Consider the following 72,089-nt stretch of genomic DNA (forward strand, 5'->3'; position numbering starts at 1 on the left):
TTCTTTTTTGAATACTCTTTAAACCCGATCATGGCGGCCACATTACGATGAGGGCGGAAAGCGAAAACGCCCACTTAGCGTGCCTGGGGTGCACAATTAAGAGTGCCAGATTGTCTAAATTGTACTGGAATTGCCACCTACAGCGTGTCTCGTGCTTATGGCAAGTAAAACACCAAAATTGAATATGTCTTATTAATGGCAATAGTTTCACCACCTGGTAATGCGGACCATGCTGCTTTGCAACCCAACTGATTACTCAATAATTCTATGCATATTTTATATTTGGCGCCTCCCCTAGCCAATAATTTGATAGTTGTGCGAAAGGTTGCTTTCGTTGGCGACAAAGTGGTAGCGGGTCAACACGTCATATTTTGGATGTGAAGTTCAGAAGGTCGTCACACTTTCTAAGTGTCTTTGAGAGGTGCGCCCATACCTGCATATGTGCATATTCTAAGAAGAAAGTTCTTGTTAACATTCCTTAAAGGAACACCGTTTACACAGTAAAAGCAGAGTGCAAAGAAGCAAGAGGAGCTCGAACTGAATAAATATGCATACAAGCGACTGGAAACACTGTTGTTTCGATCGCAGCTTGAGGTGATTCAATTCTATCAACGTACATTCTCTGCCAAGAGTATATAGCCGAAGTGATGATGTGTTACCTCGAGGAATGTAGAGCACTTCCCAGCATATTAAAACCACTTGGATTAGCGTGGATACTATAGAACATCTGCTGAATGAATCTGAGAAAGCTGTTCTATTGTGCCGGCTTAAGACGCTTGCGAATAGTATTAAGGTTCTTCATGCACTGTTTATGGTAGTTCTGATTCGTGAATCGAATTCTGTACACATAAATTTCTCACTTACAAACGTAACTGTCGAGGAAAAAAGATGTGAGCTGAATGATACAATATGACTGCAGTATAATATACTTTTTCCCATTCTAGGGCCAAATATTTATGAAGATGTCGCGCACTGGGGAAAGGAATTGTTATGCGAAGCATATTGCAGATATGGCTATACATCATTGTATAGGGTTCCGCAAAGCGTCAGCAGGTGGACGAGTATGTTCGTGCAAGGCAACCAGTTATGCGTCTGACGCGAGCGTGTGACAACATCAAGGTGACGACGACGGTGCGACGACCCTCTTGCAGCTTTGGGTGGCGTCAGAGCAAGGAATCCACCAAGCCCATAGAGTGTTACGTCAGGTTGTAAGAAATGAAGGAAAAGGGCTTAGGTACACGGCTCCTGTACGGAAGCCCACTTCATGCAAGAGCAAGTTACACGCCCAAGTTCACATCAGTACCATCTGTGTCCTGCTTGAAAAGAATCCGCTTTTAATACCGTCGTCTTCCCAGGTGAGTCGACAAGGGAATTTGAATACTGTCCAGCAGCGAAGCACACTCCTCGACTATCTTGCGATACCACACCCATGCTTCATACAACCCGCAGTAACTCAGCTTCCGAAGAGACTGGTATATTCTCCAATTTCGTTTAAGATATAAACATCATGATTAAAATACTTCTTTTTAGCAAAATGTGAAATGTGGCTTATAACGTTTTTGAACGCTTGTATATACTTGCACTAAAAGCTTCGCTCTGAAATTAATAAAATGGCGAAAACCTGATGCGTTGAGGCTAGTAGAGGCTGCTTGTACACAAATGACTGCAAAGGCAAGGGCTCTCGGTTTTATATGTGCGAGATGGCACCGAGCGCGTGCGTAGATGTCGGGCCGATCAACACCTGTTCTATTTATCCATTCGCTCATGGTCTGAATAGGCAGGGATTCTACTAGTAACCCCGTCAGTAATACTTTCTCAGTGGCGGCAATGAACTACGAGCCCAAGTATATGGAATGACAGTTTTTCTCGTGGTGTTCGGATAATGCGATGCAATCAGAGTTGGCTTTAGCGACGTCAGATTGATGTTGTTTTAGGTGTTTTCGAATTTTTGATGGTCTACAATGCATGATGCATCCCATTCTTTGCATAGGACTTTGTACACGACACCAGGATCGTTTGGCCTTTCGCGGCGTTCCTTCAAGTGCATCAGCTGAGCACGTAGCTTATCGGAAGGGACAAGGGCCAGTGAAGCGTCGTAGTGCTTAAACACTGCCCAAAGCTTCGCTCACGCTGCTTACATACGAGATGGCAGCAAGCTTGCTTTTATTTGGCACCACTTGATGGATGGGTACTTAGAACACTGCACGGACAGGTTCTTCAGGCTCGGAGACTGCCCGAGCCCAAATGTACCATCCGCAAGCCCACTTGCGCTCGCTCAGTGATTTTAAACCTGGTCCGTGCTCGGCCCGGCCTGAAACGGCGCGGCCTGGTCCTGTTTCACCCATTACCCCTTGAGCCTATACGAAGCTAGGTCGAGTTCTCGGTTATTATGAGAATACTGTCATGTGATCAACGGGCGCCGGGTGATCTTCAAGCTTCATCAAAGCAGCTTTTTGCCCTGCGTCCCCTCTTGCTGGTTGCTGTAGCTAGGTGAGAAATGAACATTGCATTTTATTTCATTGCTAGCTGAACACGCACAAATTATTATTCGTATATTTAGTATGAAAACACATATGCAATGCACAGTTACTCAAATTGAGAGGGGTCGGGCTGGCAGCAGCCACCGGGAGTGGCACTGTGCCTACCTACATTCAGGGAGAAAGACATAGAAAAGTACAATTGTGTATCACCATGCTGCTGCTCTGAAGTGTGATATGAATGGACCTACCAGATTTGCTAAATAGTTGCGCCGCAATATACTACAGCGAGCATAAAGATTAACACACCGGTACACAGCGGCAGTCATTGCATCTCTCTTTCCAATCTAATATTATCATTGCGATGTACGACGATAGAACCCATCAATAAATTTGGCGCTGAGTAAATTTAATTACGCTGGTATATTGGCTTTCACGAATACCAAAACCAACAGCACCTAGAAGCTTTTCTTATTAAACTAAAGCTGGTGATCCACAAGCCTAACGCTCCCCTGTAGTCTTAAATTCATGCGGAACAAGCCATTTTTAATGCTTAACTTGATTTCATAATAAAGGTGTCAAATTGTCAGTTGACAATTCAGGCATCCATAAATACGTAGTGGGGCCAGGAATTTGGACAGGAAAAATGGTCACAGCTATTAACGTGGAAATGCTATTTTGTGCTTTAGGTCTGACGTATTGTCGAATTAATCAAACTTCGGTAGGCAGGTTGAGTTGGGGGGTCTACGGTAGAATCACTAATGAGTGCCTAAATTTTTTGAAATCAGAGTAGTGCAGAACAAAATTAGTTTTGAAGACTCAGAAGCATGAATGAATATAAATGGCCAGCTAAATAGCCCGAATATTGTACCTAAATAAGTGTGGAGAGCGAATGAAGAAATAGGTATAAAAGGTAGGCAGACCAGTACAGGGTAATTGAAAGTGTAAATATACAACCAGGAGTCGCCAAAAATAAAGTGAGAAGGAGAGAGACAGTAAATTCGAAAAAAGGGATGAGAACAAAAAGGACTACGGAGATTTAAAAGTATACTGATAAAGTAACCCCAAAAGAAAATCTGTGCAGCAACATCAAAGGCAGTGATTTACGATTTGATGCCTGGGCTGGTTACATAAGGAGAAAAAGATACTAGATCAAATATTTGCACGCGGTTGAAGCATGTATTTGCTGCAGCGAAAACACGAAAGCGACTAAGCACATCCTAATGGAATGCGATGGTATTCACCCAGCGAGACTCACAGGTAACGCCCATCTTCCCGACATACTAGGATTCAATATGCATGAAAGCATTAACCAGTGAACAGTCGAGATGAACAAAAGTCGTTTAGAATGTTATTGGAGGAAAGACGGGAAGAGATACAGAGGACCGAATCTATCCCGGCCGAACGTAACCGCACAGAAAACCCAGACGCAGCGCAATATGCCTGCCATCTTTGAGCGCATAGCGGTTTTAGTGGCTCCAGTAATTTGCTCTTCGCATCTCACGATGTCAGCACAAGACAGCTTCCTAAATTAGCTTTGTGCAGCGTGCCTGCCGCCTATGTTCCGCATGCATTACTCCCAACTGCTCGTGTTGAAGATTGCCACAACGCGGCGCTACCTGTCCATAGGCGCAGCAGACGGCGCCAATTATGAAGTTCCCCTTGACAACTTGCCTGTTGGCAAGTTAGTTGTGGGATATCACCATGAATATAACGTAGTCTTCTCACGAAAATGTCTTGAGGGACATCGATACCAAAATTTAAGGCCCTACTTTGTTTTTCCAACGAAAAAGCTTTTTTGGTTACACTCGAGAGCGCACATATTAATATTAAATTTTTAATGCATTTTATTTGGGACGACACTGATATTTAGCACTTATTACAAGTGATAGTTCCCGCATAATACTTGTGTAGCTGCTATCTCACACAGTCACCAAAGCTTCTCTTGCCCAGCATAGAAGAAATATCTGCTTTGTATGCATCCGCGTTTTTCATTGCGGGTGAACTGCGTAAATAGAGATCACATGCTAGAACACATTTTTATGGCAGCGTAGGCGTATTATATCACCTTGTCAACCTAGTTGAGCAAGATGGGTGAATATTAGCACTCTGAATCATATCGAAAAGGAGCCGAATAGAGAACCCAAAGCGGCTTAAGTAAACGACGCTGTCTTGCCGCAACCAAGGAATAAAAATAACGGGAACCACGCTTGCACAGAAGACAAATTGACTTAGATGCATTTGTAGGACACTTTCATCGACACGCTTAATGTCTTTAATACCACATGCTCTTCCTTTGCAAATATAAATCTTGACTAATTGACTAAGGCGATTAAGCAAGGGGACAAAGAGAGCGAGAACAGGAGACAGAGGTAGAGAACCTGTATAAAACAAATGGTGCGTTTTACGAGCGGTCGTCAATGGTACAAAACGGGCCACCGGTTGCTCAGAAATCCAAATATACAAGCTAAAAATTTCGAAGCAGCACAAAAATAATGAAAACCTGGTAATTCTAACAATAATAATAGTTTGATAAAGCATTTGGCTCCCAGTGTGTGATGATAATGCTCATCATAAATGGCACATACCCACAAATGGGGTTACGCCAAAAATAGCTATTCTGAGCGCTCGCACGCATGCTAGTCTAGTTATTGCACCATCTCCTTTCTTGTATTTCTTTTACTTTACGTGTATTGTATTCAAATAAGAATTTCCCTTAGCTACCTACTGCCACCCGATTCTTGGCCTATCCCCCTTAGTGGGTGCGAGTCCTGACAGAGGTTCATCATGATCATCATCAATCTGCTGACGAGAACAAACGTTAGACTACTATTCAAAAGTTGTGGTATCTCACTTCTATTTTCTGTTATTCCCTTGTTGTCCTCGCAAGCAGATGTAGAGAGTTAGTCCCTTACAAGCAACATATATAGTATTTGTCATTAATGAAATAAGAATGAGAACAAACCATACGTCAAAGCATACCAGGGATAGGCAAGCGAGACTGAGTTTGAAGCAAAGGTAAAATGTGGACGCCAAGGAGGATACGAATGTTTGGTGTTTCCTATTGCGCGTGAACTCCGTAAATAGAGACCAGATGACAGAAAACATTTTTATAGAGACATAGGCCCGTTATCTCACCTACAACGTCCGCCAAAGGCGTCTACTGCGGCGTCCGCGATTCGCGTGGCGAACACCGTAGTAGACGCCACCGTTGTGTCCACTCTGTACGGTGCGGCGGGCGAGGAGGACATCGAGGCACCCTAGTAGCCGCCGGAGAAGAACGCCCCTCCTTCCTGGCCTCACCCCTCTGCCTCGCGCGACACAGGAGAGGGCACGAATCCGGGTCGCGTTCCTTGCTCGCGCACGCGAGGTTGAACCGCGTTCGCCAGCTCACCCTCACTCGCTTTCACTCATACGGAGCCTCACGGCGACGGCAGAAATCCGCCCGGAGAGTCCATATAATTGCTATCGCGATAAAAGCGAAATGAACACAGTTCATGCAGCCATCGGCGCGCGTTAAACGTTATCGGAGCGGAGCGTAAGCGACGCTCTTCTAAAACATTCTAATATGGCATTTTTTCAGAATTAACATTCTGGACTAAACCGTACGTCACCGCTGTTCGGCGGCTTGCATTCGTAACTGCGCATGCGTGCATTGGAAAATGGCAGTAATGACGAAGTTTCCCTAAAGAAACGCAGCTTGAGTATAAAAAAAAAACATGCATAGAATCGACTGGAGCCACTATTTTGTCTATTTCACAAGGAGGCGCTTCAATTAAGAAAACGTGTACCTTACGCCAGCTGTTACCTGGAACCTCGAGCGCTGCCGTGGACTTACCAGCACATAAAAAAACAACACTTGGAATGGCGCGCATGCGATGGAAGATGTGCTGGAGCAGTCGGAAGAAGCTTTTGTCTTGAATTTTGTCTTGAAGAAGTTATTGAATTTTTTTGTGCCTGGTGGCCCTTTATTTTGCTTATTGTTCCCTTCCTTGAAATTTTGCATCTTTTTGTTCTCGTAATACGCACAGATTTTGACAATTTTGACAATCACTGGTAATACCTCCCAATTCTAGGCTTATTACTTATAGGAGATAAGGGACGCTATCTTATACGCGTTCGAAAATCAAACGTTTGGTTTCGTATCACAGTGAACGCTTCTCCTAGGCCACGCCGATATCGCGGCATAGGCCATCTAGGCCAGTCGCGTGAGGCGAAACCGTACGTCGACTTTTCTAACGCGTACAAGATAGCGGTTCCATAGGATTTTTGGCTGCAATCACCATGATCATTATAACGAATTATCAGGTGCGGCAGTTATCCTCGTGGGTAAAGTGCCATATGTTGAAGGCGAAAACAACAATATCTTGCGGACTATCCTCGTCAGTGGGTACGAGCCTTCGTGGGTACAGATGTTCATCATCATCATCATCATCTCGCGGCCAGCGCGCAAGCGCCTCGACTCCGGCGGGTGGGCCGGTAAGTGGAATGCTACTTATTTCAGATCATCTTCTTTTCATGCAGCAGCGACATTTATGCCTTCTGTCGTGGTCAACACGGTGAAGCATAGAAACAGCAAAGAGTCACATATGGCTGCGGTAAAGAAGAATGCTTACGTAGGTCCTATTGTAGTCTGGCGCATCGATTGCCCTTGAAAGAGCACAAAATGACTCTGAAGGGAAGCATTAACTGCGTTTAATGTCACATATTGCTGCCAAGTACCACTGAAGCGCCAGTTTTACGGAGATGAACGCATTTTTAAGGAATACCACAAAAAAGCTGAACATAATTGACGCCAGGATTGTGAAAGCACTGAACAAGGTCCGAACATAGTCCAGCATTTAATTGTAAGTGCTAAATGTAGTAGGGCGGGACGGAAACGCGGCTGGCGGAAGGTCTAGCCCGGCAGGCCTAAAGGCCGTAGGCACCAATCGCCGAAGAAACGAACGGCTTCCAGTGAGGACCAACAGAGAGCAGCCGGTTTGAACTGAACCGACTTCAGTTATGATCGCGTTACAATTATAGCGGTGTGTTACGGTACGAAATCAGGAAAAGCGTTGAGGAATGCGTGGAGGGGCTGTTGAGCAACAACGACAGGTTCTCAAGAGTCTGTTCCCTAACGCCGTGAAATATAAGAATCTGGGTATACACAAATTGTGGCCCCACGAACCTTACGATCAATGATGATGTTAATGCGATTGGCATTGGGCTGCGATATGCGAGGCCATGGTCCCTAGATCTCGTTCAAGGTGAGCGGTTTTCTATCTAACTGGTTGAGAGCTATACAGAGATCTTGGCATTGAAAAAATGTAGTGACATACAGTATCGTCACTGCTAAAATGCGTCATATCTGAGGCGTGTACTCGAATCGGCTACTCACTCATGCATCCCTCTGGACACGCTGCGCTCTTTAGCGATGCTACCGTGAAGTACGCGCGTGGCGCGTGTACGAATATATATAAAGTGAAAATTGTCTGAATATCTAAAACACGGCTTCGATTCCAACCCGCACGCCAAAAAATATATAAATAAAAAATGAATAAAATATGCAGATCGCACGGTGGGAATTGATGTAAGCGAAGCTTTCTGTGCTGTTTGCATTGATTGACGATAATTAGCGGTGCTGTTGACTGCGAATGTTTAATGTCTTCAATAATTTGTCCATCCCAAGAGTGGTGAGCTGATGTTAAACGTTACTTTGCGTGCACCACTGCTGCTTGTCTGCGTAGTACACAAAATACAAAGGAAGATGTTGAAGCGTTGTTGTGCGCCATATTTCATAACCTCTGAAAGGGTTGAGCATAGTGTTTGACTCACATGGCACCGCGAATCGTAGCAGAAGCATTCAACTTGAATTGGATTATGGGGCAGTACGCGCCAAAACCACAATAGCATTATGAGGCAGGCCGTATTGGCGCACTCCTGATTAGTTTTGGCACCGTGGTGTTCGTTAACGTGTCTCTATATCAAAGTGCGCGAGCGTTTTCTGTTTCGCCCCCGTCGAAATGTGGCTGCGACGGTCGGGATCAAACCCGCTATCTCGACCAATGCCATAGACGCAAAGCTATCGCGGCGGCCACAGAAGTGTTGATTTGATGTGCGACCGCTTCCGTTGTGTCGCCTGGACCCTGCTGTGCGCTTTAATTATTGCGGCTCTGCTACTGCACGCCTTGCGCAAGTTGTCTGCTAGACATATTTGCGTGGTTTTACTTTGCAGAAATAACAGAAACACACCATGCCATACATGTATGGAAACTACAAGCAAAGCTTGGCAAGGCTGTTATTCACTCGTGTCGCGACTGCATTGGTTGTACCCATTCTCTGCCTTCTCTTCCCCACTCCTCTCTTCCACTCTAACTAGCTTCCCTCTGGACTTGCACGTTTGTAGAAAGGTAAGGGCTTGCGGGGGGTCACGGATAATTACAGCTGTCAAGAAGCTGATGGGGCGACGACCCGAGAGCTCCGGAACACATTTTCGCATTTGACTCCGTGTGGTCCAAACTAGTTCCCCGCGTCTCTTTTCTTCTCTGCCACGCTCCTTCCATGCATATACATGCTCTGAAACCAATGACCCCCCCAACTCGCCCCGGCCTCGACGTAGTTTGCCGGATAGCAGCAGCAGCAGCAGCAGTGGGAAAGTCGAAGGAAAATGCACAGAAAGCTTCGCTTTAAAAAATGTCAAGGGGTTTTAATCCGTAAGCAATCTTTGACGAGTACCGCAACCTCGTCAAAGGAAAAGTGTAACCCCTTGTATCTGCCCGAAAATGTGTGATTTGCAAAGACATTTAATCGTTGTTATATTGTAAAGTAGTGTAAAGTAGTGTAAAATGTAAAGTAGTGTAAAGCTCTATAAGCAACAAGGAACAACTAAAACCAAAAACATATAATAAAAGAATGCGCATAGAGACATATAGGGCTCCTTAGAAAGCGAATTGGGAAGCTTATAATAGGAGTGGGCCAAAGGAAATTTGGAAGTGGTGTAGCTTGTGTTTGCGGGTAGACTAACTTGAACTTTGGGGGAGGGCCAACTTAAAATTAGGGGTGGGACACCTTGAAATTTGCAGGCGGGCTAATTTAATATGTGATGTCGGCTAATTGAAATTTGTGGGCGCGCCAACATAAATTAGGGGTTGGGCCAACTTAATTTTTGATGTGGACCATACTTTATTTCCGGTGGGCAAACTTAAAAATTTGTATATGGGCCAGCTTAAATTTAGGGATGGGCCAAGCTCAAATATTGGGGTGGGCCAACTTAACTTTATGGTGGGCCAACTTAAATGTGGCCGTGGGTCAACTTGAAATCTGGGGTAGGGTTAACATCAATTCGGGGGTTTCCAAACTTAATTCTTTGGATTTGGATAACTTGAAATCTGGGAGTGGGCGAACTTGAGATTAAGGGGCGGGCCACTTGAAATTTGGAGGCGCCCGAACGGAAATTTCGAGGTATGCTTACGCATGCTTAGACAACTCCAGTAAAGTCTCTAATGAGTTTTTTTTTTTATGTCATTGAGAAGTGGCATACACCTAGTGGCACACAGCCAGTCACCCAAGTTACCCAGAGAGAGGGCCCTATACTGCAAACCTATTCCAATATGGTTTTATTCCAATATGCTGACGTCAAATTTGCGTAACCGCCGACCCAAGCATCGAGCGGTGACCCGCAGGGTTGTCTGAATAGGCCTATCAAACGCTCTCCTCGTTTATAGGAAGTCGCTTCTGTTTCCTTTAAAAACGGATAACATTGCCTACAGTGAGCGGCGTGTCTTATCTAATTTGCTAAAAAGAGGCTAGGAGCACGCTTAAGTGGACAGGAATTCAATGTGGCCGAGCCAGTACACTGGAAATCAATAACCAGATGAAGAGGATGGTGCCGGCGTCTGCGATTGCTCCACTTTCCCTGACTTGGCTTGAAGTGGCTGGTCGAAAATCGCGGCGGCACGTAACAGGAGGTTAATAATGGCACTCATACCGATCCTCAGCAAAAAAGAAGTGGCACAGCGAGGTTGTAAATGTACCGAAAGTGTTTGAAAACGTTACACGGCCACGTTAAAATGTTTATTGTACGCAAATAAGCCCATGCTCTCCGGCAGGTGCGAGTAACCAGTGCCTGAGCGATCGGCGGCAGCCATCTTTTATTACTTTTGGAAAGGGGCAGCCTAGGGCTATTCAAAAAATAAGTCGGTTTTGTTCGGCATATTAATACTACTTTAACGCGTACGCGTAACTTTGACGTGGTTAGATTTCGCGATCTTGTGACGTCGCGTGACAGGCAGGTGAAGAGGGTGCAGCCCGAACACTTTTGACCAATAGCCAAGGCTTAATGGCTAAAAGGCATCGAACCAGAAATAACTGCTTTTTTTGTTCGGTCCAAAGATGTATAATCAGTGCGTACACGTCACATCAGATAGGGAGCTACCATGGGTTTTGTGACGTCGCGTGACGGACAGGCGAAGTGGGGTTGGTTCAAAAACGTTTTTGACCGATTGCGGAGGGCTGATTGCAGAATTGGAATGGAAAAGTGTGGAATAGCTTTACGTTATAGCGCCCAGTTTCATTGAAGAGAGGCACATACTATGTGACCCAAGTCGGCGTAAAATGTGTTGTTCAAAATGCGGCATATGCCAAGTCACTAATAGCCAGTTTCCCAAGTTGGCGTCAAACAGGTTCACTGCAGAGCATCAGATACCTAGTGTTGCACGCACGGTGACACAAGTTGATCCGCCAGTTGGTATTGAATCCAGGGCCGGTATTTTGTAGCGATGCCTTTTCCGATTCTATGCTTTTTCAGGCTTTTCGCGCTTGGCCAGTGGTCAGAGCGACGGTCTGCCCACATTATCCATGGGATCGGGCGGCCTTGTGTGGTGGATGATAAGAATAGCATAGAATAAGGCATAAGGCATCGCTACAAAATAGCGGCCCTGTCCCTGAGCAAAGCAGCCCGATGATGTACTCATTTCACCATACGCAACCAACGACCGAAGGTGGCGGGAAAGAGGTCAGGCGCGGACACAGTTATAGACAGATAGAGATGCGTCATATCATATAGGGCAAACTCGGTGAAGTTCACAAATAGTGATAATTGCGTTAAAACTGTCTCGGTTTTCCGACTCTGAGCAACTTTTTTGAGCAACCATTTGAGGCACCACTTTTCTCATACAAGTAAATTTTTTGTGTGAGAACCTTCATCGGCCGCAGGCTCCCACCGATACCATATTCGGTAGCCTATATATCGACCTTAGCCCGGTATTAAGGGGCCGCTTTCTTTGCCATGATCCCCGCGGTTTGGCGTTCGCGTCAGTTTCTTCGCCGGAGATGTATGTGGATATAAGTAGGCAATTAACCTGTTGCACTAGATATGTGACTCAGTAGACCACTTGCTGCTACCCGGCGTACTGACACAGTATGCAGTTTGGATCACTTGGGATTTTGCACGGCGAGTGGCGAAGAACGTCGGTAATATAGGTGGGTATATATAAGTATATATATAAGTGGGTGTGGACCAGAATTTATGTGCTCATTCTAGGCCAGTCCCAGAAAATGGAAACACAATGGCCCCTGTGACACGAAAGATATGAACCCTAAATTTATTTACATATGTGTCGTGCTATTTGCATAGACCTATAATAAGCATTGTGCCCTCGGCAAGTATCATTATTGCCTTCATCATCGGCGATGTAGACAGCTAACAGCTCTAGGCATCCAGAGTGCTCGTGTACACCGCCACTGCTGCTACCTCGCTAACTTAAACATGCTTCGTGTCATACTCCAGCACTGCATTTGACCTGCGTACTTTTACTGCAATAGTACTTTATGCGGGCTGGAAGGGCATTCGCGTGGTTACCGTCGGGAGCGCCACCATGCTTTTCCGCCATCGACGGCGCATGGACCACTCGCCCACGGGACGTTAGAAGGTCTCCACATCTGTATGTTTTTTTTTTTTTGCTGTAAAAATGACTAAGCGAGATTGACGCATCGTCAACGGTAGGCTCAATCGGCTCGATGGTGGAGTTCCTTCCACTGCTGGCTGGACCGCTGTGCGCAGGCGTACTATAAGTATATACTATATACTATACTGAGCTAGTGAGCTTATACTATAAGTATAAGGTCACTAGCGTTCCTGGTGAGCTCCCATGTGTACGTGCTGGTCTGAGTATAATGGGCAGTAAACGTCAAGCTAGCTTTACAACAAATTTCACTAGGTGCACAACAGCACCGATGGTTTCCTGTTGGCCCTGTCCCATATGCCATTGAGAAGAGACGCCTGCAACGCCATTGGCGGCGAGCTTAATCATGCGAACGTGGTGAGGGTTGTAAGGCACCTGGTAGCTGACAGGATGCAGTTCCTTCTGCAAGCAAGAGTTGGCTTGCGTGCTGCATCGCGCCAATGAGTCAGTTGAAGCACACGCTAAACTTTGCTTTAGTGCGAAACTTCCAAATTTCCTTAATCGTTCCAGCGTGTGCAAAAAAATCAGCATGTGCAGAGAAATAAAATCTGTGCAAAAAAAGATTGATGTTCTCGCGCTTAACTTTTTAATCAAGGGAAGATTTCCCAAAGATAAGCTTAGTCATGAATTTGCTATCGTGCTATTTCGTCTTGTTTCCATCCTTTGTACTGCGCTATTTTATTGTTGACCATGCTACGCCAACACTCCTGTATTTGTACACTTACGTTTTTGCACACTTCGTTATGACAAATGAAGATTGTATTTAATTCTAGTCAACATTTCGTTCAAACAGCTATCGACTCCACCAAGGCAACCAGGAAGCGCCTCAGATACAACCCCCGTCTACGAAGCCCTTGCCGTGGTCATCGGAGCAGGCAGTGGCTCGCGGTCGGGACGTCAACCTGAGCTGCGCCTTCCTGGTCAGTACCACCAGTGTGAGATGCTTCGTCATTTGATAGGCTGCCGTTGCGCACTGGTTACTAGCGCTTTGTGCAAGCAGTGGTCCGTTCTGAGCTGGACTGGTTCCTTTCCTTGAATGCATGTAAAAACACCCACAACTGTCCGAACAAAACCACCATCTAACCAATAGGAAATGAAATTGTTATTTTATTGCAATAGCAATTTTATGGACACTGCAGTCACATTTCTGCCGGCGTCGTCGCTATCGTCGTCGCCGTGAGGTTCCGTATAGAGTTCAAGGGGGATAAAATCGGCGCCGCACGCTGAAGTGAGCCTTCAAAAGCGGTCAATCTCGCGTTTGCGAGCGAGGAAGGCGCGCCCTCTGCTGTCGCGTGCGAGGCACGGGGGTGAGGCCCATAAGGGCGGTTGCGGGGGGTCGGGTTCGTTCTTCTCCGGCAGCTGCTGCTTACGGCGTGGCTGTGCGGGCACTGTATCTTGAAAACGATCTGCAATATTTGCAGGGTGCGTGTAGTGCGGGTAGTTTCGTATGCGCTGTGCCTTCGACGTTTCGTTCGCGTTGAAGCGAGAGATGCAGGAAAGTTAATTCGCTCACTGCTGCTACCGCGATTCCTTGACAGAAAATTTCCAGCTCATGGAGCGAGATGTGTTCATGTTTTCCTGTGGGTGCGTGACACCGTGCTTGTTAATTCAGTTGGAACACCTTGGCGGGCTAGTTGGCTTAAACCCGTAATTGAATAAACGTGACTCAACGACGACGCAGAAAGAAACAAACACACAGAGACAACACTGTCTCTATGTGTCTGTTTTCTTCTACGTCTTGGTTCAGTCGCGCTTACACAAAATATCATTGTTAATTTAGTTAGCAAGCGAATTTTTACAAATTTATATGGTCGATAAGACTACTATCCTTACTTCCCGCATAGCTAGCTACTAATTTACTATCACAAACGGTGCTTCGCCTTTCGGGCGAAATTGCGGCTTTTTATACAAAATCTTTAAATTGGGATTCGATTCGCAAGTACGTATGGTATTTGTTTATTCTTTCACATCTTGTTAAATTTACTGTAATTTAAACCTTGAAATATAAAACTCCCATTGCTGACCCACCGCCTCCAATAATATGAGACTACAGCGTGCTTCGCTATATTATTCAGATCCTTTCAAAAGGAATAGTTATTGAGTCATGTTTGACTGGAGGAACTGACGCTGGGTTATGAATTGCAGTATTAGAAAACCAATCAAACTGAACCAACCACTCATCTCAAATTATGGGCTAAACGGTAGATTTTGTGCGCCTGAAATTCCTTGTGTCGTGCCCTATTGCAATCAGGAAAAGACTAAATTACAGTACCCAGAAGGCAATAAGCTAAGGATTCTTGTTAATAGGCTGACAGTTTGGCGACTAGAGCGCGTGACGCACTCAGTGCCCAAATGTTATACATATGAGCGTATGGGCGGGAGTAACAGTCAGGATGCCTCACGTGACAAGCTGGTAGCACCAACACAGAAGGCACGTGTGTGCAACCTTAAGGTTGTACAACTACTGCTCCGGCTGAGTATTTATAGCGATCTTTCGCGGAACACGACGACACGCATATATATATCGCAGCCTTTTTCTTAAAAACTCAGATGCTAGCGAAATTTGAAATTTCGTGTGCGCTGAGACTCTGGAGCGTGTCACCGGTGGTCGTATCTTCTTAAATTTCATGTTGTCTGCTATCGCTTCACACAAAGCCCAGTGTGTCTTCGTAACTTTAAAACCTGTTGACAGCAGCCAGTTCTCTTCAACACATGGGTCATTTTGTCATGCTCAACCTGCATAGAATTTTTATGCGTCCGTACAATGTCGGTATGCAGCAGTACCTTGACTACCGAGGTTTTTCGCTTTCGGCCTAAATGCCTATATTTCTTGCAGCGTCATCGTTCATCTAGCTCTGTGTGCTTAATATAATGTTCCCTGAAAATCTCCAGGTTTGCCTTTCAAACCCCGCCACTTACGTCCAGGATATGGGACAATTACTCAAACGTGACTTTTTTTCACAGCCGTTCCTAATACTAGGAAATAATTGTTATCTCAAAAGACACAGACGAGACGCTAAATACAGATATAGTTAAAAACACATCTGCAGCACTGTCTAAAACGGATAGCCTACGTCACCTTCATTTTGTCGTTGTCTTCGCAGAGACTGCTGGCCTCTTCTTCCTCAATTTTTGTGTTTTGTAGAACTAATCCTACCAAGAAAACCGGCATCGAGGAGCAGCTAAAGGCGAATCAGAATTCTAGGCATTGAGCGTGTCAATCTTGTGAACCACTCGAGCTCCTAGAAAGGAGGCCAAAGTAAAATTGATGCCACTGGCGCAAATTGCGCAGCACGTGGCAGATGCCTGTGTTGCAGGAAAAAAATTTCCATACGATCCACACGAGCGGCGTTTGACCACAGGAGCACGAGCCGGTGACCACAGAGCCAGAAATCGCAGACACGCCGTTTTCTGACTTGATATCTAGTCAGGAGGTTACGAGCTAAGTAGTTTGCATGGCTGGCCAGTGCGATGGCGGTACGGGCAGAGCGTGTGATATTCAGTAACGACCGGAAAGGTATGGTGGTATCCGTAGAGGCAAAAGTTGGCAAAGGCTAAATCTAAAGGCAGAAATTTGCACTCACTGACGGTTCATGTGGGGTCGGAGTTTTGAGAGGAGACAGACTGCATAAGCGATAACACGATCATTGCCAAGCTGGTATTAGGCAAGTGTGCGCCTCTGCCGTAGCACGGCGGCATCGGTACAAAATTCGGACGGTGCAATGATAGAAATGGGATAGTTCGTGGGCGTTCTGAGAAGGCTGATTAGGAGAGAGAACACGACGGCTTCTCATACGTCGCACGTAAAATGCACATTGTTCCACGAGAAATATATTTCGCGGCGATGCCACAACCATAAAATTTCTGGCGAAGCAGCGTAACTACGAGCAAAGCCTGATGAACCTAGTAAATCTTTGGTGCAGTGCGGCACATAAAAGTTCATGGCAGCACGAATATTTCCTAGGTAAGTTTGCATCTCGTTAGCGTCAACTAGACTATCCAACATGGCCATCTAGTGACGAACAAAGTTGCATTCGGGTTAGTTGAGTTGCCAATCAGCTCAATAAAAAGTACGCGTTTTAAAGTTTAGGGAGAGGCTTTTAACGTTGTAAAATTGGCACAGTCACGGGAACCATTTGAAACCTTGACGAGCTGCCCGTAATGCGCTCGATTTTGCTGGCTAAATTGAATATACCCAGCAGCATCATGTCGAATTGATAGAGGTTGTCGGCTGTTGTTAAGGCGGTGTTTTAACGGCATAAGTCGTCCGCGGCAGTTTGACAGTAGCTGAAGTGAAGACCAGTCGAAGATGAACGACGAACATCGTGAACCCACTCAAGGCATTTATTAATACGAGTTAAGGGGTCTTTCACGTCCGTTTCGTAAGCCGGTTAAGGCACACATAACCGACGCACAACATATGTAATCCCTGTGCCACACACTGTAAAATAATTTACACCCCTAAGGGTTTTTTTCGGTGTCTATAACTAACCCCCTAGCACCCTTGAAAAAGCTGGGTTTTATAGGGAATTACACCCTTATGATGGTTATTCTATATTCCAATAACACCCTATCCCTTGAGGGTGTTTTGAACAACATATTACCCTTCGACCCATGGGGTGTAAGGGTGTGATCAGGAATATATTACCCCTTCACCTATCGGGTGTAATGAGCAATATAATAGCCCTTGAAGTACGGAATGTGCAAGCGGGTACATATGCACTTCATCGTTTGTTTCTAAGTCTACAGTTAGGCTAGCACACAGAAATGTTACGTATGGTGTGCATACAATAGGTAATGTGTTTACAAACGCACTGCATAGCAACTTTGAGAGAAAACACATTATCACTTGTGAGTGTTCTGCGTGAAATGGTCCCATTTATCACAGATACAGAGTGACTGCATGGAGGGTCATTTATTCTAGCCTCCTGTACAATATTTTGAGCTTGCACTATGCCTTGTGGTGACAAGTCTTGCGGCCGTTCTACATTGAAGAACAGTCTCATTCAAACCAAAGTTCCAGGGCACAGGCGAAGATGATGATGCGTTTTTGTAGCTCCATTCCAATGTCCTAAGGTGAGCCATCATAGATGAAGCCATTTCTTCATTGATCACTGTAGCCATCTGCTTCTTTTCTACCTGCAAAATGATTTGTTGCAGTTTAATGTCAGGAAAAGTACACGAAACATGACTAGCAGCGCTTCCCTGCATCATTCACTTTAATATTTCAAGATCACATGAAGAGCAGGTTAAAGAAAACAAGCACAGATAGTGCTTACTTCCAGGAAATCGTTATTTCGAAAGAATAAGGCATTTAATCTGCCACATCATGAATGTAGGAGAGACAGGCTACACAACTATATGAGGGCAATTCAGAAATTATTGCCTCCAAGCCCACTACTTTGCCAATATTACAGCAAACATTTTGAACTTTTTATCATTGATGCACTTATGCTTAAGCTATCGTATGTCACTTGCCTCGCCTTCCTATCTCTTCTCGTTCCAGAGTAATCGAGCAATTCATGGCATCCAGTGGTGACGTCCAGTTGAAACAACAGGCTGTAATTGAATTTCTGACTGTGGAAGGTTGTGCGCATATCAACATTCATGGCCATTTGACTGCAGTTTACAGGAATGCCTGTGTTGACGTCAGCACTGTGCAGAGGTGGGCAAGGACTGTGAAAGACCAAAATCCTACCACATCAAATCTCCCGGATCAGCACCGAAATGGATGGCCCACAATGGCTTCTGATGAGGGTCATGAACATCAACAGATGAGTTGACTCGGTGCAATCGCAGGATCAAGCAACACCAGATTGCAACACTCGCCATTTCCATTGGCTCAGTGAACCACATCATTAAAGACCTGCGTTACAAGAAGACTTGCGCTTGTTGGGTGTCACGGTAACTGACGACTGACATGAAAAAGTCGAAGCCTAGCCAACAAGTTCAATTCTTGTAACCTAGGAGGTTTTTAATTATGTGGTTCACTGAACCAATGGAAATAGCGAGTGTTGCTGCAATCTGGTGTTGCTTGATCCTACGATTGACCCGATTCAACTCGTCTGCCTGATGTTGATGATCCTCATAAGAAGCCATTGTGGGCTGTCCAGTTCGGTGCTGATCCTGGACATTTGATGCGGCTGGATTTTGATGTTTCTCAGTACTTGCCCACCTACGCACAGTGTTGATTTCAACACAGGCATCCCCGTAAACTGCTTTCAGATGGCAATGAATGTTGAAGGGCGCAGAACCATCCGCAGTGAGAAATTCAATTACAGCCCACTGTTTCAACCGGACATCACCACTGGATGCCATGCATTGCTCGATTACTTTGGAACGCGAAGAGATAGGAAGATGGGGCAAGTGACATTCTATAGCTTAAACATCAGTGCATTAATGATAAAGAGCCAAAATGTTTTCAGTACTACTGGTAAAGTAGTGGGTTGTGCATCAGTGCACAACCCACTTTTGTGCCTCAGTGCATAAAAGTACATTTTGTTAAAAAAGTAAGTGGAACAACAGTGCATTCTTCCGGCAAGTTTGATGGTGCATATCTCCAAACTGACGCCATTCTGGAAATCAATTCCAAGTAGATACACCTTGTAATCTCACTGGCTATGATTCGTAAATTACAATATGTTCCCCAGATATCTGGTGGCGCTGGCAAACACTCCCAGCATTCTACTAGGAAGCATAAATACCCAAGAAAGTGATGGGGAAACGGCGCCCGCAGTAGCTCAATTGGTAAAGCATCTAACGCGTAATGCAAAGACGTGGGTTCGTTCCCCACCTGCAGCAAGCTGTTTTTTCATCCACTTTCATTTCCATAATTTATCATTTCTTTATTTCATTTGTTAATCACAAGTAATTTACCCTAACTTGTCCTTGGTGTCAGTGTTTGCTGGCTTCTTAGGATATGATTAATAAACATCGGGTTTCTTGGTTAAGCCCCTTTCTTTTCGGTTATATTAGCTATAATGTATTTCATTCGAAAGATAATAAATTTTTTAATTAGTTTAATATGTTTCGATTTCTTGTGCTAGATATATCTGCGTGTTTGAATATTCTTGCTCAAGGACTAGAATTATGCTATCTGCAACAGGACTATATTTAAAAATTCCACAAGACTGAAAATCATCACCCTGCATAAAAACAGTGTGAATTTAAAAACAAGCTTCAGTGAACCTTATTGAATCAGCAAATGGCCAGTGTAACTAGTCTGATCATCCTGGAAATCTTTTGTAGCTTATAAGCATAGTGCATTTCAATTCCACATTTAGGAGTGCAAATTTTTCTTGAAGTCAGCTTTTTCTTTTCAACAGCCAGCATCCCTGCCAGTTTGCTTAAACATAATGTTGCATGACTTCAACAGTACTGCACAATCACTTTTTTCTGCTCACAGTGTCTAGTGATGTGTCTTTAGCAGCTGAGATAATTAATGTTCATGCAGATAAACATCAGAAAACATTGCAATAACTGCCAAGAAAATTCAATCATGCGTTTTGTTTACAAAAGAGCATGTGCTCTACCTTCTGCCAGGTTTGTTTTCCGTGTCAGGCTAGAACGGAACTTGCACAAGAGGCACCTTTTGCATCCATGAAGATATTTTATGAGGTTATGGTGGTGTCGAAACATGACATCAACCATAACACTTTAAACTATTTTATGAAACAGGTATTTGTACAAAGATAGAAAAGGCACCAATTTTGAATTTATCACATTTGGTTTAGAGTACCATAGTATAAATGGCTCAACTAGTACAGGTACGCAAACGGGCTAGTTGGTATTGGTCGATGACGTTAGACAATGTGAACTCGACAAAGGATGGAGAAAGAGGCGATAGCATTTGTTCCATTTCTCGCCACTTTTGACGTCCCATGTACAAGTCTGCGCTGTCTGTCGAACATCATGGATAAACTAGTACAGCCTGAAAAAAATATGTCATGAAAGAAAACTTGACTTTCAACCTCGACAATTCTGCCTATTAGGTATTATGGTTTCTTTAGAACTTATTTCTTTATACAAAGTCAGACCCATCAAGTAAAGCTTACTGAGAAAGAAATGAAGAACAACGTCAACACCTCTCAAGGCACATGCATCAAAGGAGTCAGAGCATCATACACATTACCTTTAGGTGCAAGAGTATACTCTTTCTTAGGCAAACTACATTTCTAGTTCCTTAAAGCCTATATATTTATTTGCCACAGCTATGGGAAAATCACAAGGTGGAAAAGATGTGTTGGTGCAATTTCAACTATTATGTACAACAGCAAAAGGTAAAGCACAGGAAGCCTCACTGCTCCTCTGTCTAAATGACATTCAGTTTCATTTGTCATGTCCACTCCTATCCTGATGGCAGCAGAAACAGGAAGACAGCAGCGTGGTTCAGAAAGTAGATGAAGGAGCTGATATCCTAGCTGACATAAAGAGTAAAAAAAGGGAGCTGGTCAGGCCATGTAGTGCAGACGTGAGAGATCATTAACTAGCGCGAAAAAGACAACGGACGACAGCTAGAAGCACACAGGACAGAACTCTAGGCTTCAACTGAAATTTTGGCTACACAGAAACATAAGATTCAGGGGATGCGACCTCAACGCATGGAAGCAACATTTATCTTTCCTTTTCCCTGCCTGACACAGGAGGTATTGGAGCCAATCGATGGGCAGGTTCATTTCGAGATACGAACACTCTTTTTTGACGAGAGCAAGGGAAGGGGCGCTTACACACTTATCACCCGCTTTTCGATACAAAGTGCTTCGAATATTTTCATGCCGACCTGCCTCTAGAGCCGCGTGGGCAGATGAGTGCTTTGAAACTGCTCAGTGCATGAGCACTTACAGCAATGATTGGCCAGATGGCCACCAGCCATGACAGCTGCCCTATCTTTGTTCCCCCAAGCGGTCGTTTAAACACCGACCTGTTTGGCTTGAGGACACATAGGGCAGCTTTGAGTGCCTTGGTGGCTGGTGGCCACATGGCCAATCATCGCCATACGTGCTCATGCACCGAGCAGTTTCAAAGCAATCGTGTGCTCAGGCAGCTCCAGAAGCAAGTACATAGGGAAATATACGAACCACTTTGCATCAAAAAAGCGGGGAATAGGTGTGTAAGCACCCGTCTCTGGCTCTTACCAAGAATGTTCGTAAGTGAAATTAACCTGTTCATAAATTTGTTCCGATAGCTCCTGTGTTGTTTCTGTCCGTCGACATTCTGTGCATTACATGTTTCTGTGTAGCAAAAAATTTCAGTTGAAGTCTAGACTTCTTTCTTATGTGCTTCTTGATGTTGTCTTTTTCACGCTAGTTATTGATGTCTCAAGTCTTCAATGAGCACCAACTAGCCCAAGTGCCTTCTTCAACCATGTAATGCATAGGGCAGATAACCGGTGGCACATTCGAGTTACAGAATGGATGCCAAGAGAAGAGAACGGTAGTCAAGGACGGTAGAGAAGTAGACTACGATGAAGTCAAAAAATTTTGCATGCTTCACTTCGAATCAGCTAGCGCAAGACAGGGGTAATTGGAGCTCACTGGGGGAGGTCTTCATCCTCCGGTGAAAAAAATATGTAGGCCAATTGTGATGAAAAAAGTATACCTGTCGGGTCAGACGTCTTCACTGTCTTTTCAGCAACGTGTAGGCCCAAGACAGCCATTCGGTTCCCATGCAATTGCTTCATGCTGACTGCAACTGCATGGGCACAAGAAAACAACCCACCATTAATACCATTCGAGATTGACGACTCAATAAAAGAACCTCTCAAAACTGCAAATACAATTACACATTTACCAGCTTAATAAATACATATATAAAGGCCAAGAATAGTTACAATGACCATACACTTTATAACTAGACATTAAAATAAGGTAGTGAAGCGTACAATAACCGTAGGACGCTAAGTGCAATTCATTTCAGAAATACTGTTGACAACTGACAGGACGCCTTAGGCAGGGTTCAGTCACACAACAAGAAAACAAATAGTAGTAATAATAAGCACGCCTGCGTGAAACCAAGAAACGAGTACAAGGACGAGAAAAAATTGATTAGGCTCGGTGTGCTTATTTATACAAAAAGATAAATTTATAAACAAATAGCGCAACCACGCATTCATCCGCAACAGCACGACAGCTTCTATAACAAACGAGCACAACTTAAAGCGATTGATAAGTACATAGCCGGGACGGTCGTGGTTATTTTGTTTTGCATTAGTTCTAGTCATGAAACCACAAGCATTGCAAGCTGCCTGCGCCATTACCTACCACGGGACTTCCGACAAAAAAAAATAAATAATAACAATTGAGTGAAAGTACACAAGCGACATTTAATACGGTTGTCACACTGCACACTTTTGGCCGCGATCGATCCTGACTGGAATCGAATTTCTGGACGCGTTTGGCCTCGTTGCACAATCGGCGGACGGGAGCCAATCGCGGTCGAAAATTTCGATCCAGAACGCGCTCAATCGTGCTCGAAAGTGGCCGTGTGACACCGGTATAAGTCTGCGCCCATCTTTGGTAACAGAAAGAACCAATTAGTCAAACCAAAGTATTATTTCCCTGCCTGCGTCGAATACTGACGCGTAGCAGTACTTAATTCTCTACAACTCTAGTTGAGGACACGTGAACAATGAAACATTCATTTTTTTTTTCTTTTTCACATTCGGTGCCCATAGGCTACGCCTGGAGTACATATACTACACTCGCATCCAACACACCTTGCGCTGTCCTTTAAATAAATTACGAGAAAATTACTACCACAATGACGCACCGTAAAAAACGCGACGCTGAACGTGGCTACGTACGTACCTTTTATATGAGCAGTTCATGCGCCTTGCAAAAGGCCCTCGGTTTGAAGGCGGAGCGCTGTCACGATCTGTACTCTGGGCACGCCGTTTCGTTTACGTAGTGGATGGACCATGTTGACGATGCATTCCGCCGAAAAACAAAACGTCCACTTCATCACTGTTCAGGCCGAATGGAAGATGTTTTCTCCTTCGCCACGAATGACGGCCGTCGTAGGCGTAGTAAACACACTGTCACAAAGAAACACCGATGTCGTAGGCCGCTGGTGCCCTTCTTTCTCACGCATAATCGCGTCGCCTTCACTCCGGACGCTAACTTCGCGTCGATGAGCACAAAAGTACACGAAAACAACGAGGTGGTACAACCTAAACGCAGCAAAAAACAATCTAATTACTCACAACTTCAAGAATGTCACGGAGAACACACACATGTGCACCCGGCGGCCCGCCGCGAGACGCAGGAAATGACGTAGCGGCGATAGCGGTGACACCCGTCGGGGGAAGTTATTTCAATTTCGGTTTCGTTTTCAAGGCATAAAAACAAATATTCTTTTAAACTATGTGTGTGTACTACTTTCAAAGCTATTCATTTTACGCTACCTCTAAGCCATTTTCTGTGTTTACGGGTAGTTTCACTGGAAATTTATTTCCAGAAACATGGGCTGATATCAAATCAAATGGGGCAAAGGTGGGCTGGTAACTAACTGCGTGTAAGTGAATTTATTTGTCGATGCTTTCTTTTTTGTTTGTTTGCTTGGACGTTCATTTGTAAAGAGACGTGGCCCTTCCTGATTGTATAGGATACAGAGGTACTTGCGAGTCTGTCTTTTCTTTTATGCACAGAGAAAGAGAGAGAGAAAAAAAGCTTTAATTGGCATTTTCAAGAAGTTCACAATGCTCATATTTCTGAACTGGAGTGCTCACTCAAATTTTAATTAGCTTGGATGAACGGCAGATATAAAAGTACTTGCATAATAGCTTTCTAAACGTATAGGCGACACCACGAAATTTCACATGTGCAGAATTACACGAAAACCTTAAATTTCCAAGTACGAAAAGTCTTTCTTTGCCTGCTGTCGTGAAAGTGCAACCGAAGCGAATCCAGATCTCGGGGTTTTTTTTTCGTTGTTTTTATGAGCAGGTGAGCGAGTGGGGCCTATGACCGCTCAAAAGAAAGAACAAATATAACAACAATTCCCCTCTGGTGGACAGCACCGTGAGTTGTCGTTGTCATAATCTGATGTCGGTCTTTGTCTTACTGCAGTTGCTTATAATAGCAGTTTGACGGGTAATGAAGATGTATTCAAAATCGAGGTATTTTGTGCATGCGGTAGACAAGTCATTTTCAACCCAACTACGCTCGCCCTCAAACTACCACGAGCAGAGCAATTTAGTATTGTTCCCATTCAATAGCTGTGCCTATACCATCGCCGAACCCCTTTGCTCGCGAGGGTGCAGCTGTGGTAAAGGCTATTGAATGACAACAACAATTTCCTGGCAAAGTGTGGGAACTGTGATGACATTTCGTCTGGGTGTTGGCTTTAAGCATTCTCTTGTCTCGCCTTAGTACCATACTGTCTCTCCTCTGCGCTGTTGCATGTGAGTACAAAAAAGTAAGTGCTGCACCTTCTGCACTACTTTTGCGGTGGGTGGGGGTGGGCAGAAGGGGGCTAACGCGTAATTAGTCTTCCAGAGGGCATTGTGTCGATGGCCAGGGTGTTTCAGTGGGCATTGTGACGGCCAAAGAGGTCCAAAGAGTATTGTAGCGATGCCCACGAAGTTCTCGCTAAAAGGACTCGCACACGCCTTCCCCGCGTCCCTCTCATGTTCATTATGCACGCTCTCAAACCACCCACCGACGCGGCTGGCAAGCCAGTGACAGCAGCAGCAGCAGAATTGGAAAAAGTGAGGGAGGAGGCATAGAAAGCTTCGCTTTAAAATCTGGCAGAGCGCCCCTGTGCACGCTGTAACCTGCAATCCAGAGCTCTGGTGTTTTGACAAAATTCAATTTCATTCTGCAAAGTATTTCTTTCCCGTATTCAGCATGTGCACCTGTCCTACCCGTTTCGCGAGGGGAGACGGGCGAGTCTCGCGCAGGTCTACATATGCCAAGACATCGCGAACGTACTTGGCAGGTGAGCAGTAGCGCGCACACTTGAAAAATGCCTCACCACTGTTCCGTGAACAAATATGGGTCTGCAAATGCCCCGCCAATTTCTGGAATCTCGTTATATCTACAATGATTGGCTTGATATCCTATTCATGCATAATACTGTCTCCAATTTGGGAGGGGAAATATTTCAGTAAATACCGTTGTTAGTCGGTGTTGTAAATACTTCATGCATCGCAAGTTGTACGTTGGTTCTCTATACTTTCTTAGATTATTCTCCCTTTCTTTTTGAGCACTCCGTTCAGGCAGCTGTTTGTAAGCCAGTAGAACGTTCCTTTACTATACAACTACAAACTTAACAGTTTCTTTTTGTACAGCCAGCTTCGTAAATTGACGCAGACGCGAAGCCATGAGCGTTTTGCACGGCTCTTTCTGCAGATGCTGCTTGAGCAAAGCATTGTGGTGGGTGAGAAGGCTCAAGTTTGCCAACGAACCTACCTTGTTTATAAACTTGAGAGAAGCAGAACGAATTGGGGTTATTGATTCGGCGAAAGAAGGTCAGGTGGGGTCAAAGCTTCTCGAATCGGCGTATCTTTTGTCCGCGTATGGTTCGTCGCACCCTTTTCTGCCTGTTTTGTCATGCTTGAAAGAAACCTAGACGACCGCACTGCTTTAGAGCAATTGTGGCGCGTCCAGCTGCATGCTGTCACGTGGCCTATTCATTTTGCTAGATTCCTGGCGTCCCAAAAGCAAGAGCTGCACTAGTTCTGCCTTGCTGAAAACATTTTGAACATTTTTCTTTTGGTTAAGTTTTCAATACTAGAAAAAGTAGGTGCGCGCTTTTGGATTCCGCGGAATTTGTGCGTGACGTCATTTAGGAACTGTGTGCCACCTAGAACACTGTGACATAATATAGTAGTGCTTCAGCAATAGGTTTTTCCCAGGACATACTTAAAATGGCTTATCAAAACAGGCAATGAAACGGAGGGGGACTCTCTTCAGGAGTTTTGTCGGCTTTGAAAGCCCGACATGTCTCGGGGGGGAAGGGCTTGGGGTAAGGCAGGGCCCATTTCTGGATCCACCACTGGTTTTTAGTGCCGTGGGACACGCCGTCTCTTCGTGCAACTGTATGTTTGTGAATGTGATAAAAACAAACAAAAACACCCTTGCACCCACCCCCATAATTCTTAGTCAGTGCACCCTTTCGGTGGGTAAAAGGGTGTTATGGCATCTAGAACTGCCCTATGCTTCGCAAAAAGTCATGATGATGGGATGTTTCTTGAATGAAAACACCCTTCAAGGGTGTTATGATTCGCAATTTTCACCATCAAGGGTGTAAATTATTTTACTGTGCAGGCACCCATGAAGTGTATGATGTTTTTCTCTCTCTTCTTTGTTTTCATCCTATCAAATTACTGCATTATTAACTCTGCAATCAGCTGGTGGCATATTAAATGGGTCACAGTAAATAGAACAGACATCGGAAATCATGCGCTGGATCAAGCGGCAATATTGCGACATATTGAAGAATTCGGCACACAAATTCAGCGTCCCCAGACAACGGGCACTGCACAATCAATGGCACCCGTGTAAAGGTCAGAAGGTTAAGTAAAGGGTATACGTTGAACCAGATGCTTCACTCGACGCTACTTGGTATTCCTGAAAGTGCTAGGCTCGGGTAACGGCACCTCTCGTGGAAACACTTGTGTCATAAAGCCATAATGTTGTCGTGAATTCTGTTTCAAAATGCAGGTGGTGTAAAGACTGGCAACGTTGCCGCCAAGAGACGTCACTGTTTATTACGTAAATATATGAACTTCAAGGATACATCGGCTTTATGACGTGCCAAGCGGGGCCATTCATAGACAACTGCGTCAACTGTCGATACATGTTAGACAAGCAGGTTGAGTGTATCACCGGCGGTAGCTCTCAGCATATCGGCAACATATTCTCAGCGTTGTTTGCGTCATACAATATGACTTATATGTGGCGTAAGGCTTAAATGAAATCCGAGCGCGGTTGCATAAAGCACACGTAAACAGCGTGCCGTTAGCTGTTACACTCGCTGAAGATGTTATATAAGTTTTCATTCAATTTCCGAAATAGTGAGTTAATCTTCGGTTGTTTTGAAGCAGACTTGAAGTGTGGCACCTCAAGGGTAAATATTACATTTGCGAACATAATATGATCCACCTGTTGTTGGTGTTCATGAATTCGTGCAGGTTGAGCAAGGCCTCATCCTCACCTTGAACCCCTGGGAAGGCGCGAGAACCACAGGAAGCGCCGAGAGTAATGGATGTTTCGGTGGAAAATGTCGTCGCCAGCGCGGAAACTGATCCTGCGACTGCAGCCATTTTTGAAGACACTAGGTAGCGTCAGCTGAGTAGCTCCATGACGAGCACAGATAACGCTACTTCCGCCAAGATGTTACGTGGAAAGATGCAAGTCAGAGACACTATACGTAAAAGATACGAACTATGATCAATTATAAAAAGCAACAGCTCACATTAGCTCAAAAATCGTCGCAGTCAATAGCAGGCCCGATTCGCCCCTTTCTTCTCATTGATGCTGGTCCGTAGCAATATTGCCGGTGGTATAGAACTTCAGAAATTCAGAAACGTTCGTCAGACGCAGAGCGATTCACGAGGTTACTGCTAGTTGTTTCACAATAATAAAAACTGGAAAGTTCAAAAACAAAGGAAGTCTATTTTTCAACAGAGCTCTTAAAGCCTCGTTCGCGCGTCTTGCCTGGCTGTCATGGTCACACCGTTGTCTTGGCGGGGTGACAGTCGACACCAGATCTTTTGTTTAGTGCCACTTATTAGGTGCACGCAATTAACAAGATCTTGAAAAGGAGGAAAATGTATTGCTTTTCTGTCATGACACAACCATTTCTCTTTTTTTTTTCAGCGATCGGCCGGATGCTCTATTTTATTTGATATTGGCGCTTGGTAAGATATGTCTTGTTTTATGTATTCTCTTGTGTAGTTGACAACGGTTAGTGCAAAAAAGGCTGACCAGTATATTATTATCCAAATGTTCTCAGTGTTCTACGCATAGCGGTTACCCAGCGAGGCTTTTGTGTTTCAAGCGTACCGCGTATGACGGGAGCGCATAACATGTTTCAAATAGAAATGTTAAAAACATACAACAAAGGAACATAAATTGAGATACAAATATGTGCAGATATATGCAGACTTGCAAATTGATCTGAAGCGAAGTTTTCATGAAGCACATATTTAAAGGTTACACAACTTAATGCACTCCGTTCAGTTGTACAAATTTTATCCGGTGCAATGTGTAATGTCAGGCAATTTTTATGTTTATTTTTTACAAATGTCACTACAATAATTTCATAGAATTTCGACGTTCGTACCCTAAACCACAGACAAGCTACGCAGAAATCAAAACATCAAATCAAACGAATAAACAGTGTAGTGGTTGATGCAGTGGTGTCACTCACGAGGATGTAGGCGATGTTACTTGAATTATTAGATTTTACGTACCAAGCCCACAACACGATTATGAGGCATGCCGTAATGGGAGGCTCAGGAAAAATTTTCACCACCTGGGGCGCTTTCACATGCACCCAATGCATGGTACACGGGTGTTATTGCATTTCGCCTCCATCGGAATGAATCTCCTGCGGCCGGGATTTATTGCAACGAAACGCGCAAGCCACTGTGCAACCATGGAGGGTGAAAGCGATGTACCAGGCTTGTTGAGGGAATAATTGCGGTGAGTGGTGCATTTAGAGATACGTATTGAAGTACATTCAGGGATTCCATACGGCTTTTGCCATAGGGGAACAGGTCCTTTCTTTCAGACTGTTGAATAATGACCAGGTACTTAGAAGCACGTACCAAAATGCCCCGATAAGCGGTATTCCAAATATATAAGATATACATTAAAATCAAAGAGCCTGTTTCATATCATGTGCTTTGCCATTAAGCCATCATTGTCCTTCAGCGACACCTACGAGCAAGCACAGTATGTAAAAGTGTTATGCCACCATTTATTATCCTGCACTGTAAAAAAGAGCTGCATTCTGTCACACTACTTTGATGTTTAAAACTTCGGGTTTTATTTTACATTTGGAAGAATTCGGTGGCAGATTCCTTGTTGTCCCAGGATAGACGGCCCAAATATAACAAATTTAATAAAGTCAATAAAGTCAATAGTCAATGAAGTCGAAAACGCCCAACCGAATCTTGTTTTATGACCAAATATGTGATCCAGAACTTTGTTCAAACATAGCCTCCTATATTTTTTCAATGCATTCCCAGTGACGCCACAATTGGGAGCCACCGAGATGTAGCAAATGCAGGGTGTCTACCAACCGGGAAAACCAAAAAATCGGGAAAACCGGGAATTCTCAGGGATTCTGAATAGTCAGAATACACTAAGAGAAAAGGCCGGGAATTTGTGCTTCAACAATGGAAAATTAGCTGTAATTCAATTGAAAGGGAACGAAAGTCTCGGAAACGCTGGCTCGAATAACAGAGGAATCGTAACGAATCGTCTTTGACGCCGTGTCGTCGGCTGGAGGAGTAGACCGTAAAGTCAGTGTACAGTCAGTGACAGTGTACAGTCAGTGACAGTGTACAGCCAACGACCGACTTTCCAAACGCCCGATAATTTTGACGGCTTCGCGGCACCTCTACGTACCCCGGTCCATAGAATCAATGTTTAAGAATGCCTGACATTTAGGACGCAAGAACCCTTTGCCGTCCGAGTTTCCAAACTTTTTGCCATGACCGCAGGTCCGAAAATCCGTTAATCAAAGCCACCGTCACCGCTATTTTGATTACCTCACCACCTCGAACCGGTGTTCTGGCACACAGATCAGCTGGCAGCCGCAGCCACCACCACAGTTCCCGCATGTCAGCTTCGCCTCAGTGCAGTCTTCTTACGCGGTCAAGCAACCGCAAAAGTATTTCGGTGAAGCATAACGAGCGTGGGAAGGGGCCTTTGTCACGGGACGCAGTATGTACTCCTTAATTATACATGCGTGCACCCGCCATCTTGCCACAGCACGAGCACCAATACGCCTAATAAGGCAGGCCTTCAGACATTTTCGGATGTGCTTATGGCGATTTGAGCTCTTAAGGGCAGCAAAGGACATGCATTAATTTTTTCCGACTGCCCGAATTCTCGGTCGTTTTCGCTGCATCTATGGATTCCAGAAAGTCAGACGTTGACTGTACAACTGACTAAGATGACATTTCAAATGGTACGTGGGGCGAACGCGTGGTGGATGGAGGACTATAAAGAAAGGACCTACGCATCGAGGAATGAACGGGAAAATAAGTGTGCTACCACTTCCTTCAAGAAGCTTGAGCTCAAACAAGAGAGTGTTGGCTCACGCCGAGATGCAGGTGTTCCTCATCCAAACTAAAACGCTTTAATATATATATAAATATGTGTGCGTGTGTGCGCGCGTGTGTGCGCGCGTGTGTGCGCGCGTGTGTGCGCGCGTGTGTGCGCGTGTGTGCGCGTGTGTGCGCGCGTGCGTGCGTGCGTGCGTGCGTGTGTGCGTGCGTGTGTGTGTGTGTGTGTGCGTGTGTGCGCGTGTGTGTGTGTGTGCGCGTGTGTGTGTGTGTGCGCGTGTGTGTGTGTGTGCGTGTGCGTGTGCGTGTGCGCGCGCGCGCGCGTGTGTGTGTGTGTGTGTGCGTGTGCGTGTGCGTGTGTGTCTGTGTGTGTGTGCGTGCGTGCGTGCGTGCGTGTGTGTGTGTGTGTGTGTGCGTGTGTGCGCGCGTGCGTGCGTGCGTGTGTGTGTGTGCGCGCGCGCGTCTGTGTGTGTGTGTGTGTGTGTGTGTGTGTGTGTGTGTGTGTGTGTGTGTGTGTGTGTGTGTGTGTGTGTGTGTGTGTGTGTGTGTGTGTGTGTTTGACTTGTTTATGCACTGTATATTCATTCCTTGAATAAATACAGGAAGACAGAAAAAGGCACCTTCATCACTACTAATATGACTAATATGTCGACGCTATCGCTAAAACTCTCATATGCCTACACGCCTCTATGGAGGTACATATTTATTTCCAGCAGCATTATGGTTTCCCAAAGTGGCCCTCTGACTCATGCACGCGATAGTGATTGGAAAATCTAGAGCGTTCATGTCGCCAATACAGCCTACGATTTTCCTCAAGCAATGCACGAAAAACCTCAATTGGAGAAAATATTGTGAGCATATTTTATTCACAATTTTGCCTCCAAAGAAACAATATATTTGCATGAAGCGTACCTTGCGAGATTTACAGACGTGCCATCAAGTACTCGAGTTGATTTAATATAGTATGAGTGACCCCTCTTAATTTCTACCAACGTACAGTTTCAATTTCAGAATGCTGAACTCGTTGACGCCATGCTCTTTTCTCTCGTTATCTGCAGCGATCGGATTCGCAGCCCCGTCAATCGCGACCTGGCTGCTTCGCAAGCTGGGTTTCGGCAAACGGGGAATCAAGGCCAACACTGTGGCAGCACATTGGCAAGCTTCGACTAATGGCGTCGTTAATAGGGCGAGCCGCTTTGCCATGTTGCAGAGCTGGGGAGTTAAGGGTATTCCCTTACGTTACAAATTTTACATCGGCTACATTGCCTTCTTACTCGCCCGAGTCTGTACGATTTTTTTGTGACGGCGAGTGCCACTCCGCCTGCGCAAATTCTCCCCTTCCAACAACCGAAATTTTGAGTGAAATAAAGAACACTGAAGCTTCGTAACATACCGTTTATCGTCTTTTGGTTGCACGTGCAGCGAATTAAGAATGTTTCCAGGTGGTTCAAATACGTGAACCGCCGTGAACGTATACGTGAACGTACGTGTAGAAGTGAACACTGTCAACCAGAGGGCATATTTTAGCAAAGCAGCGCTGATGAATAAGAGCCGTTGTGAACATTTTCACTGGCATTTGAGATAATGGTTTGCGCTACGTGAAGATTACTGTGTTCGCGTGTCGGGCAACAGAAAACTGGCTGCTAAGCCCCGGTAGAAACGAAGGTTTCTTTTAAACGCCGCATTTAGGTTCACGGGCCATCTTCATCAGCGATTCACCCTCTGCGGATGTAAATATTTGGTCAGCTCTTACTTGATGCCTTTGATGAGTGTTAAAGGTGTCTGTTTAATGCTCCGGGACTTGTCATTTGCATCATAGGAAATAATGCGTGCTCGTAGCGTTCATTTTTTTTTGTTTTTTTTTTACCCTCCACAGCGCTACGCCATGGCCACTGGGCTACCAGCCTAGTGGCTTTGGCAGTGCGCTGCTTAGCTCCAGGTCTTGGGTTCAATCCCGGCCAAGGAGGCTTAAGAAAATTTGCTGGAGCGGAGATGCCGTCTCATAAACGAAGCCGAATCGCAATCTTACCACAGGCAAGCTGTAACGTAAGTGAATAGCGGGTTATACACGAAGCGCTTTCTCCCTACTCCGTGCTATTTAGGATGCTTAATTTAGCCGTACAGATATCGTCGGAAGTCTTTGTCACTGGTTTGAGAACGAAGCCTAAACGTTTTTCTTCAAATTTTATAGTGCACTATGATATCAATAGGCTGCCAAAGGTAACATTTTAAGCAATAATTTGAAGCTTTTATTACCTTTATTTTCAAATACCCCAAGCATTTGCAATAACTGACCAAAATGACGTGAGCTGAGAGGTTTCAGCTGTCGCGGGCCACTTTGAGAGTAGAAGAATAGGCGAACTCTGGCTTCACCTGTGCTGGTAAGAAACTACGGGTGCGGCCGCTACAGCTTCTTTTTTGAATCCTCCTTAAACCCGATCATGGCGGCCACATTACGATGAGGGTGGAAAGCGAAAATGCCCATGTAGCGTGCCTAGGATGCACAATAAAGAATGCCAGATTGTCTAAATAATGGCAAGTAAATTAAATTATGGCGAGTAAAACACCAAAATTTAATATTTCTTATTAATGGCAATAGTTTCTCCACCTGATAAAGCGGACCATGCTGCTTTGCAACCCAACTGATTACTCAATAATTCTATGCATAATTTATATTTGGCGCCTCCCCTACCCGGTAATTTGATAGTTGTGCGAAAGGTTGCTTTCGTTGGCGACAAAGCGGTAGCGGGTCAACACGTCATATTCTTGATGTGAAGTTCAGAAGGTTGTCACACTTTCTAAGTGTCTTTGAGAGGTGCGTCCATACCTGCATATGTGCATATTCTAAGAAGAAAGTTCTTGTTAACTTTCCTTAAAGGAACACCGTTTACACAGTAAAAGCAGAGTGCAAAGAAGCAGGTGGTGCTCGAACTGAATAGATATGCATAGAAGAGACTGGAAACACTGTTGTTTCGATAGCAGCTTGAGCTGATTCAATTCTAGCAACGTACACTCTCTGCCAAGAGTACATAGCCGAAGTGACGTGTTACCTCGAAGAATGTAGAGCACTTCCCAGCACATTAAAACCACTTGGATTAGCGTGGATACGATAGAAGATCTGCTGAATGAATCTGAGAAAGCTGTTCTATTGTGCCGGCTTAAGACGCTTGCGAATAGTATTAAAGTTCTTCATGCACTGTTTATGGTAGTTCTGATTCGTGAATCGAATTCTGTACATATAAATTTTTCACTTACAAACGTAACTGTCGAGGAAAAAAGATATGAGCTGTATGATACAATATGACTGCAGTATAATGTACTTTTTCCCATTGTAGGGCGAAATATTTATGAAGATGTCGCGCACTGGGGAAAGGAGGTGTTATGCGAAGCATAATGCAGATATGGCTATACATCATTGTATAGGGTTCCGCAAAGCGTCAGCAGGTGGACGAGTATGTAGTGCAAGGCAACCAGTTACGCGCCTGACGCGAGCGTGTGACAACATCTAGGTGATGACGATGGTGCGATGACCCTCTTGCAGCTTTGGGTGGCGTCAGAGCAAGGAATCCACCAAGCCCATAGAGTGCTAGATCAGGCTGTAGGAAATGAAGGAAAAGGGCTTAGTTACACGGCTCCAGTACGGAAGCCCACTTCATGCAAGAGCAAGTTAAACGCCCAAGTTCACATCAGTACCATCTGTGTCCTGCTTGAAAAGAGTCCGCTTTTAATACCGTCGTCTTCCCTAGATGAGTCGACTAGGGAATTTGAATTCTGTCCAGCAGCGAAGCACACTCCTCGACTCTCTTGCGATACCACACCCATGCTTGATACAACCCTCCGAAGAGACTGGTTTGGATAATGTGGGCAAGAAATCAACTTGCGACTCTCGGGTGGCCGACGTTGTTCCCCTCCTTTTCATTCTTGCTCAGGCTGCCAGGTAATGGTGTGGTGGGGGCCTTTTGTAGCACCCGCCAAGAGTCGGTGTCCACGCTGCGTTGACGTCTGAATAGGTGCTAATGTATTGGTGGCGGTTTGACTCGTGGGAAACGTGCTTCCTCTGTCATAATTATTTTCAGTTTAATTTCAATCCAGGCTACGTCATTCATTGTGTGCATCTATTACATTGAATTTATAAGATTGCGTAAATGTGAAAGTGAAATTTGTATCTATATTCATTAGCATCATCCACCTGAGTCTTGGCCCGTCCCTTATAGTGGGTATGAATCTCAAAGTCATACTCAAAGTCAACCTCAAAGTCATCTTATATTCATGCGGAACAAGCCATTTTTAATGCTTAACTTGATTTCAGAATAAAGGTGTCAAATTGTCAGCTTTAGGCATCCATAAATACGCGGTGGGGTCAGGATTTTGGACAGGAAAAATGGTGACAGCTATTAACGTGGAAATGCTATTTTGTGCTTTAAGTCAGAGGTATTGTCGAGTTAATCAAAATTCGGTGGGCAAGTTGGGTGGGGGGTCTACGGTAGAATCACTAATGAGTGCCTAAATTTTTTGAAATCAGAGAAGTGCAGAACAAAATTAGTTTTGAAGACTCAGAGCCATGAATGAATATAAATGGCCAGCTAAACAGCCCGACTATTGTACCTAAATAAGTGTGGTTAGCGAGTGAAAAAATAGGTATAAAAGGTAGGCAACCAGTACAGGGTAATTGAAAGTGTAAATGTACAACCAGGGGTCACCAAAAATAAAGTGAGAAGGAGAGAGAGACAGTAAATTCGATGAAACGGATGGGAACAAATAGGGCTACGGAGATTTAAAGGTATACTAATAAAGTAACCCCAAAAGAAAATCTGTGCAGCAACATCAATGGCAGTGATTTACGATTTGATGCCTGGGCTGGTTACATAAGGACAAAAAGATACGAGATCAACTATTTGCACCCGATTGAAGCATGTATTTGCTGCAGCGAAAACACGAAAGCGACTAAGCACATCCTAATGGAATGCGATGGTATTCACCCAGCGAGACTCACAGGTAACGCCCATCTTCCCGAAATACTAGGATTCAATATGCATGAAAACATTAACCAGTTAACAGTCGAGATAAACAAAAGTCGTTTAGAATGTTATTGGAAGAAAGACGGGAAGAGATACAAAGGACCGAACCTATCCCGGCCGAACGTAACCGTACAGAAAACCCAGACGCAACGCAATATGCCTGCCATCTGTGAGCGCGTAGCGGTTTTAGTGGCTCCAGTAATTTGCTATTCGCATCTCGCGATGTCAGCACAAGACAGCTTCCTAAATTAGCTTTGTGCAGCGTGCCTGCCGCCTATGTTCCGCATGCATTACTCCCAACTGCTCGTGTTGAAGATTGCCACAATGAAGCGCTACCTGTCCATAGGCGCAGCAGATGGTGCCAATTATGAAGTTCCCCTTGACAATTTCCCTGTTGGCAAGTTAGTTGTGGGTTATCACCATGAATATCACGTAGTCTTCTCTCCAAAATGTCTTGAGGGACATCGATACCAAAAAGTAAGGTTCTACTTTCTTTTCCAACGAAAAAGCTAATTTGGTTATTCTCGAGAGCACACATATTAATATTAAATTTTTAATGCATTTGATTCGGGATGACACTGATACTTAGCAGTTATTACAAGTGATAGTTCCCGCATAATACTTGTGTAGCTGCTATCTCACACAGTCACCAAAGCCTCTCTTTCCCAGCATAGAAGAAATATCTGCTTTGTATGCATCCGCGTTTTTCATTGCGGGTGAACTGCGTAAATAGAGATCACATGCTAGAACACATTTTTATGGCAGCGTAGGCGTATTATATCACCTTGTCAACCTAGTTGAGCAAGACGGGTGAATATTAGCACTCTGAATCATATCGAAAAGGAGCCGAATAGAGAACGCAAAGCGGCTTAAGTAAACGACGCTGTCTTGCCGCAACCAAGGAATAAAAATAACTGGAACCACGCTTGCACAGAAGACAAATTGACTTAGATGCATTTGTAGGACACTTTCATCGACACGCTTAATATCTTTAATGCCACATGCTCTTCCTTTGCAAATATAAATCTTGACTAATTCACTAAGACTATTAAGCAAGGGAACAAAGAGAGTGAGAAAAGGAGACAGAGGTAGATTACCTGTATTAAACAAATAGTGCGTTTTCCGAGTGGTCGTCAATGGTACAAAACGGGCCACTGGTTGCTCAGAAATGCAAATATACAAGCTAAAGATGTCGAAACAGCACAAAAATAATGAAAACATGTTAATTCTAACAACACTTATAGTTTGATGAAGCATTTGGTTCCCAGTGTGTGATAATGACGCTCATCATCAATGGCACATATTCACAAATATGGTTACGCCAAAAATAGTTAGTCTGACTGCTCGCTCATGCTAGTCTAGTTATTGCACCGTCTCCTTTCTTGTATTTCTTTTACTTTGCGTGTATTGTCTTCAAATAAGAATTTCCCCTAGCTACCTGCTGCCGACCTATTTTTGGCCTATCTCCCTTTGTGGGTGTGAGTCCTGACAGAGGTTCATCATCATCATCAATCTGGGGACGAGAACAAACGTTAGACTACTGTTCAAAAGTTGTGATATCTCGCTTCTACTTACTGTTATTCCCTTCTTGTCTTCGCAAGCAGATGTAGAGAGTTAGTCCCTTACAAAAAACATATATAGTATTTGTCATTAATGAAACAAGAATGAAAACAAACCATACGTCAAAGCATACCAGGCATAGGAAAACGAGATTGAGTTTGAAGCCAAGGTAAAAACTGGCTGTAGCTTAGCTAAGGTTAAGCCCAGGATGCGAAGCATACTAGCCTTTATTTTAACGCGACAGCGTTAAGGCGCTCGTGTCGCAGAAAAATGGCTGTGGCTTAGGTAAGGTTAAGCCCAGGATGCGAAGCATACTAGCCTTTATTTTAGTTGTTGAACCACTGTTTAGCCTGGTGAACTGCTGTTGCTTGGCTATATTTGGTTCGGCTAGACGAAGAAACAACTCATGCATTACTTCTTCGCCTTCAAGAGTGGAACGCGACAGCGTTCCCGTCGACCCGCCAAGGGGTGTAAGACAATGGGCTACAGGGCAGCGACTACACGCCCCGCATTGGACGCGGTGAGCGTCGAGCAAAGCAGCGTTCGGCGCGGCAACGAAATGTGCGCCTGAGCAAGAGACGCACGCCTTAGAAACAGCGCGTTTCTAAGGCAACACCGCATTCACTAGAGGCGCTTTTGTACCGCTTTGAAGCGTTGTACTCGTGGCTCAGTGGTAGCGTCTCCGTCCCACACTCCGGAGACCCTGGTTCGATTCCCACCCAGCCCGTCTTGCAAGAGTTGAGCCAAAGCCACTTCTCCTCTGTCGTGACGTCACGGTGTCACGTGATTTCATGGTCACCGCCGCGCCTGAGGAGCTGGGTTGAGCCCTCGTAATATGCTTCGCATAAAAGCCGGTGTCGTCGGCGTCGGCTCAGGCGTGCGGCGCTTGCTCAGGCTCACATTTCGTTGTCGCGCCGAACGCTGCGTTGCTCGACGCTCACCGCGTCCGATGCCGGGTGCGTAGTCGCTGCGCCGTAGCAAAGCCACCTAGAAACAGTCTCTGTAGCACGCCGCAACCTTCGCTTCTAATTCCAACGAGCAGCTCTGTCTCCAGGAGGCATCTCACCTCGTGAGTGTCTAGCAGAGGCAAGCGCAGCTGCTTATATACCGCCGCGACGCCGCGAGTGACGGCGCGAGTTGGAGCCCCGTTTCTCCTCTGTCGTGATGTCACGGTGTCACGTGGTCAGCCTTGAAGGCGACGCCGTGAGCGACGGCGCGAGTTGGAGCCCTGTTTCTCCTCTGTCGTAACGTCACGGTGTCACGTGATATTGAAGGCGACACCGCCGCGCCTGAGGAGCTGGGTTGAGCTCTAGTAATATGCTTCGCATAAAAGTGGACGCAAAGGCAGATGCGAATGTTTGGTTTTTCTCCGTAACTCCGTAATAGAGACCAGAAGACAGAAAACATTTTTATAGAGACATAGGCCCGTTATCTCACCTAGAAAGTCCGCCAAAGGCGTCTACTGCGGCGTCCGCGATTCGCGTGGCCAACACCGTAGTAGACGCCACCGTTGTGTCCACTCTGTACGGTGCGGCGGGCGAGGAGGACATCGAGGCACCCTAGTAGCCGCCGGAGAAGAACGCCCCTCCTTCCTGGCCTCACCCCTCTGCCTCGTGCGACACAGGAGACGGCACGCATCCGGGCCGCGTTCCTTGCTCGCGCACGCGAGGTTGAACCGCGTTCGCCAGCTCACACTCACACGCTTTCACCCATACGGAGCCTCACGGCGACGGCAGAAATCCGCCCGGAGTGTCCATATAATTGCTATCGCGATAAAAGCGAAATGAACATAGTTCATGCAGCCATCGGCGCGCGTTAAACGTTATCGGAGCGCAGCGTGAGCGACGCTTTTCTAAAACATTCTAATATGGCATTTTTTTCACAATTAAGATTCTGGACTTCACCGTACGTCACCGCTTTTCAGCGGCTTGCATTCGTAACTGCGCATGCGTGCATTGGAAAATGGCAGTTATGACGAAGTTTTCCTAAAGAAACGCAGCTTGAATATAGAAAAAAACATGCATAGAAACTGCTGGAGCCACTATTTTGTCTATTTCACAAGGAGGCGCTTCAATTAAGAAAACGTGTACCTTATGCCAGCTGTTACCTGGAACCTCGAGCGCTGTCGTGAACTTACCAGCACATCAAAAAAAAAAAAAACCTTTGGAATGCCGCGGATGCGATAGAAGACGTGCTGGAGCAGTCGGAAGAAGCTTTTGTCTTGGTCCAATCGGGATGGCCCAAGCGTAATATTTTAGGGCGCAGCTCCCAGGCGCTCGTTCCTGGGTTGAGCGCCGGCGTCCGTCGGCATAACTGCGCAAACGCGCTTGTGCCACTGCCTTTCTTTGTGCCACTGCTCTTTCATTCGTTGTCGTCTTCCACTGCTGGCTCATATGCCGTTGATCATGCCAGGGTCCCCGTGCTGCCCCTCCCACGGGAGGGCAGCACGGGGAGCCAGTGCCTCCCACGTGGAGCCAGTGCTGACGGCACTGGCTCACTGTCAGTCGGTGCGGTGATTTCGGTTTTAAATTCTTTGTCTAAATATATCCCGAAATGAAAACACGTATACAGCTGCGCTCAAATCTCGCATTAGGGATTGTCGTAATCGTCCGACATCTTTGTTTTTTTTAGTTCGCCGTTTACGGTAGCTTTTATTCGTAAATAGAATTACATGTATAAATACTTTTTTCTGTTTTGCAGGGAAGAATCACGAATGAAGCGAAAGATATGAGCTTTACAATACGACTCAATTACAATATACTCGTATTGGACAGAAACTTATTCAGATCACATGCAGTGCGGGAGTGAATTTTACAATAAGCATTTTGCAGATATCTTGCCTTTCAGCGTCGATTAGAGTTATGCAAAGCGTTACCGGGTGTACCAGGTGTTTTGTGAAACGTGATTAGCAATTCGTCTGACAAGCGTGCGCGTGACAACAGCAAGAGGTGCCGTTGGGTGGCAACAATTGCACCTTGGTGATCGCGTGATTTCAGCTCCTATCGTTAGACGGGAGTTTACGATGCGGATTTGTTGAGCGAAAGAGGCGTAATACGTTACGTCAGCCGCGTCCGAGTGTTATGCACTCATAAGTACGGGTACGCTTGACCCCCTCCCCCCCTCTCTCCCCCTTCCTCCCCGTGCTGCAGCGATTTCTAGATTCCCCTGTAATTTGTTGCAGTATTCGGTTTGACGTCGCGCAATGTTAGCAGCAACCGTTTTTACCACCATGCGGCGCTAGACCTCCATGTGCGCATAATGCTAAAATCGCTCAGTGGAAGGTCCCAGGGCTGATGTACGAGGACGACACAGAGCTATCAGCGGAGAATGCAAGGGATTAACACAGACTTGCGGTGAGGTTATATGTGGCGATGCAGCGACAAATATAGGCGTTACATTTAGCACACAGGAACTGCGAATTATGATCTTTAATGACGAGAGGGCAGTGATTACGTTTGGTGATTTCAACAGCAGGTCATACTCATGGAAATGCAATATAAATACCTGGATGTGTGCGTAAATAAAGGATAGGCCTGCTCAAGCATCCATCAAGATAACCTAAAAATGAAAGAGAAGTGGAATGCAGCAATAATGACATTTAGAGCTTCTTGGGGCAACAAGAAATATGCATTGGTGCGAGGAATTTGAGCAGTAGTAATGGTGCCAGGGGTAACCTGTCGCAAATGCTGTTTTGTGCTCAAAAGCAGGCATCTTGTCCGGGTTTGAAGTTAGTCAAAAGTAGGTAGGCAGGTTGGTTTTGGGGGCCCGTGGTAATATCGCTAATGAGGCAGTAGAGCTTGACATCGGCTGGACCTCTGTTGAAGTCAGAGAAGCGCAGAGCAAAATTAGTTTTGAAGAAGCATCCAGAAGCATTGATGACAATAAATGGCTGGCTAAAAAGCACCAATATCTTTCTTCAAAACCGTGGAAGAATAGTCATAATTGGCAACCAAATAAAGGGTAATTGAAGGTGAAAATCTAAAAGCAGTAGTCATAATAAATAGAGTGAGAAAGACAGAAGCAGTAAATTCGATACAAAGGATGGAAACAAAAATGACTATGCAGACTTACAAGTGCTTCAAGAAAGAAGTCATAAAGGGTGGTGCTTCACGATTTGAGGCCCGAGCTGGTTGCGTAAGAACAAAAACATACGGTAGCATATATGCTCAACAGGATGAAGCATGAGTCTGCTGCAGCAAAAATACGAAAGCAACTAAGCACATCCTAGAGGAATGCGAGGTATTCACCCAGCGAGACCCGCAGATAATGTCAACTTTCCGGAAGCGCTAGTATTCAAAACACATGGAAGCTCTAACCACTCAACAGTCGAGATAAATAAAGGCTGTTTAGAATTCTATTAGAATAAAGGCAGGCAGGAGATTGATAGGACCAGATCTTTTACCGGCATAGGTAACCATACAGAAAACGCAGACGCAGCCCAATATGCTTGCAATATATAAGCGCGTAGCTTTATTATACACTCCAGTAATTCCCTCTCCGCATCTCACGATATCAGCACAAAACAGCCTCCAAAATTAGGTTTGTTAAAGTTTGTGCAGCAAGCCTGCCGCCTATATTCCACAAGCATTACTGCCAACTGCTCGTGTTAAAGATTGCCACAGAGGGGCGCTAGGTGTCCATAGGCGCAGGAGATGGCGCCAGTTACGAAGTTCCTCTTCACAACACACCTGTGGCCAATTTCGTTGTGGGATATCACCGTGGATATCACGTAGTCTTCTCACCAAAATGTCTTGAGGGAGATTGATACTCGAATTTGACATCCTATTCTGTTTTTTCAAAGAAACGAGCTCAAGAGGAAGTATGCGTCTGCTGCAGCAAAAATACGAAAGCAACTAAGCACATCATAGAGGAATGCGAAGGTATTCACCCAGCGAGACCCACAGGTAATGTCAACCTTCCGGAAGCGCTAGTGTTCACAAGACATGGAAGCTCTAACCACTCAGCAGTCGAGATAAATAAAGGCCGTTGGGAATTCTATTAGAATAAAGGCAGGCAGGACATTGACAGGACCAGATCTTTTACCGGCACAGAAAACACACACGCAGTTTTCGGGTATCTCCAAAAGAGCACATATTAATATTAAATTTTTAAAACATTTACTTCGGGACGAGACTGGTAGATTAGCTGCTATTACAAGGGATAGCTCCCGTAAAATATTTGTGTAGCTGCTTTCTCACACAGTCACGAAAGCTTCTCTTGCCCAGCATATAAGTATCTGCTTTGTATACACCCGTGTTTTTCATTGCGGGTGAACTGCGTAAATAGAGATTACATGCTATAACACATTTTTATAGCAGCGTAGGCATTTTATCTCACCTTGTCAACCTAGTTGAGCAAGACGGGTGAATATTAGCATTCTGAATCAAATCGAACAGGACGCAAATAGAGAACGCAAAGCGCCTTCAGTAAACGACGCTGTCTTGCCGCAACCAAGGAATAAAAATAAAGGGAACCACGCTGCACGGTAGACAATTTGCTTAGACGCGTTTGTAGGGCACTTTTGTCGAGATACTTAATATATTTAATGTCACATGCTCTAGCTTTGCAAATTTAAATCTTGACTGACTAAGGTGATTAAGCAAGGGGACAAAGAGAGGGAAAGAAAAAGAGAGAGATTAACTAAGTTAAAGAAACGGCGCTTTTTCCGAGTGGTCGTCAATGGTACGAAAGCCGCTCCTTCCTCAGGTACCAAAATATAGTAGGCAAAGATGGCGAACTATAGCACAAGGATAATGAAAACCTCTCAATTCTAACAAAACTAGTAATAGCTTAATCAATGCTATGGCTTCCAGTGTGTGATGACGATGTTCATCATCTATGGCACATGCTCACAAATGGGCTTACGCCAAAAATCGGCCGACGAGAACAAATGTCAGGCAGCTATTCAAATGTCATGGCATAGCGCTTCTACTTTCTCTTATTCCACTCTTCTTGTCTTCGCTAGCAGATGTAGGGAGTTCATTCTTTATACAAGCAATATATATAGTCTTTGGCGTTAATGAAATGAGAATGAGAACCAACCCATGTTGAGGCATAGCAGTGATAGGCAAGCGAAGCAGCGTTTGAAGCAAAGTCAAAAATGGGAGGCCAAGGCAGACCCGAACGTCTCGTGAACAAAAGACTGCAGTCTTAGGTCCCCGAAGACAAAGGCTGATGTCGACCTTCGTTAGTGCGCCATGCTGCTTGAGTGCCTCTGATTGTTCGGGAAGCTGGTTGCAGGTGCACCTTATCGTGAGGACTCGGACAAGCTACAAAAGCTGTGTACCATGGCGTTTGTCCCAGATGAATAAAGCGAAGAAAATGTCCACTACTGTGGTATTAGTGATGAAGGCTTCTGGTGGAAAAAGCGCGCGCGGAGGCCCGTGGATCGTAGTACAATCTTTACTTTTCTTAGCGGTTGTTTGTCGGCAAGGAACGCTTCTGCTCGGTCTCTAGCAAAATAAATTCGGCTTGTCAATATCCATCTCGTTGTTGTAAATAATTGTACTCAGGAACCATTTAGTAATAATACAAACTGTTTTAATATACAGGTAAGGTACGAGCTTGTTCACCTCTAATAATGATTTATTTGTTGTCCTTTCCTGCCCTAAAGATCCTAAACATGGCAAGAATGTTTCAAAAATGCGTTACCTATGCACCGTTGTTTTCTCAGTACATGCTATGCATGTAACTTCAAAAAAAACTGTTTTGATTTTCTATATCCTTTGAACTTAATTATTGCAGTTGCTGCTCTGAACAAACGTGACGCAAAATGCTGCAAACGCTTCATGACGCTATCATAGGTTTGAGATTCTCGTCATGTAGAAAGTTTTGACAGTATAAGCAACGCATATCCTTCGCTTCATTTTAAATAACATGCAGTTCATTAGCAAACCAATAAAAGACAACATAGAGCCGCTGCTATGTGTACCTTTTCAAGCGTAGCGTAGCAGCATGTAGACATCAAGTTGAAATTTTTGTTGCAACATCAAAGTGATTAAGTTCAGTGATTTTACATTTCAGAACCAAGAACTGATTCACGAAGTGCGCCGTAGTACAACTTCGGCCAGCTGGGATTCATTAAATCTAAATCACTGCGCTAACAAGCTGGGTTGGGCGTTGCAGGACGTATACACGTGATCTTGTCGGCAGTTGTGCGCAACGTTTCGAGTTTGTCGGTATGTTTGCCCTGGCCACCGGGAATACACGCTCGTACCTGCGATCTCTACAATCTCTACAGGGAGGAGCAAAACTGAAAATAATTTTGCGCAACGTCTTGGGAATTTCACGTAAAAGCCACAAAGCATGGAGTTCCTCTCGGCCTGTTAAAGTTTTCTACATGTGTCATCTCAGAAAAGCAGCAGCTGAAGGTCTTTCGCGCACGTAAAGCGATAAACTCTTGCATAACACTGACGTAGTTCATATTCACGAACCCGCAAATCTCCGAATACGGGGCTCGTGTAGAGCTGCGGCTTAAGGTAAATTTTGCCGTTCCAAACAGCGTACACCTCGTCCCGCCCGTCTACCCACCTCTATCTTTCTAACTCGGGCTTATTTGCATAATACTCACCGCCTTCTCAAGTTAGTGGGTACCGGTCGCTCAGTATAAAGCAGGAGAACGAAAGAAGAACGGCGTTTATCGTCTTTGGTTCCGGCGGTTGCCATCACGTCTGGTCAGGTGCCTCGCCAAAGACATGCAAATTAGGGAATTTACGGCAAAACAAGAAAACCGCGACTGCCCTTGCGTAACGGGTGTGATAGCGTTGGCGCAAGCGGGGGCGTCAGCGTAAATCTTGGCGGCCGCGTGGGCTTGACAGCGCCTCTCCGTTCAGGTCGTTTCGAGGGAATGACTCCACCTCAGAAAGAGAGGTAGTAAAAAAAACATTTTCGGGAAACTAAGCAAGCAAACGATGTGAGCGTTTACACGATATGAAGAAGACGCAGGTGGTGGAGTTAAAAAACTAGAATCTCCCAACAAGATTCGCAAGACACGCGAGGTAGAGGAAATGAAGGAGCATCGGTAGGTGAACCGTCCGTGCATAGAAATGAAAGAGAGGAAATGAAAACAGAAATAAGAGGCACTGGAACTTAGAAACTTAGCTGTATGCCTCATTTCAACTGTTTGTAACCTTACACAGTGACGGCACAAAACAAGGCGTGCGAGAATTTTCGTTCTTCTTTCTTCTGTCGCTCCTGTCTTATGTTACGCTTGTGAAAGAAGTTATGGAACGCGTTTCGCAGAGAAGTTGGCGTTGTAGGGACCATTGATATAAAGCGAGAACAAATGTAGCATAATGGATTAGACAGATCAAGCACACTAAAAAAAAACTCTAGGGTGCGAGTTGATTAAAGAAAGAAATCGTAGAGTGACTCAGAAGCCACAGTGTAGCTGGCGTAAGTTTTTCTTTAACGATAGGAGCGATGCGCGGATCTAGTTAAGTTGCATCTATATCCTGTTGAAGCCAGTAGTACGTGAGAAAAAAAATACTGTTGATTCAGCGTTGTACTACGTCAGATATGAAGTAATGTATCTGACTCGTTAGGCAGCAAAGTATAAATAAGTAAACAAATTAATAAATAAATTTCAACCGTAACGGACGCACCCGTATGTTCAATTTCTTTCCCTCAATCTTTTCATAGTTTAAAAGCTCAGGCCTAGAGACACAAGAAGACAAGAAGAATTAAAATCAACATGCTTTTGCGTTCACCTTTTCTACGCCTAGCCCTTCATACCATTGCCGGTAGCACCTAACGACTACGGCGTGTGTGTTGGCAAGTGTGCGTGCGTGCGCTTGCAACGCATCAAGACCAAGACAACTGTTGTTCGGTGAGGATGGCAACCAATAACATCAGCAAGGAGCAACCTGAAAGAGAGCCCGTGCACGGTGCTCAATAGCAACCACGGAAAACCTTGTTTTCGGGAGCACCGCGTAATGAAGACATCTTTTTCCTCCCCCGTAAGCTAGATTGAGATGGACGAGCGGCGTCGTGTCCAGGCATCCAGCGGGCGTTCGTGATCGTTGGCGTGACAAGCGGCACTTTCACGGGATTTTTCCCCGGGCCCACGAGACTTGCGAGGCACTTTTGAGGGCTCGCGTCGCCATTGCTTTTTTTTTCCCTGCAGGGATGCCATCGCTGACATTGTTTGCTGCGCAAGGAAGGATCGTGTTTTCTCAAAGCTTAAGTGGGGGAAAGAAAACAGTGCTGGTGTAATTAGGTGGGCATTACGTTCAAGTGAGGGGAAACGGAAGCCGCGAAAGCAATTTGCTCTCTTCCAAGTGGTTGTGCTGGAAAGCCTGAGCAGCGAGAAGATAATTAGAAAAAAAAAAACGTGTTCTGTACCTACAGACACGACATCAGTGGTTCTTTTGATTTTCATCGTGCAATGATCTTCCTGCTAAAAACAATGTTTAGCAGTGTAGGAGCTTGCAGTGTAAGAGCTTACAAATGTACAGTATTATTTATTAGCTGCCACACCGTGAGCGTGGTTATATGCTCTCCAAAGTCTGCATGGCAGTGTTGACATACAAAAGCTTTGAGAACTGATCACCGCTCCAATAAATGCTCTTTATAAGACAGCTTTAATAGATGAGGATTCTGTGGTGAGTACCCCATTTCCGTGACGTGAAAATGAACGCTACAATATGTCTAATTTGCAAAGTTAAGAAACGTAATCGCTATAATATTGTAAATTTAGATGCTTGGTAGCTTTGTAAGCGATAAGAAACAACTTTTTAAAAAATTATCACAGATATTACCTATAGGAATATATAGGTCTCCATAGAGAAATGCATGGGGAAGGTTATAGTAGGGGTTTGCCAACTGAAATTGACGGCTAGGCCAACTTGAAGTTTGGAGCTGCGCCAACTTGAAATTTTGAAGTTCGCCAACTTAAAGTTGGAGGTGGGCAAACCTAAATTTTGGAGCGCGCCAAATGAAATGTGGATGTATGCTTACGCATACTTAGCAAACTTCAGTGGAGTTTTGCATTCTTTTAAGGCGAAAGTTTTATGGGCCTCATGAAACGAAAAATCCGCGGTTCAATGTTGTCATGCGTCGGTACGAAAACCCACGTGTCAAAATGGTGACGTCATGTTCCCGGCGCTGGACCTGCTGCGTCTCGCGCTGCGAAATCCTACAGTAAACAGCCACGCCCAAAAAAACTGACCTGGCCCACTGCCAAAACTGGATTAAGGTAGATTAAAGGGGATTATATGGATTAATTTGTATTAAGGAGGATAAGAATAGGATTAAGATGGAATAAGGTGAATTAAAGTGAATTAAAGTGGATTGCGATAGATAAAGGTCGTTACAACCTGGAGCAAGATGGATTATGGTGGATTAAGCTAGAGTCCTAAGGCAAGGTTATGACTTAGAGAAGTCGTTATGCTTCCGCATTAAAATCACGAGGAAGGATACTTAAGTGGCTGTCAACTTCTTTTGAATGTCTGCGCCGTCGTTCAACCTTGAAATCCCCTTCGACCACGTGCGCAGTTATAGTTATAGTTGTAGTTATAGTGACCGCTACTCTGTGCCAACAGCGTTTGAATGATGGCCGGTTGGTACGTGTCTTCAATCATGGTGTACCCATTTGTGTGCGCGACTTCATTTTGCCAGTTATATCCAGCAGTGGCAAAAGAAAAAGAACACAAATATGCCACTATGGGTGATTTGAGCCCTCTGCTTTCACAATGCGTGGCTGTATTGCACTTCGATGTGCAGAGTATTGTCAGACACAGCAACCTGAAAGCCTTACCAAGTTTAATAGAAAGTTCAATGTGCAGAGTTCTATTACCAATTATGAAGGTACAGCTATTTCTTCCTCGTAATGGCCTCATCCCAAGAACTAAGTACAGCAAGCTCGTTGAGCGAGCGACACAATTATTTTTCAATGAAGAAATAGGGCATGACTGGTCGTATACTAAGTAGGAATTCATTATATTGTAATTACGAGGGACTAAGCAGAAAATGTGCAGACTATTGGCCTACAACCCTAAATTTCTCGCAGTGGAGTCAGCAGTACCTTCGAATAAACGTATGTAGCTTGACCCCATTCATTCAGTCCATGAAAAACAATGACTGAAAGGCAAACTTGGATGAATGGACAGCGCTTTAGAGCAGGACAAGTTGAGGCGACGCACCACCAGCGCTCTCGCGTGTCGTGTCCTCACGTGCTGTGCTTAAGCGCGGCTCCTTTGCTCAAGGTGGTAAATTCTACAGGCTTGGTGGCGCTGTTTTCTATTCACGAAATGGCGAAAGTACTCAAAAGAAAAATATCAACGCTATCAAGTATTACGAATAACTTGCACCCCCATGAGAACAGGAAAGATATTTAAAATTCAGGCGATGCCCTTAATACAATCTGACCTTTGATATCTTTGAGGCACAGATGTCCCTTCCTCAGACAAAAAAAAAAGTTTAAGCCGATAATGCGTTGAGAAGAATTGAAGATCTTTTTACCATTCCAATGCTTGCTATATATGCATCCATGAGATATAGTTTCTAAGGTCATAGTATTGCCCTGCTGTTGTTTGCCTTATCCTTTTTGCTCATTGATTCTTCAGGGCACGTCGTTACATACGGGAATAAGGTGCACCCGCAGCCGCTTCGGCTTCCTGATTTTCACTAATGAAGCTTGATCTATAGCATTTGTCGGTTCTTTTTAGCCAGGAAGCGCTCGGAAGACAACTCGCACTTAATGATTAATCGTCGACTGCTACTTGGGTTCTCCACACCCTCACTCGGCACTCCGAAATACGAATCTCAATATACTTGCGTGCAGAAGAGCCATTAAGAACTTCGCGGTATATCATGGCGGTTATCAATTTGGGGGGTTGTATGCGCGGAGGAAAGTACCGCAAGGTGCCGGTAAGTGTAGCATGAGGCTACTGATCCTCGCTGCCTTTCTTGCTGACTTGCAATGCTAGTTAGTAGATAAAAGAGGGTTCAGTAATTACAGACCCTTATTAGGTGCAAGTTGACTAGTTATCAAAGAAAATGGACTCAGTAACCGGCTGTTCTTCGGGATTCGAAGTGGCGAATTTCCGGAATCTATATTTGCGAAAGATTACAGCACGCGAAAACTGCGCAGACAATCTAATGCAACTATAGCTATACTTCAAGCATATCGCAAATAAAACTTGATATTTCACTTCCGCCCTTAAGTACTCGACGTGATTTTGCAGAATTATCATCACTTTGACAGCACGTTATGCGGCTAGAAAATCTTGTTTACGGCTTGAAACCATGTCTTGCGCACCACGCAGATTACATGATAAGGTCAGAACCACACGCATTCAATTGGTAATGGTTGGTTAACACTCACCCCAATCCGTTACGGAAGGTTCTTCTTAATTTCACCGTCTCCGAAATAAATCCTGGAACCATGCCTTGGCCGTATCCCTGCTCCCTTTCGTCAAGCCGCGCTAGCCACCCTAATGGCCAAGATATAGTCCGGCGTTCTCGGCGCGCCAGGCCGCGGCAGGCGAAGTCGGATACGCTGCGCTAGCGACGCCAGGGGTGCAAGAAATTTGCTACCTCTAGAGTTCGGCGTGCGCGCGCAGCTCGAGGCTGGCGCCATCTGTGCGTCCGGGCGCGCAACTTCGCCGCGGCGAACAGCTGTTTACATGGCGCATGCGCGTCGTTCGGGTAGCGCGCGCGCTTCTCGTTCCGCGCGCTGTTTGTGCGCCAAAATGAAAACTTTTGCGGGATGGTGTTAACTTGTCCTGACAGCCAGAAAAAAAAAAACATAAGGTTTTACGTGCGAAAACCACTTTCTTTCTGACCTGGGCTTCTTTAACGTGTACCTAAATCTAAGCACACGGGTGTTTTTCGCATTTCGCCCCCATCGAAATGCGGCCGCCGTGCCTGACAGCCAGAACATCGCACTCATATTGCTAGTACTTCGGCTACGTCAAAAACGGAAGCGGACCATGTATGTACATGCAAAAGCTATTCGACAAGCGCCCTCAACTCGGCGACTACCACCAGCAAGTACAGGAGCTGCGAAATGCAGCTTACCTGTGGCGAGACCACACTGCTTTCGTATAGCTTCCCACGCGTTGTTCTTGCGCTCTGTGTCGCGGTGGTCCATGCGTTTCACATCGTATACACATGGAAGGTTGCAAATCGCTTCAAGCAGGCGTCCTCACTCGCGCTGTCATCCCACACGGATGTTCAAAAAACCACAGCCGCACTGTCAGCACGCGCACCGCAGGCCGCCATTCTGCCTTCTGCTCGCTGCCGCTGCAGCGCGCAGTGCATTCTGGTCTAGCGGCAGCCGCGTGAAATAGAACACGCTCTATGTCCGCGCCGGCGGCGTTGTGCTCGCCAAGCGCGCCTGGGCACGCCGGCTACGCCGTGACGCCGGACTGTAGAGTGCGCGCTTTTCACCGACGTCGCTTAACCGCGCCGCGCGTGGCCGCGTGCGCGCGTTACGCCGGACTATATCTTGCCCTTAACGCTTCTACCAGCGCTAACTGTGACAAGCGCGATCAACCCTGCCACCTGGGAGATGCCTACGTCAGCAACATCCATCGCCTGGTCAGCTTTAAAAAAGCAACACCTTCGCGCGCCAACCTGTGGGCTCAGTGACTGTGCTACGCAATAGTCCACTAAACTGCTGCTGTTCAATATGCAGGTTAGTCAATGTTATTGTCTTTACGCTAAAAATCAATCGACTATGTTTTGGTATTGCTGCCGAGCCTCCAGTGTCTGTTTGCCATAGCTATGGATTGTACTCATGTCTCGCGTTCTTTGCTGCTACTGTCGGGCGACATAGAAAGTAATCGCGGTCTTGACTTTAACGCTGTGCTAAGTGAACTGCAGAAGCTGTCCACTGCGCAATCGCAGTTATTTGACGAGATAAAAGGTTTAAAAAGTGAACTAGTCGAGATTAGCAGTTTCCGAACTAAACAAGAACGCATGTCGACGAGGGCCACGGTCAAACCATAGAGGACCTGAGGCTTAAATGTTCAAGACTACGACGGCCGTGACGATACGGGCAATGTCCGATATAGAAGTGCGGGTCGACGACGCAGAAAATCGAGCTCGCAACAACAATAATATCTTTTACGGTAGCCTCGACCCAAGTGCGTCCGAATCTGCCGCTCAGGCAGAGATAAACGAAAAGTTTGGCTTTGCGCCAACCAATTAAACATGATTATGAATCCCGAGGAGATTGAACATGCGCATCGTCTTGGCTACAATTAATATAACCAAAACGGACCTATTATTGTGAAATTAGTTTCTTTTAAACCAATAGAAAAAATTCTGTCTAATGGACGTAAGTTGAAAAGGACGAACTATGGTGTTGGTGAAGGCTACTATCGTACTGTACAAAATACCTGGAAACATATTTTGGCTTTTCCGACGACCATATCGGTTCCGTATTGACTACGCTACAAAACTCTGTTAATAGGGTGTGTCAAGTACATGTGTGACGAAAACACGAAATATATGAAAGAAGTCGAGTAGCAATCGCTACATCACCGTCAATCAACGCAGCGTTCAATAACGACCAACTCGCCCTAACGCTACTATTTCAGCAATCTATCCGAACATACATAGTTCCCTACCCAAACGCGACGTTGTATCTAATCTGGTCATATCATCTGGGTGTAACTTGTTGATAATTACCGAAACGTGGCTAACCGCTGACGTATCCGACGCGAAGGTAAATAATGACCTTCCCGGTTTCCATGTTTTCCGTAACAATCACCAGTGCTCTAGAGGCTGCTGGGTGCTGATTGCCGTTAGTAATACAGCACCCTGCTCCGATGTTCACAACCCAAGTGACCTTGAAATTTTATGGCTAATTTTTCTGTGCAACCCCGCAAACTGCCTTACGCGGCGTTGGCTACTGCGTGCTAGACGTACTAGTGAAAAAAACACTGACCCTCAGATTTGGTTCTTCGCAGACTTTAATTTTCCCCACATCAATTGTGATAGCTATCCACCTTCGTCCAATAATAGAACAGAAAAGGATTTCCTCGAAGTCTGCTTTAATTTCAACTTAACCCAGCTAGTTTTAGAACGAACACGCGCAGCTAGTGCACGACTCGGCCATCATTTTAGGTCTTATATTAACTAACAATCTGTCTCGCCTGTGTTCAATACCTTAGCTCTGGCAAATTAGAGACCATAAAGTATTTCACACTGTCTTTACCTATCTAAAACGAGAATCGCGGAACAAAATAATATGCTTATACGATAAAGGTAACTACGATGCGTTTGACAACGAACTTATGTCTTGCTACCCCAATTTCAGCGCTGAATTCCACAAATGCACAATTCAAGCAAATTGGTAGATCTTCCAACAAAAAATTGCTGACCTTGGTACCAACCAAATTTCAGTTGTTCCAGTATGGAGAAATAGCAATAAACCTTGGCTCACAAAAATATTAACAACTCTAGAAAACAAGAAAAAAAATTGATTCGTTTTTTTTTTTTCGTTCCGCAAAGCAAGAGAATTCTCCTGTGGCCTCAGGCAAATATCACGAGGTAGAGAAAGCTTATCACTCAGCTATATGAAGTGAAAAGCTACTTATGCCAATATAGGTTGCCGCGTGTACTACGCAATAACCCTAAGAAATTAAGAAATTCTGGCAATTTCTAAACCCCACGCCACCGAATGCTATCATTGTCGCCGACCATAACAATATAGTAATCCCCGAATAAGAGTGTGCGGATGCATTTAACCATGAGTTTTCATCGGTATTCACCACTCAACCTGATGCTCCGTTACCTATACCGCCTTTACCTGTGCAATCTGTCGCTCATCGTATTCAGTGAACATGGCATAATGGTAATAATTGAAAAGCTAGAACTTTCACCGTCATCAGGGGCGGATGGCATCAACTCTAGACTGTTAAAAAAACTAAGCCCATCTGCGCAGCATACTTCAGAAAAATCTTCTCGCAGTCGTTATCGTCCTGTAGCATCCCCGTCGCTTGAAACAAAGGGCAGGTCGTTCCAATCTACAAAACAGGTAATAAAAACTCGCCTTTTAACTACCAACCGAGTACTCTAACTAGCGTACCCTGCAACATAATGTAGCACGTCATTTTCACCCAGCTCGTTCACTTTCTTGACGCTAACGACTTCTTTCACCCCTCCCAACATGGCTTCCGTATGGTCTGTTATGCGAAACGCAACTTGCTATGTTCGTCCATGACTTACACGTTGACCTCGATGCTAACACCGAAATCGATGCTATTTTTCTGGATTATGGTAAAACATTTGACAACTTACCCCACCAACGCCTATTACTGAATCTCTGCCAGCTGACCTGCGCCCCGACATCTTGAATTCGAATATTGAATTTCTCACTAACCGGTCACAGTGTGTGCACGTCAATAATTACACTTCCCCGCCCCTTCCTCTAATATCTGGCGTCCCACAAGGTAGTGTTCTAGGCTCCCCACTTTTTCTTGTGCATATTAACGAGTTTTCTCTTCATGTTTACTCCCAAATCCGTATGTTTCCTGGCCATTGCGTCATCTATCGCCTAATTACTAATGACTATGACCACAGTATTTTACAAGATGACCTTAAGAAAGTGCTAGACTGGTGCAACGACTGGTTAATGTCCCTTAACCCCAATAAATGTAGAGTAATATGCGTCACTCGCCGCCATTAGCCCTTATACTTACCGTATAATATTACTAATACTATCTTAGAAAAAGTGGACACGTTTAAGTACCTCGGCGTCACGCTTTCATAGGACTTGAACTGGTCTGCTGATGTTACGCGCATTACGGCCTTCGCTAACCAAACATAGGGATTCCTAAAACGCGATCTGCGTCATGCACCGCATCACCTTAAACTAGCAGCATTCAAGACGCTCGTACGTCCGAAGCTTTAATATGCACCTCCCATCTGGTTGCCACATCGAATGCACTCGAAAGAATTCAGAATCTGGCGGCAAGGTTCATTCATTCATCGTATTCTTATAACATCAGCGTATCACTACTAAAACCACAGTCCGCCTTAAACACGCTATCACCCCGGCGTCGCAATGGTTATTTATTAATTTTTTAAAAAGTTTTATTGCAGCTTGCTTCATCACCCACCATATGTGTTGTCCCCACCCCCTCGCCATTCCCGGCGTAGAGGGCATTCCTTGCAAGTAACCCTTCCATGCAGCCATATTGTAACCTTCCCTGCATCTTTATTTTGCCGATCATCGACCGACTGGAATGGCCTGCGCCATCACATATGCCGAAATCAGCTGTTAATCGACATTTGCTGATAAGCTTAATACTAACATTGCTCATTCAACACATGTGGCCACTATTTAGAACAATCAACATTTGTAAACCTCACCCCTTATGTAATACCGCCTATGAGGGGTCTTTAAGGAAAGAAAAGTGCAGCGATAAATTTCACCAGTTCATCAGTTCATATTCCGCTGCATAACCTGTACAAAAGGCAGTATCTTTTTATTTTTGCCAGTTTTGTGTGTTCTTTACACTCTCTTGTTTTATTTTAACACGGGGGAGTGAATGTATATTATCAGTGAAGCATGCAAACAGCACTTCCCGCATAGATACATTTGTTAAGTTCGAATTTAGTTTTTAGAAATGTAGTCCCAAATATTTTAAAGGCCACAGCAGTTTACAAATCGTATAAATGCGACGTTATCATGAAAAATTCGCAGTAAGCACAGTACTTATATCGGCCGCTTCAACTATTAAACATTCGTTTAGTAAAATAACAAGCATGGTGCCACGTGCGCACCGGAAAACATGAACGCATTTCACTCGATGACTGCGGAAATTCGCTGTCGAAACACTGGAGTGAGAAGCGCGGCAGCAGCAGCTGAGCAAAGTGACCTTCTTACTGGCTCTCACTTCAACGGGAACTGAGCGGCGAAAACACCACGCACACGAAGCTATCAGCACTCAATCCCCATCGCAGATCGCTTTCAAGATATATGGCCTGCGCGACTGCGCCATACGCAGGAGCTGCCGTAGTAGAACCCCCCCCCCCCCTCCTCTCCCTGCCCTCCACCCGGTGTCTTCCGCGCAGCAGAAGACGGTGCGCTTGCTCCCCACTTTCCTCCCTTGCGCGCGCGAGATTGAGCCACACTCCTCGGCTCACCCTTACATGTTTTCACTCGCACATCGAGCATACAGTGCGCGGGGACGATGTTATCGCCCTTGGCCTTTATGCAGAAAATCGCAGCGCCGACTGCGCCGCCGTCGACGGCGACGACGGCGACAGAATTGCGCCGGAATTTTCCATATAATTGTTATCACAATAAAACACCAGAAGTGTAATCTTCAAAGACATTGCAGCACAGCTGAAGACTGATAGTCTTTCTGATAGTCACTATTGAAGTCGATAGTCTTTCATCGCATATAAAAGGAAAATATCGAATGACTTACGCATTTCCTCGTAGAGTTTTCTTGAATTATATATTGATCTTTGTTAATCTCCTCGTGTATTGCCCCTAATGTAAGACTTTTCAGCACTTGTTCACCCAGTTCAGGAGTTGGGCTTTCGCCACTTTAACTTTGCTGCTCTATCTTAATGGTCTTTCTACTCTAGCAAGTAGATGACTACCCCAATGTGAGCAAGAGTTTCAGCATACCCTTGGAAAGAGCGAAAAAAGAAATAATAAAGCCCTAAAGTTGAAATGTTCGGAAAGAAACAACGTCCGCCTTTATACGCTGTAAGTTGCCAATAAGATGGCAAAGGACAACACTATGCAGTCCGCACTATGCCCATACTACGTTACGCAATCCATGCATATTTACTGTCATATAGGCCAGTAGACTTCGACACGAGAAGCAGCACTGGAGCATTATTCTGCGCAGGTGATGGGCTTTATCAAGGTCAGCTGATTGTCGCCTCTCGAAATATTTATTTTCATCTGCAGCTGGCTTAACGTAACCAGGACAGAGAAGAGCTAAATGCTTCAATCCTTGAAAAGCTGCAGCTGTGACAGGAAAGTGTAGAAAACCAGAAGAACAAAAGGTCGGGCGTAAATCACTTAACGACATCGTTAGGGAAACGGTTCTTTGCGCGGAAAACGTTCCTTCCTCGAACGATGTCCACCCAGGGCGACACTAAACGCGTAATGACAGTTTGCCCATTTTCAATGGAAGTCGCCCTGATCTCACAAGAGAGACCTCGTCAGCTCTTCCTCTCCAACCCGTCCCAGGAGGTCTCACCAAACGCGTTATCTCGGCTCAGCAATGCAGCTTGTGCGCTTAGAGTCGGATGGTGGTAAGCAGATTTGTCTTTATCTCGAGGTGCAGTGTGCTAGACATCTCGTTCGAAATCGCTCCCTTGTGCCATCGTCACCGAACGAGCACGAGAGAATGCATGGAGAGAGAAAGGCAGCCATAAAGAGGAATAGAAAAAGAAAGGAGAGAAGCCGGGCAGCTTTCCCCAGTTTGCCGCATATCCTACGCTCAAAAGGACACAGCCCGTTCCTGTAGGTTCCCTGCCTTAACGGACGAGGCAGCCAAAATAGCTCGCTGCCGACAAAGCACGTTGCTGGCTTTATCAGCGACGTCTTCTTTTACCATAAACACTTGACGCAGCTTGACGCAGGTGAGCCTAACCTGTGGTCTCCAGGGCACGGGCACTGACATGGACCTGTGCGTTAACTTCTCGCATATTTCGGTAGCGATGCTGTACAAGAGCTAAGACTCCTCTTCAATTCAGCTCTCTTGAATGCAACGCAGACATAGCAAATGAATAGAGGCGTGAGTGGGCGGTGGCAATGCTAAAGAATTCGGCAGAAAACATCTCACAATGATTGTCGATGGCAATGCGATTAGCAGTGCATCAATATGTTGACGTAACATGTTGGCACCACCGAAACGATTTACGTGTGATGCGTGTACTGCAGCGCGACTCCGTTCCCGCTCTTCCCTAAAAACACTAAGCGCAAACTATCGACGTCAATGTGAAGCCTGTGCATGGCATCCGATATGCACGGCGCGCCGATGCGTGCGAGGGCTGAGAAACGCGTCATGAGGCAGCCGGGTTCTTCTCTAGTGCCTCTTTCAAAATACGCCGAGTCATCTTGTGGTGCTGCCAAGATGCCTGCGCGCAGCCTCCCATACAAGAAGCGTGGCGCATCGCTGTTCCCTCATTTGCTACACACCCAGTGGCCCATACACAGTGACCCAAGTTGGCGAGAGGTTCTTTGAAGAGTGGGGCACATAGTGTATTGAAAAGCGGCACACACTTGTGTTCAGTGGCACATGCGTGCTCAGGGGCACATACTGAGCGACTTCCTGGCGCAGCCTGCTAAATCATTATGTTCATGACTTTGAGGAACCTTTGTGACGTGGGCTGCATTCGCCTCAGCATCGGAGAAATTTAAAGAATATTTTTGTCATTGAACAGCGGGACACACTTGCACATACCAAATGACTCAAGTTGCCTTCAAAGAAGTTCATTGAATACCAGCACAGAGCCATTGGCAAATACGCAGTGTTGCAAGTCGGCGTCAAAGAGTTTTATTGCTTAGCGATACATGCCTAATTCCTAGAGTAGCAGCTTGGGCTCGTTGGTTTTTCATCCTGGTGATAACAGCGCGAAACATAGACAGCACACGAGACGAGTGGTGTCGTCTTGTCGTCTCGTGTCCCGTCTACGTTTTGCGCTGTTAAAACCAGGATACCCAATCACGCATCTACAGTGACCATGCCGGCGGGAAAGAGGTTCGATCAAGAGCGGCACACATGTACACATTGCCACGTACTCAGTGACTCAAGTAGGTCTGACGGTTAGTTTCGAACCCTGTTCCCTTAGTACAGCAGCCCGACGCTCTAAAGCCCCCCCCCCCCCTCCCCTTTGAAAGAAAATATTGTGTAATGAACTGCAGTGGTGACCATTCACGTTTCCAAAGCCCCTTTTGTCAATTTTATATCTAGTTACTTGTTGTATATTGACGGGCGTATCGTGCACTAAACACCGAGGCGATGCCGCTATCCTGCTCAAGAATTCGGCTTCATTGATCTACTGAGTTGATTAAGAGGGCTGCGAAATTTGACTAGTAAATGTAGCAATAAAACACTTTTTATCAATGGCTGAAGTGAATGGGCGAGAGGAGTGGACCCGATACGATAACAAACAGAAAGCCGGTCACAAGAAAACGCAATAATAGACAGAAAAAGCCGACCAGCTGGCGGCTGAGGGCAAGCTGGCCAGCGCATATATTCCACAATTCAGAGCCTCTCTTCACCTCCGGACTGTATCGACCAGTCAAGGACGGAACATTTCGCCCCGCTGTTGTCACAAGTCCAGTTTCCGGCAACGTTTCGAGCGAGTTTATGCCTTGCCGGAAGGGTCCCCATCGCTTGCTATTGTTTACAGGCCACTCAAGAAGAGAGGGTCAGGTTTGTTGGAGAAGGAAGCCTTAGGGTATCGCGCCGAGGAAAAAAAACATGACCCATGAAAAGATGAAGGCGAGGCTCACCTACTTCACTCCGCAAGAAAATATGTCTGTCGCACTTCCGGCCGCCGGAAACGAACATGTCGCCACAGCGGTGTTCAATCATTGTGGACACTCTTTTTTCCTCATTATTAGTTGTGTGGTTGTTTCATTTCGAACAAGAAGTCCGTGAATTGCGCGTGGTCACTGCCTGCAGAGAAAAAGTAAGAGCATTGTTTATGATGTTGTAACCTGCGTCTGTATCTCATTGGCAAAGAAACACTTTCTTTGACACTGAAATTCTGTCGTACTCTGCCTGATCGCATTTTTCGCTGTTCCTAGTATACGAAAGGCTTTTATTCTTTTTTATGACATTATTTTCTATGTTAACTTTATATATAATAAAAACAAGCCCATGGAGCAGAATCTTTTCTGTTACATAGACATTTCCGGCGGGGTTCTTTTTCGAGGTTCCTTCACTATTGAAACAGCCATCAAATCGGTATCTGCAGATGGGTCCCCTGCAAGTATGCTCCACAATATTTAATCGACAATCAGAACAGCCAGCTATGTGCAGGCAAAACAGGGAAGAACAAATCTTAATGTTATTGAGAAACCAAACTGCTGTTTGTACAGACCAGTGATCGCAATAGAAATAACATACCCTCTTATGGGACAAAAATCCGTGTCCATACTTACATCTACAATTGCAAAAAGCATAAATAATTTAGAAGCTGCAAGCCGACAAACTTTTAAACTTTCCTAGAAATGCAATATTTTGGCACTTTTATTTAAAGCGCTCAGTCCGCACGTGTGTACTTCAGCTGCTTAAAAATATTAGGGGACGTCCTAGGCGAAATAGGATCACAGTTTTCTTCGGCTTTAGCTTCTATAATAAATGGCCGCTAAACAGGAGCAATATGTCAGATTATGTAGGACATTAAAGTCCTACGTATTACGAAGGATTTACTAACGGCAAAGTCTTCAAATCAAAATTTCCCACCCGAATCACTACTACACTGAATAATCTGAATAATTGAAGAACTGAAAAAGTGAGATTAATCTTCGCTGGGCTTATCAGAATAAATCATTGGGTTATTAGTGCGAACTCACTTGAATGTAAGTTTACCGCTGCTAATTTGTTCTACGAAGAGCACCATTGTTGCTGAAGCATTGCTCGTTCTTCAGCTTTTGTCCACTCTCTTCTTTATCCTTCTGTTTGAGACAGGAAATCGCTCTGCTCGGAGCTACTTTTACAGTTGACAGCGACGTGAAGTATAAGTAGAAAACACGCGTCGTCTCTGTGATCCCACCACGTACAGTCTAGCCAGCTTTGTCTTATTTGATCTGCTGTATCAATAAGAGACAGCGTACCATCATGGATTGCATCTCTTGGGAAGGACGCAGCAGTAAGCAATGCTTTCTCTATTTCATAGTACAACAGTTTACCATTGACATTTTTGGGACAGGCAAAGCAGTTTTTGACCAGACATATGCTCCTTTATAAGCTCCGGCATCGTGTCCCCTGACGAAGCATGGTTTACAGGAAACGGATCTTTAATGCGGAGCCTCCGCGCCAGTTAGATTATTGCGCGCGTGGAGTGTTTGTGCGTGTGCGTGTGCGCGTGTGCGTGTGTGCGTGTGTGCGTGTGTGCGTGTGTGCGTGTGTGCGTGCGTGCGTGCGTGTGTGCGTGTGTGCGTGTGTGTGCGTGCGTGTGTGTGTGTGTGTGTGTGTGTGTGTGTGTGTGTGTGCGTGCGTGCGTGTGTGTGTGTGTGTGTGTGTGTGTGTGTGCGTGTGTGTGTGTGCGCGTGCGTGCGTGCGTGTGTGTGTGTGTGTGTGTGTGTGTGTGTGTGTGTGTGTGTGTGTGTTTGCGTTTTGTGGAGTTAATGTTCTGCTGGTGGCCAGCGCTCGCATACCACGTTAAATCGTTAAACCATACCATAATCGTTAAAATGATTATCGAGACTTGACAGATTTAGTTGAAACTAGGTTCCTACAAAAACCAGAGCGTTTCTACGATGGTCAATAAGACGACAGAATATATTTTACTCGCAATTAGGCTAGCAGCTTGAAGTGTGAGTGCATCTTCTCTGTTTGTGGTCTTTTTCATAATAGTAACTAGATTTAGATCATTCTGCGAAGCCCTCATAAATGTACCTCGATGTGTTCAAGCGAATAAACAGTGAACTATACCTGCCAATTAAACGTGTAAACACTGAATTATCAAAAGACGGCTCTGTAAAGCTTCTTGATTGTTAAAACGTATTGTAATGGAGCATGAGACAGAAAATATCTGTGGAGTGGAACAAGAGACGAAAGAATTACAAGAACATAAACTGACCAGCACGTGTGTTATGCAGTCTTAGTCAAGTCCTGCGTAGCGTCCTTCGTATAAGCGGTACGTTCTGCGTTCAATCTAGACCACCACATATAAGCGTTCTATCAATCGAGATCATGCGTGACAAAACGCGGCCGACCCGCTGCTCACAGCTGTATGCGGCGAATGAACAAACGCAACGTTTATATGCAGCCCTGAAAAGTTGCGCGCCCTAAAAGCGCACAGAAGCGTTGAGAGAGCATTACACAGCGAAAGGTGCAAGGAGCGATGAGGGAGAAGCTGTGAAGGAGAAAGAAAACCGAAAAGCAAAAGAAGAGAACCAACAGACTAAGAAATAAGTCGTTGGCTCTGTGCGTAGCTTCGATGGCGGGGGAGGAGGAAAGACAGCATCGGCCGGGTAGAAGCCAAACGTGGAATGAGCCGGCGGACAAGGCGATTCTTTTCGGTGGCAATTATCGTCATTTCGGTGTACCGGTGACGTTATGCGACTGTGTTCGCGTTGTAAAGACATCTGCCTGATATCAGTGATGTTCAATTCCACCGATGTTGCCGGAAATTGTAAGAAGCCAGTGCAACCAGTGCAATTTCGACAACTCGTGGGAGTGCGACTACAGGGCGACAGTCAGCAGCGCTGAGCCTCTGTGTGCGCTGAATCGTCGGGCCCTGGAGTGCGTGCTGTACAGCTGGGAACCAGTGTTAATTTGGTAGGTTGATTTTGGTTACCATACCAGTAAATGCTTTATCTCTACCATTACATTATTATGAGCCACCAGATAATGAATCTCGGGGATTAAACATCTGAACGTGTAGTACTAATGCGGACACGTGCATTGAAGTTACGGCGTGTGAACTACCTATAACTGAAGGTGTAGTTCCGTTTAGGATTCCTCAAATTCTATTATTGTTGCGATATTTTTTGCTTGCGTAGCCAGGTGTACTTTCGTTGAAATTTCACGCACGGATTTTCACAAGGGCTTGCGTTTTATCGCGCCGCTAGTAATCGCGTGTAGCCGTCTTACCATCAAATCTTCGGCTCTTTCTTTTTTTGTGCCGTTCATGGACTTTGCGAAATGAATTAATTGCATTTCGTAGGTTAAGTTTGTCGCACGACGGCTTCATTTTCAACAGTTCACTGGTGTGTTACGCATTTTCCTCGGTGTAATGTCTGAATTTACGTGAGTTTCTGGCTTTGCTGTTCAATGCGTCGAGTTCACTGGAATTCAAAGCCCAATTTAGCTCGAAGCTTGTTGGACGCCAAAATATTCATTTAAATCCAACGACGCAGCAGCAGAGGAAAGGTGCTGGTTTGCGGTAGAAGCAGAATTCGCCACAATATTTCTTGAAGAGGAGCAGTACACTGGTTACTTGTAGAAGGGGCGAAGTTCTACGCCACTGGCGAAATTTCAACGGCGCGATCTCTCATGTCGAGCTTCCGATTTCAAATTCTATCGTAGACTGAAAAAATTCTGGATGTCTGTACTTTCGTCGATTCATAATGTTGTAAGAAAGCAAGTTCTCCATTGCTAAAAACTATAAAAGAACCAAAAAAATATATCAACAAGTTCTACATTTTGCTTATGTGTAGTGATTGCCATGTAGTGTTGATTTTCAAATTCTTGAGAGACTTATGCGCGCACAAAGACGGAACGTCGAACAAAGAAGGAAAGCACAAAATGCGCCAAGTTTTGCGCATTTTGCGTGTCCCTTATTCGTTCGACGTCTTCTCTTTGTGCACGCATAAGTCTCTAAAGAATCATGTACAACCAACAAGCCCAAGACGTAACACTTCTGATCTTCAGCTGGGAGGTACCCACTAGGCTCAAAACAGACCTTAATAAGAGTTTTCATATGAGCTTTTTTTTCTCAGGTTATCAACTTTCTGTAATCTTTTTTATTTTCACCTAACTGAATTTTTTTCTATACAGGATTAAAGTGACAGAGGTCGAAACTAATACCAGCAACACCAAAGAAAGCCGAACGAAGGCAACTGCGGCTTAATACCAGTAAGTGGAAGGGACACAAATGAGTACTCCTGAGAGCCAGCTGATAATCTGCGCCAATTAGTTACCTCCAAGAGTGAAGAAATGTGTCTGTGAAATAAACTATAAGCACGAGGACAATGACCTGATTTAAAAGAGGGCAAGTATATGTGAAATGTGTTTGTGCAGAATGTGGACGACGCAGCTGAGCACAATTTGTTCGCTTTTGTTACTTGATCAGAGCATTATGTGTGTTCGTCTATTACCATGGCTTGAAGGCTTTGTTTACACTATGCATGCACTCATTTTATTCATATTAAGTGGGGCTGGGCATAGGTGCTAATAATGTCAGCGAAATTTCAAACACAGTGCAGTAACTTGAAATGTCGGACACATTCGCGTGTTGTTCACAATGTTTATGAGTTATGCGCATGTGAAGTGTATTATACAGAATGCTCTGCTTTCTGTAGCAAATCATCGCCTCCTATAGTTTTATAACGTTAAGATGGAAAACTGGGTATGTTAGTTGGACTTGATCTGATGTGAATGGCATAAAGATGTCAAACAAAGAGAGAGACATACGCACCGGTCGCCTATACAAGGAGTACTATCACAGTTCATCTGAGCACATTCACGTTCAGGTAAAGCAGCTCTTTTTGCAATAATCAGATGGATGCAACATTCATGCACCTATCCCTGCCTCAATGATTCTTTTGGCATCAATTACTAATCAAACCCATTTTTTGTCTCCTGGCTGGCGTGAAAATTTTGCTTACATATTCAACCTCTGCAGTGAATTTCCAGGTCGCCCTCCATTTTTAACATTGTTTTGATGTTGCCTCGGCCTATCATTCAGGCATTGCTTGCCTTGTGCCACGTACTTTCTACCACATGACAAAAGAATTTCATAGACGATTCCTGCTTGACAAGCGATTTATTTATTTTCTTGATTTGTGACACAGGCCGGTGCTTTGCGAAAAAAGGTTTGGTCATTTTGCAGATCTTTGAAAGCTTGCACGGGGCAGAAAACACCACCTTTACGTTAGCTCACTCGCCAGTCTTCTTCAAATTATGTGACATGCGGTGTATGTAAGGTATGACGGCTGCCTTTGCATTTTCGCGAGAACTCTCTTGGGCCAGTTGGCAAGTTCACAACTTCTTCGGGATATTTTTTTGCTACGGGAACTAGGGTGGCCTGCCTCTATTAGTCGTTCAATATGCTTAAGAAAACTCTTCGCAGCTTGATGAGGGCAGGGCTTGAAAATGTTCAGCGGGCACATGTTAGCCATGTTGCGTTTTACTAGCTTGACTACACTGACTAGACTGGCTTGACTAGATTGTCCTTCATCGGCTTCGCGTCTTTTACATCAAATCAGCTTTTTAATGCTGACACATGCTCTTGGAGGAAAGAGGAAGAACGATAGGAAGATAGGCAGGTTAGCCAGCGTACATACAAGCGAGGTACTCTGTGCTGGGGAAAGGGTATAAAGGGAATGAAAGGAAACAAGAGAGCCTATATTTAAATTGAAATTGAAAAGAATGTGTGCCCATCAACATGATGCAGTGCCCCCTAGTAACAGCCCGCTTGTCAAGTAGCTCGGAAACCCAAGCGTGTTTAGCACAGTCTCGACACTGGTTCTCTCACCCAACAAGTTGCAAATAAGTACAGTCGAGTTTGATTTTTTAGCCACACCACCATGAGGGCAGTAACATGAGGGATCTTGGATCGCTGTCTAAGCCTCAGAAGTTTACGGCTAACATAGAGACCTGTTTAGTGCAAGATCGCCAATATATTGGCCTTGAACAACTATTGAACAAGACATATTCCTAACAGGGCCAAGGCGAAACACTTTCTTGAATTGTCTAACATGAGTAGAATTTCTTTTCCCTTTCAGGCACGACGATCGAATAAAGGTCCAGGAGTCACCAGGCCAAATAATTCTGAACATATGCAAAAGATATCTGACGTGTTTCTGATGACGAAGCAATTACGTCAATATGAAATGAGTGATCATGTGTAGTATACATATTGTTCGTGTAACTGTTTCCGACGGCTATGTAGTTGGTGATAGTAAAGATGCACTCAAATAAGTAGCAGTATACGACTACTGCTTTCAACAGCTGTCCTGTGCGGTTGAAAGGGCAGGTATATATATATATATATATATATATATATATATATATATATATATATATATATATATATATATATATATATATATATATATATATATATATATATATATATATATATATGTATATATATATATATATATATATATGTCTGTTGGGCCGCTTAATCCTGAGACGTATAACATTTGAGCACCTTAGTAAGCAGGACAGCTTTGATCTTAAATATCACATAAGAATTTGGCGTTATGCATGACATTTTTTAAACAGCGCTTCTCTGCACCGAATGGGGCCATTTAAATGCGGCCGCATATGCAAGAGCCGCCTAAAATAGGCCGCATACACTAGGCCATCTGGAGTGAGCCGTTTATAAGCGTCGAAATTTTGATCTACTTTCCACGTTATATGCGTTGTTTTAAGCCGGTATTCACCATAGGTGTACCGTTGTCAGCACGTTTAGGACGTTTCAATCGCTACAGCGCTTTCCATTTATGGAACGGATGGGGCGCGATTTGCGCAGCCTCCCTTTCGCTGCAGCGAGACCTTCAACTTGATATTATTTCAGTTTGTGACCTGTTGTCAAGAGCAGGTTAGCAGCACCAAACAAAAGAATCAGGTGCTACAAAAATCCTTCCATGGCGAGCTCTAGGTCACTTGTAGTTCGATAAGCCCCCCGAAATAGCAGCCTGCAAGCACGGTTGCTTTGTGCCGCCATCCATTGTCAACAAACATGAAATCTCGCCAAGGTAGCTGATGAATAACGCGTCACCTCTGCCTCAATACCTTCCCGACTTCCAAAGACAATTTAAAACGCACTCTCATTCATTTCGCACCTCACTTCTCCTAGCGAGAATCTTTCCGCGTACAGTATAGTGGCCATCTGTTTCCATGGGGCTGCACCCTTTCTCTTTTCTGACATACATTGGTTATACACTCTTTGCGCGGCACTATTACCCATTATTCTGCTTTGTTTTCTACTGCACGCAGACAGCCTACGAGCAGTGGCTCGTAAAGGACGGCAATTTCTAGCCAAGTCATAAAGCAACGTAGTAGGCATTCCCTTCCTTTCTTTCGGGAAACATGGAATCCAGCTCCGTGCGAAGCTTCTCAGCTTACTTCTTTCTTTCTCTTACAGAAATAAAGAAACGCTGGAATCTCGCAAACGTTCGCGTTCCCGAGGTCGTTTCGTCCGGAGTGTCGAGGTGGTATGCTTAGGAATGTGTCTGGTGGACAAGTGTGCACACTCTGTTCATTCGTGCTACATTTGCGTTGCGATTCCGGCGGTAGTGTTCTTTGGTATGCTTTCCTTAGAATGACAGCGTGAAGAGCTGCAGTAACGTGGGAAAAGCACCATCAAGTTATTATCGCGGGATAACAAGACGTATGGTGAGATCGCTTCTCGAATACTAACGCCTGTGCTTTTATGACTCGCACCTAGAAGGAAGAGACCAATACCTGCTTGGAAGAGCTTTTAGAGCAGCAGCAATAAGAGTTAGCTCTGCTTTATGTACAAAGAAGAGCCGATGAAGACACAAGGCACAATAAGTGTTTCAACATCTCCTTTAGTATATAGCGTAACTACGTCGCCGCCCGATATATGCGTTTGACTCTATATTTAGGTTGGCTGTCGCTAGTTTAGATGGAGTGACAGTAGCTATCCGGGTCGCTGAATGCATGATGTATTTTCTAGTAATCCCCAAGGCCAGGTCGATCCTGATATTTCTTCTTTTATGGCACTGATAACCAGTTAGAAGGGACAGGGAGCGTGTTTCCGAGTGAAATACCTATCTAAGATTGTTTATAGTGACCACGAAGATTACCACAGTGAAGCAGTCTGCAAGTTTATTCTCGTAGTATCATAGCCTTAAATATAACACCGTAGGTTCAATACGTAGGGACTCGGGTACAATCTGAGTGAGGCTAAGAGGTGAGCTTTCTTGCTCCATTATGTATCGCAGAAAGCACAAACGCAATGCATCCGGGTACGTACAAAAGCTTTAAATAAAAAGGAGATCAGCATTCTCGCACGCAGAAGATCCCAGCACTTCTTTCTTTCCCGCAAACGGTAAACGGTTTTAACGCAGACATGATGCGATTAGCTTGTGAATTTGTAAAGAAAAGTGAGCCTCCTGGAACGCATCATGAAACAATTGTTTGCCATGTAACAAACACAGCGCAGAATAACGGGGAGTTATACGTTGTACAAAGAGGGAAAACTGGAGGATGAATAAAGAGCGCATGCCTGCCTGCTTCTTGTGCTGTTTCCGGTAAGCGTAAAGGCTAGAGAAAAAAGAAAAGAAAGTGCATCACACGACTTACAAAGGGTTGAATTAAGAAACCCCATTACGTTCTTCGAAAGTTTCGCAAACGGACATCTCTTGCTGAACTTTGTTTCTAATGTTCAACAATGCTCACTGAGAGAACGAAAGAAAAAAGAGAAACGGGAAAGGCGAGAAGGTTAGCCAAGTTGCACTTGGTTTGCTACCCTTCTCAGGTGGAGCCGAAGCGTACATAAAAGTGAATGGAAAAGGAAAAGGCATAAGGACTGAAATGCGCACACTCATAACAGTGTTCATCGCAAATTCACAGGCTGTTGCTGAGCCTGGTAATTTCTTATAGTGGAGAAGTGCTCTGGTGCCTTCGTGGGGATAGCATGGTCCAGTCCACGCTCCTCACAGCAGCCTCTGTCATTCTCACCTTCTGACTGCTCCCAACATAACGATGTAACCAAACCAACTACTTTTTTTGCCAATAGAGTCTTTCAAGAATGCAACTGAAGAGAGAGCTCGTGTATATCCATTGCTGAAATGTCGGCAGGAAGACATGCTTAGGGAGATCTGCAGCCTTCATGTTTTGTTTGTTACCGCTATAACGCCAATAAAAAAGAAAACAAAAGAAACAACGAGGCGAGTGTGCATTGAAGAAGGTAAAAACGTGAATAACATCATCGCTGTCCCCGAACTGCCAACGCACATGTATACTTTATTTTTTTCATTCTTTCCCCTAGTGATGCCCATAGCCATAATCTGTTGCCAAAATCAAATTTCTCGCTTGCACGCACAGATTTCAGGTCCTGTGATGAAAGGACGATGTCTGAATAGAAGCGAGCGACTAGAATGTCAAAAGGCCGCATATGAAAGTGATTGGGGTGGGTTTCAAAGGCTTGTTCAGGCCCCGTGGTCGCTTGTCATACGTCGCGCGTACTTGCACACCTGTGATATGGCACCTGTTGTATTTTGTGTGTCTGATCATATTTTACGTGCAGACGTCCCATTATACGTCCTATACAGTGGTGGATATCCTATTTCGCCTAGCACAATAATTCAATGCGCGTTCTACAAGCGATGGAGCACTACATAGGAAACAATGCAATAATTTTTGTTCTTCGACGGACTCTTGTTCTGGCAAAAAAATAACCGGGCACTTCAATAATACAGCCACCAAAAGATTCACACGAAAGACAGAAACAAAGATAAAAGCGTATGCGAGAGGCACATTGTTTATTGCGCCACCTCAGGTCGGTGACGAAACCTGATTCTCTGAACTGTGTTCAAGGCTTGATACTACAAACCCAACATATCAGATGCTGTGTGCACATATGCTTTCGTAACTTTTTTTCGATCATAAGAACTGCCAAAAATGGCACAGGAGAGACACCACACGGGACGATGCCAGCCGCACTGCAGTCACACACTACCTGGGTATCTAGCGTATGATAGAAACTGTACTCTGTTGAAAGCATGTGCAAGCAAGTGCAGGATAACTTTCATTACCGTTATTCTGGGTATCGTGACATGGCTGCGATGAGTTACGAAAGTACATGCGGTGCCTTCTATATGAAATTGGATTAGGCGCAGACACAAGTAAATCAATCTCTGTTATTATATTAAGGAACCAGAGCGATATTTAAAATCAGTAGTTATTATATCTGTAATAATAAATCAAAACTATATTTGTTTAGCCTACATCGTATGGTGTCGCGCGCATTGGTGGGCCGATTAGGCAATATCTTAGAGGATATACTTGTGAATATACGATGCATATATTACCACCGGCCTTTATAACCACTGCATGTTGGTCGTCAAAATATTGCGAGTGAATAAAGCTTTATTCTGCGCAATCGAACAATATATCACTACACAAAACCTGTATCTGTAATGTACTTTCATATACATCTCGAAAGCCAAAAACCTCTTAACAGCTTGCTTGATTTTCTTAATTGTGGCAGCCCCATTTTTAAACACTGCGTGGGTCGTCACCTACTCTGACCTTATACCACGGAATTTCGAGCAAAATTGCAGTACCAGGTAACGCACCTATGATCCGCGTTTTCAAGATTAAATAATTACATAAGACCTTTACATAAAATGCCGGCTCAAAAGTATCTCTAAAGAACATAGAAGTTTCGACGAAATAAAGCGTAATTTTCAACGGCTTTGATTTTCATATACTTCTTAATTTGCTGTGCACCATGCTTGGGCCACCGGGTATGAGCGAGTGTGAGACAAGGGGAATAGAAGCCTTGAGTGTATTTACATGTGTGTCGCTCTTCTCTCTTCACGCACTTCGCCTCACCATCTTGCCCTTGAAAAACGCCACACATGACACGTCCCCTTCATCCTCATATCTCTGTATCGACGTCTCATGCTGCACATCCGCATTAACTGCTCTGCATTTCCACATAGAGTATGAACAGATTATAGTACATAACCGTCGCATCGTAGGACATTGAAACTGGCATCTCGGTGGAGTATAATAAATGATGGCGAAAAAATATACGTTCCGTTGGGATGAAATAAAAAAGAATGGTAAGCATTGAATTGGGTTATAAACGTTTAATTAACTGCTTCAGGAACGCTTCGCTTCACGCACATTCCAACAAGTGTGTTGGACTTGGATATTTCTCTAAATACAATATTTGAATGGTATCTTGTGTACCTTTGTGCAGTCTGCATGTAAAGTGTAACTAATTGACAGGGCTACTAAATGCTTAAGGGATGGCGAATAATTAGTTCGCTTACGCACTTTCAATGAAACTCCCGCTTAAATTTAACCTGGTCTATTCGGTGACCAAGGTGTTTATGCAATCAGCCTCAGTTCTAATTTACTTGCCTGTTCGGCAAGGAGACACGATAAAATTGATAGGAAACCGTCGGAGGACTGCCAGAGCCATACGAAAGCTTCCCGGTAGATATTCGGAAAAATGCTGCCGGCACGCTTAATGGTTAGCTGCATTGGTCAAGGCTATCAGGCATGCGAGTGTTTTAACCTATGAAAATGTCGTAATGCACTCCGCAGGTTGTATTCACCCGTACCATGCAACAACAAGAGATGAAGACTAATGCATTGTCATGTTGCCTTCACGAATCATTGTACCATTCGGTATACTGTGTCCAACGTACCGTGAATATTTGACGTGCTTCTAAGTCCACTTTGTGGATTCTGCGTTCACGTGAGCCTGCACCCCAGCATAGTGCTTCATGCTCGATAGAGGAAGAACCGTCTGGAGATGCGTGCGAGCATAAGTGCACATACAGTGCTCGCTTCAGAACTACAAGTGCTGGCGACATTTATTATCAGCAGAGGTATTAGTACGTATACCTGGAGTCTTTGGGCTGGACGCGTTATTTAATCAAATAGGAAGGATTACAACTCATGTGCACAGTAAGCGCTAAGTGTTACAAAAAGAGAACGGTGACGCGTGAATTATAACTTCGCATGTTTCACGTACACCTTGTTCGGAACAAACAACTCCGCGATGAAAACTTGCCCTCGTCATGCTTACATAGGATTATGCCATGTCTAATCTGTCATCCAAGCCCACATGGAAGTACTTCGTAGAAAACTTCATCGTCCCAGCATAACTCATAAAAGATGTCGAGCAAACTCACATGGTAGAATGACCTGCTTCTCATGGAACATTGCTTAGTGCATCTTAGTCATGAATGTATCGCACAGCATAAACACAGCATGCCTGTTACATCCTAACGAGTAGACGCGAGCTTGTATTGAAGACTGAGAAAACTGGAAACAAAATGTTATTGAAAAAAAAAACGGTATTTACGAGCCGGACCGGCTCATTTTTCAAGTGTTGAACCGTACGTTTCGAAGTCTGTCCCACTACGAAAGCTGGACTTTTTAAAATAAAAGAATGGCTGGAGTTCTCTCGGTTTTTAATTCAGTTAATTGCTCCCAATCCGGCAGATCTCAACTGAACGTTTAACTTCAATACGAGCTTCTACGCAATCATTCATACCGTATATTTCGTCAGGTACACCACTGTTGAGTATTTCGTAATTTTTTTGAACAAATGATGCTCACAAAAGACCAACCCAAGTTAACTCGTCGAAATATTGCTTCCAACCTGCTTACCTTGTACGCGCACTATTGATCCCTTCAAATCTACATTGTCTTGCGACCCTGCCTCTCTTGCTTGTTTCATAACAGTGTCACTGGAGGAAGCTGCGAACGATAACTGACACGGGGCATTCGCCTATCCCAGTCCGTGTTCTGCGAGACACAGTGATGTAGCGGTGACCTGGTGCTTTTGCTTCATAAATGCATGTTTTATTCGACACATTGATCAGCCAAGCGAGTGAGTAACATTATTTTCAGAACCGGCGCTTTCGTTTCAGCTCTCCGTAGTGGAATAACGAGAGGTTGTTAAGCCGCATGAACGAGGAGAAAGAAAAACGAAAGCCCATCTCGAAGGAAACGAGCACCGATTCAGCAGTGAAGCGACCTCCGCGCACATCCTGGTGCGTATATGCACTCGTTCTATTGGATATCCAAGATTATGGAAGGTGAAGCTCTCGAAAAATTCCAGTTTGTCTCGACTGCTCGCTCCAGCGGATAGGCACTCGTAATTTGCCCGGGGGCCTGCGGGGCATAGGATTATCGAGTCAGTCAGATACAAGAATCACCATTTTTCGCCGAATGTCTCCTTTTTCTTCGAGATGCAAAGTTCCTCGCACAGATGAAAAGTATATTTTTTCTTGTTCCTC

General features: G+C 44.9%; 2 long non-coding RNA genes across 2 annotated transcripts; one reads left to right on the plus strand and one right to left on the minus strand.

The window, feature by feature from the left end:
- The first annotated feature begins 6,822 nt into the window (after positions 1 to 6,822).
- LOC135909766 (uncharacterized) lies at positions 6,823 to 32,050 on the plus strand. The gene is made up of 5 exons (XR_010566786.1): positions 6,823 to 6,956; positions 13,215 to 13,341; positions 27,555 to 27,701; positions 28,243 to 28,283; positions 31,721 to 32,050. It is a non-coding gene; the product is annotated as an uncharacterized lncRNA (long non-coding RNA).
- On the minus strand, positions 17,239 to 23,644 carry LOC135909765 (uncharacterized). Its single transcript, XR_010566783.2, has 3 exons — positions 23,227 to 23,644; positions 22,019 to 22,111; positions 17,239 to 17,560 (listed from the first exon to the last, which is right to left on the minus strand). It is a non-coding gene; the product is annotated as an uncharacterized lncRNA (long non-coding RNA).
- Positions 32,051 to 72,089: the final 40,039 nt, after the last annotated feature.

The sequence above is a fragment of the Dermacentor albipictus genome, chromosome 4 (assembly GCF_038994185.2).
Source record: "Dermacentor albipictus isolate Rhodes 1998 colony chromosome 4, USDA_Dalb.pri_finalv2, whole genome shotgun sequence".
Lineage (NCBI taxonomy): Eukaryota > Metazoa > Arthropoda > Arachnida > Ixodida > Ixodidae > Dermacentor > Dermacentor albipictus.